Below are 72,089 nucleotides of genomic sequence, written 5' to 3'. Positions count from 1 at the left end.
TTGTATCATATACACTTCTTCTTCTAAATCTTCATTTAGAAATGCGGTCTTTACATCCATTTGCCAGATTTCATAGTCTAAATGTGCTGCTATCGCAAGCACAATCCGAATGGACTTGAGCATTGCCACAGGAGAAAATGTCTCGTCATAGTCAATACTGTTGCCCAGTAGATACAACCCAAGAGGGGGGGTGAATTGGGTCTTTTAAAACTTTTATTCTACTTCTAAAACTTTTTGATTTACTATGCTAAGTTGTATAGATGCACAGTGAAAGTTAAACTTAGCAAGGGTTTGATGTATAGACTTCGACTTGATTAAATATGCTTGCAACTAAAGGATGTGCGGATAAGAATTAAGCAAGCAATTTATCTAAGTAAGTAAGTGTGTTAGTTAGACAATAACTAGAGGCATTACAAACACAAAGGACATATAGTGGTTCGGTGCACCCCAGCACCTACATCCACTCCCCAAGACCTCTTGGGAATTTCACTATAATCCTACCGATTACAGCCGGTTGTTTTACAAGCTCACAACCCAACTTGTTGTTTTACGAGCGCACAACGAACTCGGTCGGTTTTTCCAGGCTCACCGACTAGAACCTCCCCGATTGTTTTCCCGGGATCACAATCAAACCCTTACACGTTGGTTTTATCCTCGGCTCACCAACAAACCTATCACCGTTGGTTTTTCCTTTGGCTCACCAACAAACCTTAACACCGTTGGTTTTTCTTTGGCTCACCAACAAACCTTAACACCGTTGGTTTTTCTTTGGCTCACCAACAAACCTTAATCCCTTGATTCAATCCCTTGATTGAATCAAGTTACAAGATATTAAAACAAAGTATAAAACAAAACAAAGCTTCTTAAACAAGCAAATATGACAATATAAACAAATAGAGTAAAGAGAAGCCCTCAAACGAGTTTTGAAGATGGAGGAGCTCGGCTTCTTCTTTACTTGATCCTCCTCTGATTTGGCATGAAGTAGAGGATCCCCGAGGCAGCACACGGATGGAGAGGAAGCTTTCGGATTCACTTAGATGCTCTTCTTCTCTCTATTTCGTTTTGGATGGCCCTTTTGTGCTTATGGGAGATTTCCTTTGTAATCTCTTTGAGATCTCTTTCCTAGATGATCTCTCCCACTTCCATGCGTTCTCCCCTAGCTCTCTTCTTGTTTTTATAGCTTTAGATGGCGTGGAAACAAGAATATAGCCGTTAGAGACAAGAAAAAGAGCCGTTGGACACAGTCTGCATTTCCTGACAATGTTACCGTTGAGATCGGAGTCGACTCGCGCGATCAGGAGTCGACTCGCCTGTTGCAGGAGTCGGCTCGTGCTTTACTGGAGACGACTCGACCACTGTTCCAAATTTGAATTAAAGTGCATGCCTTGACTGGGAGTCGACTCGTCTTAACCTGGAGTCGACTCGCCAACTTCTGGAGCTGACTTGGCAATTTCGGAGTCGGCTCATCCACTGAAGTCCGTGGATCCAATTTTGAATTTGATCCACTCGAGTCGACTCGACTGTCCTGGGAGTCGACTCGAATCTCAGAGCCCGAACTCCCGATTCTCTGTCTTTTGGCTCATCCAGTCTTGGAGTCGACTCGAACTTCCTTGGAGTCGACTCGGCTCTCAGTTTGCGAAACACAGCCTTCTGTCTTTTTGATGTGAAGCTGTCTTGGAGTCGACTCGAGCTGTCTGAGAGTCGACTCGAATCTCAGAGGCAGTAACATGGTTTTCTGTCTGTCGATGGTCGCGGAGTCTCGGAGTCGACTCGTGCAATGCGGGAGTCGACTCGAATCTCAGAGTCCCAAAAATGCTCTCTGACTTTTTCCTTGTGTTCCGCTGGGAGTCGACTCTTGCTTTCTTTGGAGTCGACCTACCAACCATCGGAGTCGACTCGCGTTCCACTGGAGTCGACTCGAATCTCAGACCCGAAAACTGCTCTGACTTTTCTGCCTGTGACTCCTAGGAGTCGACTCATACTTTTCCGGAGTCGACTCATACTTCTCCAGAGTCGACTCGAATTCCACTGGAGTCGACTCGAAGACTGTTCTTTTGAATTTTTCTTTTGATTTTACTCCTCCAATTTGAATCCTTTGAACTTTAAACTTTGGGCCAATAAATTGTAGCTTTCTTCCAACTTGAGAGCTTTGGAGGCCTTCTTGTGTTCTTCCAACTTGCTATGTTCCTTGCAAAATAAATATCTTTCTCCTTGCAACATAAACATTAGTATCTATACTTCAAGGTTTTGTGATCATCAAAATCAATCTATGAATCAATCTTTGGGTCATCAATCTCCCCCTTTTTGATGATGACAAAACTTGGAGTATATGCAATATAAAAGATATTGATTTCTAGAAGTAATACATAGCTATGTTGCATGAAGTAGAAAACATATATATTTAAAAACATACTTCATGATAATGCTTTAGATTTAATCAGCTTAACACAATCAACATATTTAAATTTTAAGCTGATTTGTATTCAATTCAAAGTAATAAAGCATTCTGAGTATATAGCATATACTTAGATATTTCTCCCCCTTTTTGACAACATCAAAAAGATAGTGAAACATTAAGCACAAAGATCAGAGCAGAACACATCGAGTGTGAATTCAAGAGGTTTTCTAATTTGATACCACAGATAGTTTTCTAATCAAGTGTAGGTGGAATCTTTCTTAGGTTAATTCAAGAAGTACTACAAATGATATTCAAGGAAAAACATGAGTGGAAATCTAACCTCTCTTCACTGAGTATGAAAGCTTGTTCATTTAAGACCTTTTGCCCAATCTATTAAGTATTTTATCAACCATGAGAGCAATTTAATTAATTTTCTTAATGACTTCAAAGTTCTTTTATGATAATAGGAGCATTGGGGCACAAATATCAAAATATACATTCATGCAATTTTTGATACATCTTAGAGCTCTTTTAAAGACTTTCTTTTATTTCTTTAGAAAATAAGCACAATTTGATACATAAAATAATGAGTTTGCACAAAATTGAAGTTCCAAAACGCAAGTCAATTAGAGCTCATTAGTGAAGTTCCAAAAATAGATTTTCTAAGAGATACTCAAGAAAATTTAACACATTATTCTCCCCCTTTTTCATTAAATTAGAGGCTCTTAAGATTTGCAATTTGGTTCAAGAGTGATGCATGAGATATACTAACCAAATAACACGCCTCAAGGTGTATCATACAGATTTTCAGATTTAAATTTCAGATGATACATATTGGAGAGTATTAGAATCACTTTTCATTTAGTGTTCTTTCTCTCTTCTTTAGTTATAGATTTATGCGATTAAGTTCCATAAGACCTCTCCTTCTGAAATTTTCTTTCTCCCCCTCAATTGATCATTCCATTTAAGAGTTTAGAATCCTAAGATAATGTTCAATAAGATTGTCAATCTCAAAAATATATTTCAGCTTATTTTCATAAGACTCAAGGTTTGAGATAAGACAACCTTTATAGAACTCATCTCAAGAAAATTAAAGCATGTCTTGCAATATAAGGAGGTTCATCAAAATCAATCCATAAAATTCAAAGTATGCATCAAAATAAAGTGTCTTTGGGATAGGATACTGAATATCGAAAGCTCCCCCTCAAAAGATGCATTCTTCTTTAATCATTTTAAATTGTTGAATTTCAGATTTTAGTGATAAACGTGAATAACACTGAAATTCTGTAATATCGAGAATGTAGAGTAATCTAGTATTATTCCAAAATTTGTAGTAATTACTCTTTCTAATCTTTTACGAACAAGTTATGCTTTCTCTTAATCTTAGAGAAAATGTATAGAAATATTAATCAGAAAATGATTCATTTGAAGCTCAATTTCTTTCAAAAGCATTTACATTTTCTTTCTTTTAGAGTCATTTGAGTGAACTGAAATATTTCTAGTTTTAAGATCATTCACTCTATTGATGGAAGTCTTTAATAATGTAGGAGAGAAAAATATATAGATGATCATTGAAGTATATCTATTTATAGAACTCAATTTCTTAATTATAGTTTTTCTGCAATGGATACATGAAGCACAATAAATCTTTTTAATATCAAAATAAGATCATATATTTAGAAATTTTTGTTTGCAATCAAGATCTTCGAAAGACACATCATTTGGACCAATATTAGTACACTTTGAAGATAAGAAATGATATGTTTCGGATGCGTATCGGAGCAATCAAACAAAGGCATCAGAATTAATTCTGTTTTTCTTACATTAAGATTTTATTTAGAAATCATATTGAGTCTAAGCTTGTATACAAAATCAGATTCTGAATTACATAGGATTTTCAATTGAGGCTTTCAAAATCATAATTTGAGATATGTATCTTCCATATTATAGCTCATCTTAAATCATTAAGATTGAAAACGCATATTTCAATAATATTAGAGCACTTTCAGAATCTTTGTATTTAATTTTGAGTTTTGATACAAAATGGAGGATATTTTAACAAGTATTAGGATATTATGTATCAAAGTTAGGCAAGTAGAAAGATAGATCAAGATTAATTCATTCTGCCTAAATAGAGATATCTTTCTCTTCTCCTTTTTACAAATTTATTTAACTTTCAGATTTTAAAGATGATTGTGAACGACAAATCTGAAATTTCTTTTCAATAATACCCAAAAATTTATGCAGTATTTCAAACATTCAATTAAATTATCTAAGCATGGAGCATTACAAAATATTGAGAACCCATAATTCAAAACATCATACCATATGCACACTATATTAAGTGTTAAGTCATACATTAAAATAATAAGAACAAGAATGTCAAGGATCAAAATCAATTCTTTTCAAATAAACTCCTCCTATTTAAATATTATCTTGCATTGATTTCATCCTTAAATTATGTTTTCAAGTGATAAAAAAGACTTGATTCTTCTTATATACTTTCATTTACTTTGTCTTTCATTTTTACTTTCTTATGCTCTATACTCTATTTGCTCCCTATCCGGTGGAGTTGGGAAGGGGCACGAGGTACTACCACTAGCCTCCCTCTTGTGCCATCCCTAATATGCCCTACACCGAATAGTTGGGTCAAATAGTGCCGGGTACTACCACTAGCCTCCCCATTGGCACCATCCCTATGATGAGCAATATAGAAAGGTTAAAATGTTTACTTCAAACTCTCCCTGTTTGAGTGTAATTAATTATAGATTTTATTCCTTCCAAATGTGCCGAATATATTATGCTTGTTTTGCTTTTCCTTAAGATTGAAGTACTTGCCTTTGCTCAGATTTTTCATCTCTTGAACAATGTCCATTTTCTTTTCTTTATCTCTCTCTCTTTTTGTTATTCTCAAGTAATCTACATGAAAGAGCAGAATAAAGAAATAATGAAATGTATCGTATAGAGGTATATCATGCAAACACTATTTTCATTATGCCCAAGAATTCGTAGCTTCTCACAAGTCATTCTAAATCAGAGTTTTAATCATATACTTGTGTATTTCATGGTTATGATACAGCCATAGAAATATTTTAGATTGAGCAAACCATGAAACAATTTCCAAAAGTATAAGTCAGTCAATACACATATAGACATGATATCAAAAATTAATAATTAAAGAATTTAATCATGCCATAATAAGATTTAAGTTACTGACTTTGCTCAACTAATTTGTGAGAAAGGTATCTAAATTACCTATTCATTATTGTTCTTCAAGCCAAACTAGATTTCTTATGCGTGAACTTTTGGCTGAAGAAGATCCTCTCTCTTGTTTGCATGTGAATGTTTAGTGTATCTTACATGAAGATATCCTTCAAGTTGAAATTTCTCATTTTTCTTTCTTGAAGGAAGGTCATTAGTTTCTTTAAGATACAAAGCATTCATCCAACATATATATTTTTTAACTAGATGACTCAATATAAGATATGACAATAGTTGCATGTTGAGTCACTTTACTCAAGAGATTGCCTAAATATAAGCAAGCACATATCATTTGAACTAAAGAGATAGATTCATTAACCAAGATAGTTTAAGTCAATTTAGTTTAGATTCTATTTGCTTAAGATAATTATCAATAAGATATGTTAACTATGTTTTAATCAATTTATCTTAAACATTTGTTTCTATCAAAATTCAGATTATGATTTATTTGTTATCAATAAAATATGATTAATTAAAGTTAGATTGAAGTCTTGCACAAGGTCACATAATGAGCATACAATCTGGTCTACTAGCTGTAAAATAATTATTCTATCATGCTTCAATACAGCTTTAACACAATAGATCTACTTTGCTCATCCTTTTCAAATTCTACAAGATGGGGTCATAGATATACCTTCTTCATGCCAATCTTCTATAAGAGTTTTCTTGTGGACTAACGTTGGTCAATGAAGATCCCCTTTCCTGTTTGTCTTAATTTGGAGTTTGAGAGAAGATGTTAATTCATTCATCATATTTCAAACTCACTTTGCAATATAACTCTTCATTAGTAGAACCAAAAATGATGTCATCAATGCATACTTTGAGCAAATAAGATATCACAAATTCATCTTTTTGATGCATAGATTTATCACTATTACTTTCTATCAAAAAGGTTGCTTAAGCTTTTATATATCATGCTTTTGATGCTTGTTCTAAATCACATATTGCTTTATCATATATGTAATGTGTATTTTTAAATATGGTGGTTATTTTTCATAGATCTCCTTTTTAATGAAGTAACCACATAGGAGTGACTTCTACACATTCATTTGACAGAATATAAAGCTCATGAAGCAAGCACATGATAATGATGATCTTTACTTCTAATCATGCAAGAATCTTTATCAAGATCTATTTCCTCTTTTCTTGATTTAGTCTTTTAGTAGTCATCAATTTTTCTTCATTAAGTGCATATGTAAAAGATTAACCATATAATTTGATTTTAGTATTTTGATAATAAATCATTAGTCTCATAAAGAATAAAATGAATTGATACTTCTACAACTAGAATTTTTCATGAATGTTCTATATGCATTGCTTGATGAATGATATCCAAGGATAGAAGTATCTTTATCAGATTTGGCATTATTTTCATAATAACATGTACGACTGAAAAATATGAAAGATATGCAATGGTTCATTTTCCATTTTTCAGAAGATCAAAATTTTCATCAAAAATAGAAATCATATGTATGACAAGCAGTGATGATAGTCTTTTAAAAATTATTTAAGTAGATGACTATCATACATAATTGTCTTTTTCATTTCTTCAAGAATTCTATTAATCCTATTTTGCTTATGGTGTCCTTGGTGCTGAAATCATTGGATTTAATATTATTTTCTGTATAACCTTTATCAGGATTTTGGTTTTCCACACTGTGCCATGATTCTTTATCTTCACAGTTTGGAAACCTTTATCATTTGAACCACTTTTACAAGATTTAGTAAATACAGAAAAATACTTCAGTTTTATTTTTCAAGAATAAATCCAATGTAAGCTTTTGAAAAACTTGGAGATGGAAACAACATCTTTAGATTTAGAAATGATTTTTGTTTGTTTCCTTAGTTAGCATGCATAGCAAAACTTTGACCTTTAAGTAGATAATCTAAGTAAGCCTATGGCAAGGTCTTTTGAGATTAAGTACATACTAGCATGAGTTGATTTTATATGCCAAGGATGGTTTCTTGGTATTCATAGTGCATATATTCAAAAGCATACCAAGTACACATTATCATATCTATGATCAATAAACAATAATGCCATGGATAATAACTCTCAATCAAGCATATAGAGAATTCATAGAGTTATTCTTAATAAATTGATTAATCATTTAGCAACTTATCCAATAGTGAGTAAAGTATACTAAAAAATGAAGAGATTTGATTATATTTCCAAAAGTATTTTCTATATCACAAAATTGATCGCTACTAGCAAATCATATCAAATACTAAAGCACAAATAATGATGAGATGCAAGAATTACTGATTTCATTATTATTTTTTTTTTGTTAATAACTTTTTAAGTTTCTTTATGTTCCATAGATACCTTGGTACACCTATGTGTACATCCTCATTTTCTCATTTTGGGTACCCAAGCTTGCTTGAGTCCTTGAGAGTTAGGACATATGGTTCCTTTTGGAACCCATATCTGTTTAATAGTAATAACTTTACCATTTGATTTAATTATACTAGAACGATAGGTAAAGTTGTTATTCCCATCCTTTTCATTTTTGAAATAAGTTATCTTATTTAATGGTTTGCTTAGTAAATTGATAACCTTTTTCTCTAGAGATTTATGGCTAAGTGAAGGGGTCAAGCTAAATTTTGATTTATCAAAATCAGCATGTTGGCTTTCAAACATCATTTTTAATCTTTCTGAACTCACAGTGAATTTGTTAATAAAACATCTTAATTGGTTAATTTCTTTACTTAAGTTTTGATTTTCTTTAATTAAGCTATGATTTTTCTGGATCAATTCTTCTGAAAATGACCTTAAGCTTTCATTTTCAGAATTTAGTTTCTTAAGATTTTTATTCTTTACAGATAATTTTCTACAATCACTATACAACTCATGAAAAGCATTTAATAATTCATCATAAGAGAATTCTTCTTGAAAATCATTTGAGGTAAGAGTAGATTCAGATTTTACCTTGTCTTCTTGTGCCATAAAGCACAAGTCAGTTACCTCTTGTAGTTTCTTGGAGCTAATATCATCATTGTTGCTCCTAACCTTTATTTTTTGGCTTGACTCTTTCTTGGTCAAGGCTTTCTTCTTTTTTATCTCTTTCTTCCTTTCTTCTTGCTTCCTCTTTTTCTTTGTCTTTAAGAAGCTGATTTGCCTCGGAGTCGACTCGGACCTTATTGGAGTCGACTCGACTAACTTGGGAGTCGACTCTGAGCTACTTGGAGTCGACTCAACTGAGGGAGATTCATCACCCTTTTCTGCAGTCTCATTGTTAGTATATAATTGAAGCATATGAGAGCTAATCTGAGATTTATCATAAATATTTTCTAAAGTATCCCAGATCTCCTTAGCAGATAAGCATGCAGAAATTTCATTAAACTTTGTTTCTTGAATAGCACAATATAATATGTTCATAGCATTAGCATTTAATTGTGCTAAGTCCTTCTCATTAATATGAGAGAGTGTGTGAAGGTCATTTGTTATGATTTTCCATAAATAATAGTTTTGTGATTGAATAAAAATGCGCATGCGTATTTTCCAATGTGGGTAGTTTATACCATTAAACAGTGGAGGTGTATCAATTGATTGTCCTTCTCCTAGAAAACTATCTATTTGAGTTGTCATGATCTTTGGCTCTAGTCGGTTAAGACTACAAATAATATTTGAGCACCTGCTCTGATACCACTTGTTGCCCAGTAGATACAACCCAAGAGGGGGGGTGAATTGGGTCTTTTAAAACTTTTATTCTACTTCTAAAACTTTTTGATTTACTATGCTAAGTTGTATAGATGCACAGTGAAAGTTAAACTTAGCAAGGGTTTGATGTATAGACTTCGACTTGATTAAATATGCTTGCAACTAAAGGATGTGCGGATAAGAATTAAGCAAGCAATTTATCTAAGTAAGTAAGTGTGTTAGTTAGACAATAACTAGAGGCATTACAAACACAAAGGACATATAGTGGTTCGGTGCACCCCAGCACCTACATCCACTCTCCAAGACCTCTTGAGAATTTCACTATAATCCTACCGATTACAGCCGGTTGTTTTACAAGCTCACAACCCAACTTGTTGTTTTACGAGCGCACAACGAACTCGGTCGGTTTTCCCAGGCTCACCGACTAGAACCTCCCCGATTGTTTTTCCGGGATCACAATCAAACCCTTACACGTTGGTTTTATCCTCGGCTCACCAACAAACCTATCACCGTTGGTTTTTCCTTTGGCTCACCAACAAACCTTAACACCGTTGGTTTTTCTTTGGCTCACCAACAAACCTTAACACCGTTGGTTTTTCTTTGGCTCACCAACAAACCTTAATCCCTTGATTCAATCCCTTGATTGAATCAAGTTACAAGATATTAAAACAAAGTATAAAACAAAACAAAGCTTCTTAAACAAGCAAATATGACAATATAAACAAATAGAGTAAAGAGAAGCCCTCAAACGAGTTTTGAAGATGGAGGAGCTCGGCTTCTTCTTTACTTGATCCTCCTCTGATTTGGTATGAAGTAGAGGATCCCCGAGGCAGCACACGGATGGAGAGGAAGCTTTCGGATTCACTTGGATGCTCTTCTTCTCTCTATTTCGTTTTGGATGGCCCTTTTGTGCTTATGGGAGATTTCCTTTGTAATCTCTTTGAGATCTCTTTCCTAGATGATCTCTCCCACTTCCATGCGTTCTCCCCTAGCTCTCTTCTTGTTTTTATAGCTTTAGATGGCGTGGAAACAAGAATATAGCCGTTAGAGACAAGAAAAAGAGCCGTTGGACACAGTCTGCATTTCCTGACAATGTTACCGTTGAGATCGGAGTCGACTCGCGCGATCAGGAGTCGACTCGCCTGTTGCAGGAGTCGGCTCGTGCTTTACTGGAGACGACTCGGCCACTGTTCCAAATTTGAATTAAAGTGCATGCCTTGACTGGGAGTCGACTCGTCTTAACCTGGAGTCGACTCGCCAACTTCTGGAGCTGACTTGGCAATTTCGGAGTCGGCTCATCCACTGAAGTCCGTGGATCCAATTTTGAATTTGATCCACTCGAGTCGACTCGACTGTCCTGGGAGTCGACTCGAATCTCAGAGCCCGAACTTCCCGATTCTCTGTCTTTTGGCTCATCCAGTCTTGGAGTCGACTCGAACTTCCTTGGAGTCGACTCGGCTCTCAGTTTGCGAAACACAGCCTTCTGCCTTTTTGATGTGAAGCTGTCTTGGAGTCGACTCGAGCTGTCTGGGAGTCGACTCGAATCTCAGAGACAGTAACATGGTTTTCTGTCTGTCGATGGTCGCGGAGTCTCGGAGTCGACTCGTGCAATGCGGGAGTCGACTCGAATCTCAGAGTCCCAAAAATGCTCTCTGACTTTTTCCTTGTGTTCCGCTGAGAGTCGACTCTTGCTTTCTTTGGAGTCGACCTACCAACCATCGGAGTCGACTCGCATTCCACTGGAGTCGACTCGAATCTCAGACCCGAAAACTGCTCTCTGACTTTTCTGCCTGTGACTCCTAGGAGTCGACTCATACTTTTCCGGAGTCGACTCATACTTCTCCGGAGTCGACTCGAATTCCACTGGAGTCGACTCGAAGACTGTTCTTTTGAATTTTTCTTTTGATTTTACTCCTCCAATTTGAATCCTTTGAACTTTAAACTTTGGGCCAATAAATTGTAGCTTTCTTCCAACTTGAGAGCTTTGGAGGCCTTCTTGTGTTCTTCCAACTTGCTATGTTCCTTGCAAAATAAATATCTTTCTCCTTGCAACATAAACATTAGTATCTATACTTCAAGGTTTTGTGATCATCAAAATCAATCTATGAATCAATCTTTGGGTCATCAAATACCATAACGTTGACGATAACCCTTGGCAACCAGACAGGCTTTATAGGTCTCTACCTTTTGTTGGGGTATGTGGAGACCTTTTGGTGATGAAGAGAATTGAAGGAAAATCAATTCTGCATAGTTTTCTGTCTGGCGGACTGTCGGAGTCGACTCGAGCTTCAGTCGAGTCGACTCGGGAACAGTCGAGTCGACTCGAGGTCTGTCGAGTCGATCCGAGAGGAGAAAGCCGCAAAAAAACCATATTTCTGTCTGGACTGTCAGAGTCGACTCGAACTACAGTCGAGTCGACTCGGAGCATCGTCGAGTCGACTCGAGATACAGTGGAGTCGACTCGAGATCGTGCCAGTTAAACTGGAAGTTGTTCAGACGTGCCAGAGTCGACTCGGACTTCAGCCGAGTCGACTCGGGCTCGCGAAAAATCGTACGGACGATTTTCTTTTGGTGTTTTTGGTGGCGTTTCGACGGCTATGATCATCTGAAGGTCTTGAGACTATATATAGGACTCATGAGAGCCCTAGGGTAGGATTATTGGCCGTATATTTGAGAGAGACTCTTGTTTGTGAGGCTAGGGTTCTAGAGAAGAAGAGGATTGGGATCCTACTTCTTGTGCAAAGGAAATTCTGTGTGAATCTCTTGTAGATCGATCGCTTGTGATCGTTCGGGTGTGTGCTATCTCTGTAATCAGTTCATCCTTATTGAGATTTGGAGCGGTGGAGGACGTAGGCTATTTGTAGCCGAACCTCGTTACATTTTTGTGTTTGCTTTGCTATTTTCTTCCTTCTTCTTCCTTTGATCTTTGATAATCCGTTGCGGTGCTCAAGTGTTTTATCCTACTGATACCACGGGGTAATCTTTTGCCCTTCGTAGGCGGAGCGAAGAGGTGATCCTTGAGTCCGGAGTCGAGGGAGCGAGAGAGTGCTTATCCGTTTGTATCTCTCCTGCTTGTCCGACGTCGGTGGCGGCGCTGGTGTGAGTGGGTTCCGGTGCGGGGCGCCGACAACAATTGGTATCAGAGCTATTGGTTATTCTGCAATGGCGGATGAAGGGAAGTTGCGAATTGAGAAGTTCAATGGCACGAACTTCGGGTTTTGGAAGATGCAAATAGAAGATTACCTTTACCAGAAGGATCTCTATTTACCTCTTGGAGGTAGAGCAAAGAAACCAGAGAAGATGTCCGATGAAGACTGGGAGGTCCTCGATCGGAAGACGCTCGGCACCATCAGATTGTCACTTGCATCCCAAGTGGCATTCAACATCAAAAACGAGAAGACGACGATGGAGTTGATGGCAACATTGTCGCGGATGTACGAGAAACCCTCAGCATCAAACAAGGTATTTCTCATGAAGAGGTTGTTTAATCTTCGTATGAAAAATGGCGGCAGCATAGCAGAATACCTCAACGAGTTCAATGGACTCACGGCCCAGTTGGAGTCAGTGGAGATTAGTTTTGACGATGAGATTCGGGCATTGCTAATCCTCTCCGGATTGCCTGATAGCTGGGAGGGCCTGGTGATGGCGATGAGCAACTCTTCGGCAACGGGGAAGTTGATTTTTGATGACGTTGTGGGAGTGCTTCTGAGTGAAGAAGCAAGAAGGAAATCTTCTGGAGCTACGGAGTCATCTGGAAGTGCACTAAACACCTCTGACCGGGGAAGACAAAAGAAGGACGGTCGATTTCGAAGCGACTCGAAGTCGAGATCCAGCAGGTCTCGAGCACCTCAGAACAAGGGAGCGAAGTGCTGGAACTGCGGGAAGACGGGGCACTTTAGGAGGGATTGCAAATCTCCTAAAGGGAAGCAAGGCGACCACACTGAAGGAGTCAGCAAGGATCTGGCAAATCTTGCTGAAGACGGTGATATGGATGCCCTCGTTCTATCTTTGTCTACCTATGACGAGTCTTGGGTGATAGACTCGGGCGCGTCTTTCCATGCTACATCCCAACGGAAGCTTCTTGAAGGATATGAGAAGGGAGACTTTGGCAAAGTCTACCTAGGGGATGGAGAGCCTTGCACCATACAAGGAAGGGGAAGCGCGGAAGTGAAGTTGGTTTCTGGATCTTCACTTGAGCTTGAGGACGTACGGCACGTACCTCAACTGCAGAGGAATCTGATTTCTGTTGGACAGTTGGCGAGCCAGGGGTACAAGGCTACTTTCACAGCTGATCAGTGGAAGATATCCAGAGGTTCGTTGACGGTGGCTAGTGGCAAGAAGGTTGGGACACTTTATGTCACCAACGGCACGGAGAACTCTATTGGAGTTGTTGCAGCAGATGTGGACACCAAGTTATGGCATTGTAGACTTGGGCACATGAGTTATCAGGGACTGGAGGTGATGCACCAGTTGGGAAAGCTGCAGGGTCTCAGGAGTGTTGAGATGGACTTCTGTGAGGATTGTGTTCTCGGAAAGCAGAAGCGTGTTTCATTCAACAAAGAAGGTAAACCTCGGAAGCAAGAAAAGCTAGATCTCGTGCACACGGACGTGTGGGGGCCTGCACCAGTTTCTTCCATTGGTGGATCTCAGTACTATGTTACTTTTATTGATGATGCTACCAGGAAGCTTTGGGTGTTCTTCTTGAAGCACAAGTCAGAGGTATTTGGGGTCTTCAGGAGATGGCAGGTGATGGTAGAACTCGAGACAGGAAAGAGGTTGAAATGCCTGAGATCGGACAACGGTGGTGAGTATTGTAGCAGGGAGTTTGAGGACTACTGTGCAGATGCTGGGATCGTCAGGCAAAGGACAGTTCCAGGAACACCACAACAAAATGGAGTTGCTGAAAGGATGAACAGAACAATTAATGAGCGTGCCAGGAGTATGAGGATACATGCTGGATTGCCACAGCAGTTTTGGGCGGAAGCAGTTAACACTGCTGCCTACTTGATCAACAGAGGGCCATCAAAGAAACTTGAATTTGGGATTCCTGAGGAAGCATGGACAGCGAAGAAGATTGATTTGGCGCACTTACGAGTATTCGGTTGTACCAGTTATGTCCATGTTGATTCCAGTCAAAGAAGCAAACTAGACGCCAAATCAAAGAAGTGTATTTTCGTTGGATACGGAGGTCAACAGTTTGGGTACCGGCTTTGGGATCCCGAACACAAGAAGATCATTCGTAGTAATGATGTGGTATTCAATGAGAAAATGCAGCAGAGCACTGAATCAGAAACAAAACCTGTTGAGCCGTGTTTTGTGGATCCTGAAGAGGAGTCTACAAATTCTGGTCAGAAGACTCAGTCAGAGCAAGAACCTGAAGCATTGGCACCCCCTCCACAACTAAGAAGGTCCACTCGTAGTACTCATGGGAAGCCTCCTCAAAGGTATGATGGGACTCTTAGTTATTTGCTGCTCACAGATAATGGCGAACCTGAATGCTTCACGGAGGCATTGGAGGTTGATACCAGGAAGGAGTGGGAGTTGGCCATGGATGATGAGATGAAGTCATTGGAGCAGAATCAAACGTGGGATTTGGTGGATCTGCCCAAGGGGAAGAAAGCACTGTCAAACAAATGGGTTTACAGGCTGAAGGAAGAGCAAGGCGGGAAGAAGCGATACAAGGCCAGGCTGGTTGTAAAAGGATTTCAGCAGAGAGCAGGTATCGACTTCACAGAGATCTTTTCTCCTGTAGTCAAGATGAGTACTATTCGAGCGGTGCTGAGCATGGTGGCAGTAGAGGATCTTCACTTAGAGCAGCTTGATGTGAAGACGGCCTTTCTCCACGGAGATCTCGATGAGGAGATATATATGCAGCAGCCGGAGGGATACATTGCAGCTGGCACGGGTGACTTAGTCTGCAAACTAAAGAAAAGCCTCTATGGTTTGAAACAGGCACCCAGACAATGGTATCTCAAGTTCGATAGTTACATGCTTGAGATAGGATACAGGAGATGTCAGGAGGATCACTGTTGCTACTTCCGGGACTTCGGTACATCTTACATTATCTTGCTATTGTATGTTGATGACATGTTAGTTGCAGGAGCTAGCATGCATGAGATTGCAAAATTGAAGCTGAAGCTGTCAAGAAAATTTGCAATGAAGGATCTAGGAGCAGCAAAACAGATCCTTGGGATGCGGATCAGTAGAGATAGGTCTAAACATATCCTCAGACTATCTCAGGCGGAGTACATCAGCCGAGTACTCAGGAGATTCTGCATGGAGGGTGCCAAACCTGTTGGCACACCGCTGGGTGCCCATTTTAAGCTCTCAAAAGGGCAAAGTCCGAAGACGCGGGTGGAGGAGCTCAATATGTCAAAAATCCCGTATGCATCGGCAGTGGGGAGCTTGATGTACGCTATGGTGTGTACGAGACCAGACATTGCTCAAGCAGTGGGAGTTGTGAGTCGCTTCATGAGCTGCCCAGGCTTGGAGCATTGGCGCGCAGTCAAATGGATACTGAGGTATCTGAAAGGCACTGAGCACATGTCATTGTGCTATGGAGGTTCTGAGATCCGGTTACAGGGCTATGTGGACTCAGACATGGCAGGGGACTTGGACGGCAGGAGAAGCACGACAGGGTACTTGTTCACCTTGGGCAGTGGAGCCGTCAGTTGGATTTCCAGGTTGCAACCAGTTGTTGCATTGTCGACTACGGAGGCGGAGTATGTGGCAGTCACAGAGGCGTGCAAGGAACTAATATGGCTTCCAGTCTTGATGAAGGAGCTTGGGAAGGAACAGAAGGATTGCATGTTATATTCAGATAGTCAAAGTGCAATTCATCTGGCAAAGAATTCAGCTTTCCATTCAAGGACGAAGCATATTGACATACGGTACCACTTCGTGAGGTCATTGCTCGAGCAGGGACTCGTCAAGTTGGAGAAGATTCATACAAGTCAGAATCCTGCAGATATGTTGACGAAGGTCGTCACGGTGGAGAAGCTGAGGAGTTGTTCAGCTTCTGCTGGTCTTCATGCTTGAAGACGTTGAGGAGGCATCGTACCTATTTCACTAGGATGATTTAGTTTCAGTGGGAGCACAGAGGAGAGCCAAGTAACAAGAGGATATACCCAAGGTCTCCAAGTGGGAGATTGTTGGGGTATGTGGAGACCTTTTGGTGATGAAGAGAATTGAAGGAAAATCAATTCTGCATAGTTTTCTGTCTGGCGGACTGTCGGAGTCGACTCGAGCTTCAGTCGAGTCGACTCGGGAACAGTCGAGTCGACTCGAGGTCTGTCGAGTCGACCCGAGAGGAGAAAGCCGCAAAAAAACCATGTTTCTGTCTGGACTGTCAGAGTCGACTCGAACTACAGTCGAGTCGACTCGGAGCATCGTCGAGTCGACTCGAGATACAGTGGAGTCGACTCGAGATCGTGCCAGTTAAACTGGAAGTTGTTCAGACGTGCCAGAGTCGACTCGGACTTCAGCCGAGTCGACTCGGGCTCGCGAAAAATCGTACGGACGATTTTCTTTTGGTGTTTTTGGTGGCGTTTCGACGGCTATGATCATCTGAAGGTCTTGAGACTATATATAGGACTCATGAGAGCCCTAGGGTAGGATTATTGGCCGTATATTTGAGAGAGACTCTTGTTTGTGAGGCTAGGGTTCTAGAGAAGAAGAGGATTGGGATCCTACTTCTTGTGCAAAGGGAATTCTGTGTGAATCTCTTGTAGATCGATCGCTTGTGATCGTTCGGGTGTGTGCTATCTCTGTAATCAGTTCATCCTTATTGAGATTTGGAGCGGTGGAGGACGTAGGCTATTTGTAGCCGAACCTCGTTACATTTTTGTGTTTGCTTTGCTATTTTCTTCCTTCTTCTTCCTTTGATCTTTGATAATCCATTGCGGTGCTCAAGTGTTTTATCCTACTGATACCATGGGGTAATCTTTTGCCCTTCGTAGGCGGAGCGAAGAGGTGATCCTTGAGTCCGGAGTCGAGGGAGCGAGAGAGTGCTTATCCGTTTGTATCTCTCCTGCTTGTCCGACGTCGGTGGCGGCGCTGGTGTGAGTGGGTTCCGGTGCGGGGCGCCGACAACACCTTTCCATCTGCGCCTCGTTTTCTTTTGAATATCCACTTACACCCTATGGGTTTAATTCCTTCGGGTGGGTCAACTAATGTCCAAACATCATTGACCTTCATGGATTCCATTTCGGATTGCATGGCTCCAAGCCATTTATCAGAGTCATACCTCTGCATTGCATCCATATATGTGATCGGATCCTCATCATTTTCATCAAGTTCGATAGGATCCCCATTCCGGACCAAGAAACCGTAGTATCTGTCCGGCTGACGTGGTACTCTACCCGATCGCCTTAATGGTGCATCTAATATGGGTCCTATATCTGATCTAATCAAATCCGACTCAACTGGTTCAGTAGATGGTGTCGGATCTTCTACATGTTGAACTTCTCTAAGCTCAAAATTAGAGCTATTTGTTCCTTCACCAAGGAATTCCTTTTCTAAGAAAATTGCTCTATTGCTTACGAACAATTTTTGTTCTTCAGCAAAGTAGAAGTAATATCCTTTAGTTTCTTTAGGGTAACTAACAAAGAAACATTTGTCAGACTTGGGTTCAAGTTTGTCTGTCTTCAAATGTTTGACGTATGCCGGATACCCCCAAATCCTAAGGTGAGAGAGCATCGGCTTGCGTCCAGTCCACATCTCATGTGGTGTTTTATTTACAGACTTACTTGGAACCTTATTTAGAATATAGCAGGCTGACTCAAGAGCATATCCCCAAAAGGATATGGGCAGATTAGCAAACCCCATCATGGATCGAACCATGTCTAACAGAGTTCGATTTCTCCTTTCTGACACACCATTATATTGTGGTGTACCAGGAGGAGTCCATTGAGAGAGAATCCCATTTTCTCCTAGATATGTCAAAAATTCACTGGAGAGGTATTCACCTCCTCGATCTGATCGAAGAGTTTTAATACTCTTTCCAGTTTGTTTTTCTACTTCATTACGATATAATTTGAACATTTCAAATGATTCAGATTTATGTCTCATTAAATAGACATAACCATACCTTGAAAGGTCGTCTGTAAACGTAATGAAATATGAATACCCACCTCTAGCATCTGTGCTCATTGGCCCACATACATCAGAATGTACAAGGGTCAATAAATCACTGGCTCGTTCACCTTTTCCGGTAAAAGGTGATTTGGTCATTGATTCACAGGTTGTCAATGATTCACAATCATTAACATCAAGGATTTCTTCTTTACTTAACCTGTTCATCCTGTTCTTGTTAATATGACCTAGCCTATGATGCCAAAGGTAGACATCTGTGACATTATCTATTCTAGGGCGCTTATTGGATTTATACATTACATGAACAGGCTGTGACAAAATGTAAATGCCATTACTCAGAATTCCATTCATTACAACAACACCATTCCAAATGACATTGCAATAATCCTTTTTTATTGATATTTCATAACCATTTTTTGGCCAAAAGGCCTACAGAAATGATATTCAATAGAAAACTTGGACAATAGTGACAATCACTAAGGACATTTACATGAGAGCTGAATTTAAGTTTAAGAATTCCTAAAGCTAGAACTGGAACTGGTCTTCCATCTCCAACATTCAGGAACCTTTCTCCTTCTTCAAATCTCTTACTGACTTGTAGCCCCTGCAACAAATTGCAAATATTAAAAGGACTACCGGTATCCAATACCCAGGTCGAATTATCACAAATAGAAAAATTGCAAGGTATTATCATATAAGTACCTTGATTGGCAACTGATTGCCCACTTTTCTTAGGCCGGTTCGGATCGAGGGATGCAATGTAAAGAGGACAGTTCCTCTTCCAATGTCCTTGCTTCTTGCAAAAGAAGCACTCCGCCTTTCTCTGATCAGCCTTTTTATTATTTTTCTGACTAGGCTGAGCATGGTGCACCTGTTTTTTTTGGATTTTATTTTTTTTTTTCCTTTCTTAAAGGAGCGACCCTTGGATGAACCTCCCACTAAGTTCACCGTCTTCTTAAGAAGTTGGTGATCATTCTCAATCGTCTGTAGTAACCCCAACAATTGGTGATAATTCACTACAGATTTCGTCATACGAAAATGAGTGAGAAAAGGACGGTATGATCCAGACAATCAGTTTAGTATGGCATCCTTCCCCAATTGATCATGAAGGGAAAAGCCAAGAGAGCTTAGATGCTCGATCAACTCAATCATGTACAGTACATGATCAGTTACCGAGGTCCCATCTTTCATTCGGGCGCTGAAGATGGCACAACTAGTTTTGTGCCTCTCAACGTCGTCAGGAACGCCGAATGATTCATTCAACACTTGAATGATATCTTCCGGCTGCATATTCTCAAAACGCCTACTAAACTCATCACTCATTGCTGCCAACATGATGTATCGAACAGTGATCCGGTCACTGAGCCACTTCTGATAAGTGTCTCTGGCCGATCTTGATGCATTAGCAGCGGGCTGCTCAGGTCCTTGATCCGTTATCACATAAAGGATCCTCTCATGCTCTAGCACTATTTTCAGTTTCCTATGCCAATTATTGAAATTTGGCCTTGTCATTGTCCAACAATGAGCGAAGTGATAAATTAGTGGCCATTTCTGCATAAAAAGAAAATTTGGCTATTAGTATATGAATTGACTAAACTCAATAGACTTGGACTTTAGTCTAAAGGTATTCTCACTATTTTATACAAATTGGTAGCCTCTACCTCTAATTCGAAAAATTACTCCTAATTCTTTAGTGGGCACTAGAACCCAATAGATCACATATAGGCCCGAGTATGGCTCGGCCAACCCATATGCACCTATTGGTAGGTTCTTAACCAATTGCTTCACCAAGCAACTTCTAGTGATGATTTTGCTCTAGATTTTCCGGCAGGCGTGTGGCGCCTCCACCGAATATCCTAGTCAGGTCCAACCATTAAATGATAGGGTTAAGTCTAATCAACTAATAGACGACCAAGCCCGAGTGTGGCTCGGCTCACCTGACCGCCTATTGAAGGTACACTTAACTCATCATATATTGAATGACAATTCCAATGCTTGATAAGTACCAGGCGTGTGGCGCCTCCAATAATTATCAAAACATTGGACCCATTATCACCCAACTTAATGGGAGGCTATGACCTAGTTATTCCCATAACCATTTCATTTTAAGGACCTAATAATTTTAGAGGATTTCATAATTAGGATAGATGAGAAGATCCGGTTAGTCTAATTTCTCCCACTGACTTCAACAAATCAGATTAGACTCAAACCGGTTAAGGAGACACCTAAATCAGTCATACTGATTTTTCTTAAGGTATGGGCTAACTCGAAATATAAAGTGATCCAGTCAAAATGTGATTGACCATGTCGTCAGGTAAGTGAGATCGGTGGAAGGGATATGCCATTAACTCGACAAAGACGAATCAGTGCGAGTAGCTCCCAATTAAAAACCACTGGTCAAAACTGCCAAACTTACCTTAGACACCGACTGGTTAATCAATTTCGATTTGATTACTCAAATGACTCGGGCTGCACCTCTGAGCCTAAATCAAGTTCCATCTTGGTCTAATCAAAGACATGGAATTGATCAATCTACAACTATTGTATTTAACCTAGAGTTTCCTTGACCTAATCTAGTTACTACTTAATTAGATTTGATCAATTAACTCTAATTAGACCATGTTTGATTCTAACCTTAGGTCTAACCCAATCCTAAGAACTTGATTCAAGCTAACCCATATGCCCAAAGAATTATGCAATGTCAATTAATTGAGTTACAATTCTATTTCATAACACTTAATTCTCAATTAAGTTTAGACTTATGAATGTTTTGATCATTGCATATTTCTTTTTAATTACATATTAATTACAATCTTTCAGTTCTTAAAACATATTTTCAGATCTGAGTTTTTGTAATTAATCACATGTAATCAGATTTAATTCATGTTTAAGTCATTATGTTTTATGTTCATGCATCACATATACATAACATCATGAATTAATACAAACAACATACATCTTATGTATTTGTTTTTTCACTTTTATTTTCAGATCTGATTTGTTCATTAAAATCAGAGATCATATGAATCATAAACTTTATTTAGATCTAATCTAAACAATATTATGATTTCAGATTTATTCATGTTACTAATCCTAACACAAACATGCATCATATGCATCCAAAATTTCAGATCTACTTAATCATGCATAATCAGCAATTAAATCAATCATAAAAAGCACTTTAGATCTAATCTAAACATGTTAATGATTTCAGATTTAATTGCAAGAATTAAAACATAAAAGTTTAAACATAAACCTGGCTCTGATACCAATGAAAGTTATTCCTAGGTTCTTCGATGTTTAGCATACTGATTTTTTTTTTTTTTTGAAAACCATGGCTGAACCTGATCGGGTTGCCTACGTACTCCTTCACAAGGAGAATCAAGCCACACGTAGTTCTTTTAAAATTTCAAAAATACAGCGGAAAAATGAATCAAATAATTTAATTCATGCATGCTTACAAGATCAAATCTAGAAATCAGCACATTAAGAACACATAGGATTATGCCGGAATCGTTTAAACAATTATGCTAAAACTTTTATGCATGATTAACTATCAGATCTGAAATTTAAGAACTCTATTCCAATTAATCTCCGAATATCCATCGAATGGATTCTGGAGATATCTCCTTGAGGAGCCCCAAAAGAGGGTAAAACCTCGGAGAATCGGACCTAGACCTTGACACCATAATAAATGATTAATGCTAGATTAATACCTTTTATGATGGATGAAAGTTGTGAATCTGATTCTTGACTTCGCAGCCACGCACACCAATGGCCTCTACGAGAAGTACACGCGAAGGCCTGAAGGATCTTCTTCCGCAACAGTGCTAGCAGTTGCAGAACACTTGAAAGCTGAAATCTGCCCGTCGGGATTCAATCAACTCTTGATCAATCGTCTTGAAGCAGATGGAGATGAGGTTTGTAAGGAAAGTAGAGGACTCAGATCTGATCTTGAATCTTCTAGATATTCACCCTGAAAACCCTATCTAAATTGAAAAGAAGAGGAGGAAGGGGAGGGAGGAAGAGGAGGCGGGTGAGGAAGAAGGCTGCAATGGATGTGTTTTTGGTGCCCATGTTTGACCCCTTTTAATGGCCTCCGAATTTTCATTCAAAATTTGAAATTTATTTTCAGAAAACCTCTTTTAGTTGGCGCATGCAAAGGAATAGGAACAACCCAAATCAGATCTCAACCAAATCTGATTTAAATTCAAATTTTAAACACATGTGCAAGAGGGAAGGAATTTGAAATCCATGCGGCAAGGTAAAACACTTCATAATTTCGAAATCACCTCTTGAAATTTGAATTTAATCCATTCAAAAACTCATACGCCACCTTGGCTGATGGTTTGAGTGATTAAAATCATTTAACACATTGCTTAATGTTTGAATTTAAATTCAAATAACAAACAATGTCGCCATGTTTCAAGCAATGGGTCCATGTGCCATGCAATAATTTTGGTTTATTTAAAATTCATGAAATCCAATTCCATGTCACCAATAATTGTCACATCATCTGAGCCTAATCCCCTTGGGTTGCACCTAATCAAATATGGTCAAATCCGAATTAAAACAAAGCAATTTGGTTGAACCCAATCTAATTAGGTCAGACCCTGATTGAGCTCAAATTGAATCCAATTCAATTTTGGCTCATGCAAACTCAATCAAATTGAATTAATTACTTTGTGTTGGACCTAATCCAATTAGGTCAATCCCCAATTAAGAACAAATTAATTTAAAATTAATTTGATCAGCTTAAGTCCTTTTTGGTTCTAACCTAATCCAATCAGGTCAAAATTCTGATTGAGCCCAAACTTGAATCAAATTCAATTTGGCTCATCCTTAGCACAATTACTCAATCAAATTGAGTTTATTAGTAATTTAATTACTAATTAATCCTTCAATAATTACTTTAATTATTTTATAAGATAATTTGCCAATCAAATTGACCAAATTATTCCTGAATGATTTTTAATCATTCATCAGCTTTCTTGATCAATCAGGAATCTTCTATGCGTGTGACCTCATAGGTTCGAACCTAAGCCGGTAGTATAGGAACAATTTCCTACACTAATTGATGTGACCATCTAGAAATGGTACCCAACGTCCGGATAGGCCGAATATATGCGAAGCAAATATTCTGGAACCCTGAACTATGGTTACTGTATAATTCGATCCCTTTGACTCCTAATGCCAGGATGACTTAGAGCTCACTGTCAACCCTATAATTAGTACATCCATTATGTGATTAACTTTAGATATCCCGTGACTCCTCACTGGGATTACCCTGGCCAAGGTTTTGCTAAATTAATCACAAGACATTATCTCCTGTTTTCAGGAGGGGTCAATTCCATCTTGACTCACAACTGACTACGCAAGTACTTGACTGCACCCAGTGACCTTCCGTCACTGAATTAGAAATTCAGGTAGTCCAGTACCAAAGTACAGTAAGTTGCTTGCTAGTCACAGGTTGCGGTCTCAGGTCAGAGGGCCAAACTTATACCCATATCCACTCGGAACATCTCTCGATAGTAGAGCGTTCCGGAATTGGTCACGTTCAGTGAAATATACTCCTACACTTCACCTGTGTGGCATACCAGTGTCTCCACACTCCTTGGTTAAGAGGACAACCAACGTATATGTCACACAACGACCTAATCTCGATAATGCTGTCGTCCTAGTAACAACATATCATTTGGTCGCGAACAAGTTTAAGGACTCAAAAATAAATCCTCCTTTATCATAACATAAGTTCTAAGGACTTCATCATATAAGAGTTCATTTGAAGATGAAATAATGAATAATGCCAAATAACACTTTATTAATTTGTCAATTCATTTACAAAATTCAATCATCAATATGCTGACGATTGATATTTAGGATACAAATTCCAACAACTACCCGTTCCCGATTGTTCTTGTCAAGATGTTAGTATGAATTTCGTGCTAGGGCTTCCACGTACCTCCACCAAAAATGATTCCATTTTTGCAGTTATGGACCGATTTTCTAAGATGGCTCATTTTCTCCCATATTCTAAGACTTCTGATGCTTCTAGGATTGCGAAACTCTATTTTGACGAAGTCGTTAAACTCCATGGCCTCCCAAAATCTATTATGTCAGATAGGGATGTTAAATTCATGAGCTGCTTTTGGAAAACCCTTTGGCACATGATGGGCACCAAATTAAAATTTTCATCTGCCTATCATGCACAAACTGATGGCCAGATAGAAGTTGTTAACCGAAGTCTAGATAATCTTTTAAGATGTCTGGTAGGTAAGCATGCTAGGACTTGGGATTTAGTGTTATCGACCACCGAGTTTGCATATAATAGTTCGGTCAATAGGACCTTAGACATGAGTCCCTTCGAAGTGGTGAATGGATATAAACCTAGGCAACCCATAGACTTGATTCCTATGTCTCATCAACATAGAGTCTCTGAGTCTGCACAATTATTTGCATCACACCTGCATTCATTGCATCAGAAAATCAGCAAATGTATTCACTCTAATAACTTAAAATATAAATCCCTTGCTGATTTGCACAGACGTTATAAAGAGTTGAATGTAGGAGATTATGTCATGGTGAGAATTAGACCTGAACGACTTCCTTCGGAAACATTCAAAAAGTTGCAATCTCGTAGTGCGGGACCGTTCAAAGTCTTAAAGAAAATCAGTTCGAATGCTTATGTTGTAGATCTTCCAGAATACTATGGGATTAGTGCGACATTTAATGTTGAAGCTTTAGTCCCATACAAGAAGTCAACATTCATTTCTTCAGATCTTTTTGTTGATACACTTGCCTTTGTTGATCACCTTGATCTATCACCTGCATTGAGCCTCCACCTCCAAAGTTTCATGCACGCAGAGAACACATAGAACATATATTAGATGAGCAAGTTATATCTACCAGGAGAGGAAGTTACCAACATTACCTTGTTCGGTGGAAAAGTCAACCCAAATCGGATGTGACGTGGATTTCGCGAGCCGAGTTATAGCGCCTTGACCCTGACCTTCTAGAGCAATACGACAACCGGCCAGGCCTGCACTCGATGGGGTCGAGTTCTTCCCAGCCGGAAGGAGTTGATGGGGACATCGAAACTGATTATGTCCCCGCCTAGTCCACCATCTTAGTACATATTTATTTTATTTTATTTCTGGGCTTGTTTGCATTTTAGGGTTCATTTGTGTATTTTGGGTTTATTGGAAATTATTCTTGTGTAAGGGGGTTTTATTTTAATTGTTCTTATTTGGGCCCTATTTAAATAGAACTTTTAAGATGATTAGGGTTAATGAAGAATTAAGTATTTTTCCCCCACGCTTTCCTTCTCGCTCTTCCTCTTTCTCGCTCTTCCTCCTCTCCTCTTCTCCCTCTTCTCTTCCTCTCTACCTATCTTCCTCTCTCATTCTCCTCCTCTTCGTTCTTCCCCTTTCTCTGTCTTCTGGTTTTGCAGCAGCTACACTCGTTCGAGATTGATCCATTCCCGTGCTACAGTATTCCCCGTCCCGGTCCAGCATCAAAAACGCTATGGTGAAGTATGAGGATGAGGAGGAAGGTCATGGCCCCTCGAAGGTGGCAAGGGAGGGTGGCAGCATCGAGGGTAGCAAAGAGGAGGTGATCGATAGTGAGGTGAGGGAGGAGAGGGGAAGGAGAGGATGAGAGAAAATCTTTCTTTTTTACTAAGATACCAACTCAAACGTCCACAACTTCTCCCAGAGGTATTTTGTTCGCAAGTTGATCTACTGCAAAATAGCCTTAATTATATGATAACAAACAACTCAACTTACCATGCAATTGAAGTTGCAAGCATACAAGTAATTGTTGGGATTTGTATCCTAAATGTCAATCGTCAGCATATTGATGATTGAATTTTGTAAATGAATTGACAAATTAGTAAAGTGTTATTTGGCATTATTCATCATTTCATCTTCAAATGAACTCTTATATGATGAAGTCCTTAGGACTTATGTTATGATAAAGGAGGATTTATCTTTGAGTCCTTAAACTTGTTCGCGACCAAATGATATGTTGTTACTAGGACGACAGCATTATCAAGATTAGGTCGTTGTGTGACATATACGTTGGTTATCCTCTTAACCAAGGAGTGTGGAGATACTGGTATGCCATACAGGTGAAGTATAGGAGTACATATCACTGAAACGTGACCAATTCCGGAACGCTTACTGTCGAGAGATGTTCCGAGTGGATATGGGTATAAGTTTGGCCCTCTGACCTGAGACCGCAACCTGTGACTAGCAAGCAACTCAATGTACTTTGGTACCGGACTACCTGAATTTCTAATTCAGTGACGGAAGATCATTGGGTGCAGTCAAGTACTTGCGTAGTCAGTTGTGAGTCAAGATGGAATTGACCCCTCCTGAAAATAGAAGATAATGTCTTATGATTAATTTAGCAAAACCTTGGCCAGGGTAATCCCAGTGAAGAGTCACGGGATATCTAAAGTTAATCACATAATGGATGTACTAATTATAGGGTTGACAGTGAGCTCTAAGTCATTCTGGCATTAGGAGTCAAAGGGATTGAATTATACAGTAACCATAGTTCAGGATTCTAGAATATTTGCTTCGCATATATTCGGCCTATCCGGACATCGAGTACCATTGCTAGATGGTCACATCGATTAGTGTAGGAAATTGTTCCTATACTACCGGCTTAGGTTCGAACCTATGAGGTCACACGCATAGAAGATTCCTGATTGATCAAGAAAGCTAATGAATGATTAAGAATCATTCAGGGATAATTTGGTCAATTTGATTGGCAAATTATCTTATAAAATAATTAAAGTAATTATTGAAGGATTAATTAGTAACTAATTACTAATAAACTCAATTTGATTGAGTAATTGTGCTAAGGATGAGCCAAATTGAATTGGATTCAAGTTTGGGCTCAATCAGGGTTTTGACCTGATTGGATTAGGTCAGAACCAAAAAGGACTTAAGCTGATCAAATTAATTTTAAATTAATTTGTTCTTAATTGAGGATTGACCTAATTGGATTAGGTCCAACACAAAGTAATTAATTCAATTTGATTGAGTTTGGATGAGCCAAAAATTGAATTGGATTCAATTTGAGCTCAATTAGGGTCTGACCTGATTAGATTGGGTTCAACCAAATTGCTTTGTTTTAATCCGGGTTTGACCAAATTTGATTAGGTGCAACCCAAGAGGATTAGGCTCAGATGATGTAGCAATTAGTGATGACATGGAATTGGATTTCATGAATTTTAAATAAACCAAAATTATTGCATGGCGCATGGACCCATTCCTTGACACATGGCGACATTGTTTGTTTTTTGAATTTGAATTCAAACATTAAGCAATATATTAAATGATTTCATACATCAAATAACTTCCCTAGCTGGCATGTGAACCTCTGAATCATTTAAATTTGAAATTCAAATGAAATATATGCGACAAGAGGTAGGAAAATTCTGCTGCATGGATTTCAAATTCCTCCCCTCTTGCACATGTGTTTAAAATTTGAATTGAAATCAGATTTGGTTGAGATTTGATTTGGGTTGTTCCTATTTCTTTGCATGTGCCAACTAAAGGAGGTTTTCTGAAAATAAATTTCAAATTTTGAATGAAAATTTGGAGGCCATTAAAAGGGGTCAAACATGGGCACCGAAAACACATTCATTGCAGCCTTCTTCCTCACCCGCCTCCTCCTCCTCTTCTTCTCCACTTTAGATAGGGTTTTCAGGATGAATATCTAGAAGATTCAAGATCAGATCTGAGTCCTCTACTTTCCTTACAAACCTCATCTCTATCTGCTTCAAGATGATTGATCAGGAGTTGATTGAATCCCGGCGGGCAGATTTCAGCTTTCAAGTGTTCTGCAGCTGCTAGCACTGTTGCGGAAGAAGATCCTTCAGGACTTCGCGTGTACTTCTCGTAGAGGCCATTCATGTGTGTGGCTACGAAGTCAAGAATCAGATTCACAACTTTCATCCATCATAAAAGGTATTAATCTAGCATTAATCATTTATTATGGTGTCAAGGTCTAGGTCTGATTCCCCGAGGTTTTACCCTCTTTTGGGGCTCCTCACGGAGATATCTCCAGAATCCATTCGATGGATATTCGGAGATTAATTGGAATAGAGTTCTTAAGTTTCAGATCTGATAGTTAATCATGCATAAAAGTTTTAGCATAATTGTTTAAACGATTCCGGCATAATCCTATGTGTTCTTAATGTGCTGATTTCTAGATTTGATCTTGTAAGCATGCATGAATTAAATTATTTAATTTATTTTTCTGCTGTATTTTTGAAACTTTAAAAGAACTACGTGTGTTTTGATTCCCCTTGTGAAGGGGTACGTAGGCAACCCGATCAAAAAAAAAAATCAGCATGCTAAACACCGAAGAACCTAGGACTAACTTTCAGTGATATCAGAGCTAGGTTTATGTTTAAACTTTTATGTTTTAATTCTTGCAATTAAATCTGAAATCATTAACATATTTAGATTAGATCTAAAGTACTTTTTATGATTGATTTAATTGTCGATTATGCATGATTAAGTAGATCTGAAATTTTGGATGCATATGATGCATGTTTGTGTTAGGATTAGTAACATGAATAAATCTGAAATCATAATATTGTTTAGATTAGATCTAAATAAAATTTTTGATTCATATGATCTCTGATTTTAATGAACAAATCAGATCTGAAAATAAAAGTGAAAAAACAAATACATAAGATGTATCTTGTTTGTATTAATTCATGTTGTTATGTATATGTGATGCATGAACATAAAACATAATGACTTAAACATGAATTAAATCTGATTACATGTGATTAATTACAAAAACTCAGATCTGAAAATGTGTTTTAAGAACTGAAAGATTGTAATTAATATGTAATTAAAAAGAAATATGCAATGATCAAAACTTTCATAAGTCTAAACTTAATTGAGAATTAAGTGTTATGAAATAGAATTGTAACTCAATTAATTGACATTGCATAATTCTTTGGGCATATAGGTTAGCTTGAATCTAGTTCTTAGGATTGGGTTAGACCTAAGGTTAGAATCAAACATGGTCTAATTAGAGTTAATTGATAAAATCTAATTAAGTAGTAACTAGATTAGGTCAAGGAAACTCTAGATTAAATACAATAGTTGTAGATTGATCAATTTCATGTCTTTGATTAGACCAAGATGGAACTTGATTTAGGCTCAGAGGTGTAGCCCGAGTCATTTGAGTAATCAAATCGAAATTGATTAACCAGTCGGTGTCTAAGATAAGTTTGGCAGTTTTGACCGGTGGTTTTTAATTGGGAGCTACTCGCACTGATTCGTCTTTGTCGAGTTAATGACATATCCCTTCCACCGATCTCACTTACCTGGCCGACATGGTCAATCACATTTTGATTGGATCACTTAATGATTCGAGTTAGCCCATGCCTTAAGGAAAATCAGTATGACTGATTTAGGTGTCTCCCTAACCGGTTTGAGTCTAATCTGATTTGGTGAAGTCAGTGGAAGAAATTACACTAACCGGATCTTCTCATCTATCCTAATTATGAAATTCTCTAAAATTATTAGGTCCTTAAAATGAAATGGTTATGGGCATAACTAGGTCATAGCCTCCCATTAAGTTGGGTGATAATGGGTCCAATATTTTGATAATTATTGGAGGCGTCACACGCCTGGTACTTATCAAGCATTGAAATTGTCATTCAATATAAGATGAGTTAAGTGTACCTTCAATAGGCGGTCAGGTGAGCCGAGCCACACTCGGGCTTGGTCATCTATTAGTTGATTAGATTTAACCCTATCATTTAATGGTTGGACCTGACTAGGGTATTCGGTGGAGGCGCCACACGCCTGTCGGAAAACTTAGGGCAAAATCATCACTAGAAGTTGAAGCAATTGGTTAAGAACCTACCAATAGGTGCATATGGGTTGGCCGAGCTACACTTGGGCCTATATGTGATCTATTGGGTTCTAGTGCCCACTAAAGAATTAGGAGTAATTTTTCGAATTAGAGGTAGAGGCTACCAATTTGTATAAAATAGTGGGAATACCTTTAGACTAAAGTCCAAGTCTATTGAGTTTAGTCAAATCATATACTAATAGCCAAATTTTCTTTTTATGCAGAAATGGCCACTAATTTATCACTTCGCTCATTGTTGGACAATGACAAGTTGACTGGTCCAAATTTCAATAATTGGCATAGAAAACTGAAAATAGTGCTAGAGCATGAGAGGATCCTTTATGTGATAACGGATCAAGGACCTGAGCAGCCCGCTTCTAATGCATCAAGATCGGCCAGAGACACTTATCAGAAGTGGCTCAGTGACCGGATCACTGTTCGATGCATCATGTTGGCAGCAATGAGTGATGAGTTTAGTAGGCGTTTTGAGAATACGCAGCCGGAAGATATCATTCAAGTGTTGAATGAATCATTCGGCGTTCCTGACGACGTTGAGAGGCACAAAACTAGTTGTGCCATCTTCAGCGCCCGAATGAAAGATGGGACCTCGGTAACTGATCATGTACGGTACATGATTGAGTTGATCGAGCGTCTAAGCTCTCTTGGCTTTTTCCTTCATGATCAATTGGGGAAGGATGCCATACTAAACTGATTGCCTGGATCATACCGTCCTTTTCTCACTCATTTTCGTATGACGAAACCTGTAGTGAATTATCACCAATTGTTGGAGTTACTACAGACGATTGAGAATGATCACCAACTTCTTAAGAAGACGGTGAACTTCGTGGGAGGTTCATCCAAGGGTCGCTCCTTTAAGAAAGGAAAAAAAAAAAAATAAAATCCAAAAGAAACAGGTGCACCATGCTCAGCCTAGTCAGAAAAAGAATAAAAAGGATGACCAAAGTCAGGCAGAATGCTTCTATTGTAAGAAGCAGGGGGCATTGGAAGAGGAATTGTCCTCAGTACCTTACCTCACTTGACCCGAACAGGCCAAGCAAGAGAAAAAGGCAATCAGTTGCTGATCAACGTATTTATATGATAACACCTTATAATTTCTCTATATGTGATAATTCGACCTGGGTATTAGATACTGGAAGTCCGTTTAATATATGCAATTCGTTGCAAGGACTTCAGGTCAATGAGAGATTTGAAAATAGCGAGAGATTCCTGAATGTTGGAGATAGAAGATCTGTTCCAGTTCTAGCTTTAGAAAATCTCAAACTTGTTTTCAATTCTCATGTTGTTGTCTTGAGTGATTGTCACTATTGTCCTACGTTCTTATTGAATGTAATTTCCGTAGGCCTTTTGGCCATGAACGGTTATGAAATTTTAATAAAAAACTGTTCTTGTGATATCATTATGAATGGTGTTACTGTAATGAATGGACGATTGAGCAATGGCATCTACTTGTTATCACAACCTGTTAATGTAATGTACACGTCAAGTAAGCATCCTAGAATAAATAATGTCATGGATGTCTACCTTTGGCATCATAGGCTAGGTCATATTAACAAGAACAGGATGAACAGGTTAAGTAAAGAGGGAATCCTTGATGTTAATGATTGTGAATCATTGACAACCTGTGAATCATATCTTCTTGGTAAAATGACCAAATCACCTTTTACCGGAAAAGGTGAACGAGCCAGTGATTTATTGACCCTTGTACATTCTGATGTATGTGGGCCAATGAGCACAGATGCTAGATGTGGGTATTCATATTTCATTACATTTACAGACGACCTTTCTAGGTATGGTTATGTCTATTTAATGAGACATAAATCTGAATCATTTGAAATGTTTAAATTATATCGTAATGAAGTAGAAAAACAAACTGGAAAGAGTATTAAAACTCTTCGATCAGATCGAGGAGGTGAATACCTCTCCAGTGAATTTTTGACATATCTAGGAGAAAATGGGATTCTCTCCCAATGGACTCCACCTGGTACACCGCAATATAATGGTGTGTTAGAAAGGAGAAATCGAACTCTGTTAGACATGGTTCGATCCATGATGGGGTTTGCTAATCTGCCCATATTCTTTTAGGGATATGCTCTTGAGTCAGCCTGTTATATTCTAAATAAGATTCCAAGTAAGTCTGTAAATAAAACACCACATGAGATGTGGACTGGACGCAAGCCGATGCTCTCTCACCTTAGGATTTGGGGGTGTTCGGCGTAAGTCAAACGTTTGAAGACAGACAAACTTGAACCCAAGTCTGACAAATGTTTCTTTGTTGGTTACCCTAAAGAAACTAAAGGATATTACTTCTACTTTGCTGAAGAACAAAAGTTGTTCGTAAGCAATAGAGCAATTTTCTTAGAAAAGGAATTCCTTGGTGAAGGAACAAATAGCTCTAATGTTGAGCTTAGAGAAGTTCAACATGTAGAAGATCCGACACCATCTACTGAACCAGTTGAGTCGGATTTGATTAGATCAGATTCAGAACCCATATTAGATGCACCATTAAGGCGATCCGATAGAGTACCACATCAGCCGGACAGATACTACGGTTTCTTGGTCCGGGATGGGGATCCTATCGAATTTGATGAAAACGATGAGGATCCGATCACATATATGGATGCAATGCAAAGGTATGACTCTGATAAATGGCTTGGAGCCATGCAATCCGAAATGGAATCCATGAAGGTCAATGATGTTTGGACATTAGTTGACCCACCCGAAGGAATTAAACCCATAGGGTGTAAGTGGATATTCAAAAGAAAACGAGGCGCAGACGGAAAGGTAGAGACCTATAAAGCCCGTCTGGTTGCCAAGGGTTATCGTCAACGTTATGGTATTGACTATGACGAGACGTTTTCTCCTGTGGCAATGCTCAAGTCCATTCGGATTGTGCTTGCGATAGCAGCACATTTAGACTATGAAATCTGGCAAATGGATGTAAAGACCGCATTTCTAAATGGAGATTTAGAAGAAGAAGTGTATAGATACAACCTGAAGGTTTTACATCTGCAGATTAGTCTAAAGTGTGCAAGCTTCAAAAATCCATTTATGGATTAAAGCAAGCCTCACGGAGTTGGAATATACGTTTTGATAAGGTAATCAAAACATATGGCTTCATTAAGAATGAAGAGGAACCTTGCATTTATAAATGGGCAAATGGTTCAGTTATTATATTTCTTATTTTGTATGTGGATGACATTCTTTTAATCGGGAATGACATTCCTGCATTACAAGGAATAAAGGTTTGGCTATCATCTCAATTTGCCATGAAGGATTTGGGAGAAGCATCTTACATCCTAGGGATGAAGAACTATAGAGATAGATCTAGAAGATTGCTTGGATTATCCCAATCCACATACATTGATACTATACTGAAGAGGTTCAGTATGATTAATTCCAAGAAAGGCTATCTTCCGATGGGCCATGAAATTAACCTCTCTAAAAGGGATTGTCCGACAACCCCTCAAGAAAGAGAGAGTATGGATAGAATTTCATATGCTTCAGCAGTGGGATCTATAATGTATGCCATGACATGTACTAGACCAGACGTGGCATACTCACTAGGAGTAGTAAGCAGATACCAGTCTGATCCAGGTAGCAACCATTGGAAGGTTGTAAAAACCATCTTTAAGTATTTGAGAAATACTAAAGATCAGTGGCTTGTCTATGGTGATTCTGACTTAAAACTGGAGGGATATACTGATTCAAGTTTTCAGTCAGATCAAGATGATAGCAAGAGCGTGTCAGGATATATCTTCACTCTTAAGGGTGGGGCCATCTGCTGGAAACGTTCCAAGCAGCACACAGTGGCAGATTCTACATGTGAAGTAGAATATATCGCAGCATCTGATGCCGCCAAGAAAGCTGTATGGTTGCGGAAGTTCATCGCCGAGCTTGGAGTGACACCCTCCATTGATGGTCCAATGCCTATATTTTGTGACAATACTGGGGCCATAGCTCAAGCAAGAGAACCCAAAGCACATCAGCGGATCAAGCATATTCTACGTCGCTACCACCTGGTTCGAGAGATCATCGATCGAGGTGATATTGATCTTCAGAAGATTGACACAAAAGAAAATCTGGCTGATCCATTTACCAAAGTCCTCGGCATCAAAGAGTTCGACGAACACAAGTCGAAGATGGGTATTAGATACTGTGCCGATTGGCATTAGGCTAAGTGGGAGTTGTTGGGATTTGTATCCTAAATGTCAATCGTCAGCATATTGATGATTGAATTTTGTAAATGAATTGACAAATTAATAAAGTGTTATTTGGCATTATTCATCATTTCATCTTCAAATGAACTCTTATATGATGAAGTCCTTAGGACTTATGTTATGATAAAGGAGGATTTATCTTTGAGTTCTTAAACTTGTTCGCGACCAAATGATATGTTGTTACTAGAACGACAGCATTATCGAGATTAGGTCGTTGTGTGATATATACGTTGGTTGTCCTCTTAACCAAGGAGTGTGGAGACACTGGTATGCCACACAGGTGAAGTGTAGGAGCACATTTCACTGAACGTGACCAATTCCGGAACGCTTACTGTCGAGAGATGTTTCGAGTGGATATGGGTATAAGTTTGGCCCTCTAACCTGAGACCGCAACCTGTGACTAGCAAGCAACTCACTGTACTTTGGTACCGGACTACCTGAATTTCTAATTCAGTGACGGAAGATCACTGGGTGCAGTCAAATACTTGCGTAGTCAGTTGTGAGTCAAGATGGAATTGATCCCTCCTGAAAACAGAAGATAATGTCTTGTGATTAATTTAGCAAAATCTTGACCAGGGTAATCCCAGTGAGGAGTCACGGGATATCTAAAGTTAATCACATAATGGATGTACTAATTATAGGGTTGACAGTGAGCTCTAAGTCATCCTGCCATTAGAAGTCAAAGGGATTGAATTATACAGTAACCATAGTTTAGGGTTTCAGAATATTTGCTTCGCATATATTCGGCCTATCCGGACGTCGGGTACCATTGCTAGATGGTCACATCGATTAGTGTAGAAAATTGTTCCTATACTACCGGCTTAGGTTCGAACCTATGAGGTCATACGCATAGAAGATTCCTGATTGATCAAGAAAGCTGATGAATGATTAAGAATCATTCAGGGATAATTTGGTCAATTTGATTGGCAAATTATCTTATAAAATAATTAAAGTAATTATTGAAGGATTAATTAGTAATTAAATTACTAATAAACTCAATTTGATTGAGTAATTGTGCTAAGGATGAGCCAAATTGAATTGGATTCAAGTTTGGGCTCAATCAGGATTTTGACCTGATTGGATTAGGTCAGAACCAAAAAGAACTTAAGCTGATCAAATTAATTTTAAATTAGTCTGTTCTTAATTGGGGATTGACCTAATTGGATTAGGTCCAACACAAAGTAATTAATTCAATTTGATTGAGTTTGGATGAGCCAAAAATTGAATTGGATTCAATTTGAGCTCAATCAAGGTCTGACCTGATTAGATTGGGTTCAACCAAATTGCTTTGTTTTAATTCGGGTTTGACCAAATTTGATTAGGTGCAACCCAAGAGGATTAGACTCAGATGATGTGGCAATTAGTGGTGACATGGAATTGGATTTAATGAATTTTAAATAAACCAAAATTATTGCATGGCGCATGGACCCATTCTTGACACATGGCGACATTGTTTGTTGTTTGAATTTGAATTCAAACATTAAGCAATATATTAAATGATTTCATATATCAAATAACTTCCCTAGCTGGCGTGTGAACCTCTGAATCATTTAAATTTGAAATTCAAATGAAATATATGCGACAAGAGGTAGGAAAATTCTGCTGCATGGATTTCAAATTCCTCCCCTCTTGCACATGTGTTTAAAATTTGAATTTAAATCAAATTTGGTTGAGATCTGATTTGGGTTGTTCCTATTTCTTTGCATGTGCCAACTAAAGGAGGTTTTCTGAAAATAAATTTCGAATTTTGAATGAAAATTTGGAGGCCATTAAAAGGGGTCAAATATGGGCACCGAAAATACATCCATTGCAGCCTTCTTCCTCACCCGCCTCCTCCTCCTCTTCTTCTCCATTTTAGATAGGGTTTTCAGGGTGAATATCTAGAAGATTCAAGATCAGATCTGAGTCCTCAACTTTCCTTACAAACCTCATCTCTATTTGCTTCAAGACGATTGATCAAGAGTTGATTGAATTCCGGTGGGCAGATTTCAGCTTTCAAGTGTTCTGCAGCTGCTAGCACTGTTGCGGAAGAAGATCCTTCAGGACTTCGCGTGTACATCTCATAGAGGCCATTCGTATGCGTGGCCGCGAAGTCAAGAATCAGATTCACAACTTTCATCCATCATAAAAGGTATTAATCTAGCATTAATCATTTATTATGGTGTCAAGGTCTAGGTCCGATTTTCCGAGGTTTTACCCTTTTTTGGGGCTCCTCACGGAGATATCTTCAGAATCCATTCGACGGATATTCGGAGATTAATTGGAATAGAGTTCTTAAGTTTCAGATCTGATAGTTAATCATGCATAAAAGTTTTAGCATAATTGTTTAAACGATTCCGGCATAATCCTATGTGTTCTTAATGTGCTGATTTCTAGATTTGATCTTGTAAGCATGCATGAATTAAATTGTTTGATTTATTTTTCCACTGTATTTTTGAAACTTTAAAAAAACTACGTGTGGCTTGATTCCCCTTGTGAAGGGGTACGTAGGCAACCCGATCAGGTTCAGCCATGGTTTTCAAAAAAAAAAAAAAAATTCAGCATGCTAAACACCGAAGAACCTAGGACTCACTTTCAGTAAGTAAGCTGGTGTGTATCTACAATTTGGTTACATGTGGCTCTATTAAGAGATTCCAAATAGCTTCTTAGTTTTCGGTCCACAAGGCTTTCAATATTTAACTATTCCCATCTACTGACGAAAAGAGCCACCTCGTTCTCATGCCAAGCTTAATGATATGGCAATTCAGTACCATATTCTCGGCGAATATCCTTTACAATATCACTTGACCTATACAACGACATATCTTGAAGTTTTTCTTTAACAATGTTCAAAATTCAACTTTTTGAAGTCTGAGGATGAGATCAGACTTGCAACCCTCCTCCGTATGTATGCTTACTGTTCATTTTTTTAATTGAAATCTTTCTTAATTCTCAAGTCGAGAGGCATGAATACGCCATTCACATTCTTCATATGCATATTCCACAGTCACTCACTGACGATCGTTCTTCACAAATAAAAAATTTCTATAATTTGCGATACAGAAGTTGCAAATGTGTCACGAAGAGTTTCAACATCCTTGGACTCCTGACCAACACCCTTTATAGAGGATACCCAAGCATCCAAAGATTCTAGTGACTAGGTTCCTCTTCAATTGCAACTCTTGTTTGTTCAACAACTCGACCAAAATTACTTGAGATATCACAAGAGGTAAAATGTGAGGAGCCACTTTTTGAACCATTTTTGCAGCTACATCTACACTCAACGTCCTGGATGGTTCACTATCCCTACAATAATTTATAGAAAAATTCAGCATATTGACTATCAATTTTGTGCTTAAGTTGCACGAACTAAAAAGTTATATATGCAATACAACACTAATTAAAACTAAGAATACCAAAATAGAAAGGAATGTAAATATCTTGTGTATTACATCATATCGATTACCACATTAGCAGCTTCAGTCAAGGATGGAGAATGACCAACAACCGTCTCGATCACCGGCATATTTAAGTTGACATGTATTTGATACACATTCCGAACATCCTTATCGCTCATAAGCGTAACAAGTATTCTGGATTTGTTTAGAACATAAAAGTTTACTTCTACTATTGCAGCAGGTAGATGTTTCCACATTTTCACTATTTCGTTATAAATTTGATCGAGACTTGTGTCCTCAGAGATGAATATAATATGAGCTTCTCTACCATAAGAACAAAGAATCATGAAAGCTAGGCTACCTGTGTTTTTTCAAGCTATGACAACTAAAAAAACTGGGAGGGATGAAGAGATACTGCAAAATGCTATATCAACAATTGATGTGAAGGGATTGATGATATAGAGTGGGGGAGATTCTTCTATACAAATCTTTTTTATATATTAATAGACTAAGAACTGGGATTGTTTTTAGTTCACATTTTATAGAGAGGTAGAACCAAATAGAGAAGAAGAGATTTTGCCCACTTTAAAAAATATGCCATGATAACCAAAATTTGAAAAGAATATAGAAGCAATTTCAATAAATGAAATAATTTTCATGAATAAGAGATATGGATATTGGGAATAATTACCTTAAATGAAATGGAATGCGATGATAATAAATTTGCCAAAGAATACAGAAGAAGTGCTTTTAATTATCAAAATAACTTTCCATAAATAACCGCTGTTGGGCATCAGAATCTCGGCATTCACCGTAGTTACCTTAAATGGAATGGATGAATTGTAATCACCCAGGATATTGGGATCTCAGTAATCCACATTGTAACTATTTTGGTGGGGTCGTGGGGGCATCTTCAAAATTTTAAAATATAAAAATAGCTATTAGCGTTTGGGAATTAGGATTAGCGGCATTTATGGATTGAAAATGGCAATTGCGGTCAATAGGAAGTTCCTGTTATACCTCAGTCATAGGGAGGATGGGAAATTAATTTCTGCAAATTCTTATCAGTCCTGCACGTCATTCCCACCACCCATATGCTATTATGTCACAATTTATCAATATGTAATTGGTAAAGAACTCCCCTAGAGTTGCACAAGCATATATATAAATGCATGCATGCAAATGTATTAGTATAGTCCTTCCTATCATATTGGATGACCAGAGGTGGAGCCCGAGCTGAGGGAACTGTACCTAAATAGGGACGCTCTGCAAGAGAACTTCACGGACATCCAATCTTCTTTCCCATTTTATTAGGATGAGAACCCGACCACCAATAAGCCAAGGTTCGCCTTCGAGCACTTTGGAGCCATTTTCCCCATCTACATTTGAGGGATGGACATTGTCGGATTGACAAACTGCAATGATTATATGCTAATTGGCTCTTTGGAGATTATTCGTATGACCAACATTCTTTCCATGTGCAAAAATGAAATTAGTTACTCCAATGGCATAACATGCAGATTTTTTAATTTTGAAAATAAATGGAAAAATTGATTATGACTTCACTTTTCTAACATTAATACTATGACCAGGAGACAAGCATGCTGATGGTTATCTAATCTGTTGATAACTTTTCTTTTTTATTTTTTTTCAATGCGATTCGTTTTTAAAGTCTTGCTGTTATCATATTTTAGTTAGTAAGATATCCGAAATTCATATCTGGTGAACTCCATGAGGAATACAAGATCACAACATTTCAATTAGCATCCCATATGTATCCGGTAGCATACAAATTGCACAACTTGCATTGAATCTGACGGATACTATCATAATATATATATATATATATATATATATATATATATATATATATATATATAAAATTTATTTCCATCTATATTTGATGAGATGTTGATGTTAATGAGGAAGAGAGAGAGAGAGAGAGAGAGAGAGAGAGAGAAAAGAAGAAGAAAAAGAAGATTCTAGTAAATTACAATAAGTGGTTAGATGATAGTAGTAATCATAAGTGCCCGTGTTATTTTCAGATTCTGATTTTAGTATTCGGCTTGGGGTGAAAGTGGTTCGGATAAATATTCATGCACATCCATTTTCATATACAAATCTATCATGATATCAATATAAATTTGAGTATTTGACTAATATCCATATTTATACCTATAACCGTAAAAAAGTATAATATAGATATGGATAGACAACTATTTGTTTCGTATCCAAATATTCAATTCTATTTGTAATTCTATTTAATTTTATATAGTAATTATAAATTTTTAGGAGAAATAAATGTCCATATTAATATATTATTGTTAATTTGATTTACTTTTCACTTATATAGATATAAATTTAATTTTCATACTTATATCTGTATTTGTATCTATATTTTTAATATCTGATTTATATCCATATCTATTTTTAAAATAAATATCGATATAAATTTTTGCATCCGACCAACATCTGTATCTTTATCTATATGCATCGAACAAAACTAATATGAATATGAATATACTGATATTCGATCTTTATCTAATTTATATTTCAAATATGGCTGCTTCTCAGCATGCATGTTCCTTTATCTCTAAAAATAACCATACATGTCACCTACCAATATAACTAGTATGATTTTTTTTCTCAATAAACGAGACACGTTCGCACCGTGATAGTTGTTAAAAGCATCTCATTGTCAATTTAAGTGTATAATGATGCACCACGATCCTCATTGTATCTAAAATTTCACTAACATTGCACTAGCATAAAACATATAGCCAATATCTGAGACGTGACGTGGAGAGAGAGAGAGAGAGATGGAGAGAGAAAGATGGGGGGAGAGAGAATAAGGAGACACAAGAAGACAAGGACAAATCCAAAGAGGTGGATTAGTATGACCTAACATCCTTTGAAGAAGACCGGGACCGACCACGGTGTTTTTTTTTTTTTTTTGCTAAAACCGACCACGGTGTTCGAAAGCTCAGTAGTCTACTAATTGGGTTGTTGGTCGGCACTTCAACACAGAGCAAGTCAATGCCTTATAATTTGGCAACTTTATGAGCTGTAGAAATTCTTGTCAATGACATTTTTTGTAAGAAGAAGGCTACATATATTTTCTGACGTATACCTCCTTGAAACAGAATTTCATGGTAACATGTGGAGTTTAGTGAATTTACTAATAACAGTTTAAATTATGTCTAAGTTATTGTTTAATTTTCATGGAAATTCCAATGGTTGAGTGATTCTATTTTGATTATTCCTGGATATTGAGGCCTTAAGCTAAATTTATAAATTATTTGCAGATGAATTACAATGTTATATTGACCATTTACAATTCTTTTCCCTCAAAAAAAATTATTGTTTCTATGGTTTCATTCTATTGTCACTGTCCTTCCTAATGTTACAGCTCAAGCGTCAAATTTTAAAATTCAAGATAATTCACTTGACATTTTCGCCTTAAATCAATATAACTAATAAAATCATTTCTTTTTGAGACTCAAAAGGTTAAACTCTATACTTTTCTCTCCATTTGGATTTATTCTTAGCTGCCAAACCTCTGCATCAATACCACATTCACCTTGGAGCAAGAAAGTTAGCAGGTAGTTGTTGTCGCAATTAAGTAATCGGTGTAATATGGTGTATAAGGATTCATCCAGTGCACAACCTGTGCTGCATTCTCCACGCATTTGAGGCTCCTTAAGGGCATCTTAGCTTAGTCTCCTCGATTAGACGCATAGGGCTGGCCCAAAAGAGCAGCAGCATTCAATCCCCAAGATCATCTCCTCCCAGCTAGGTTTTGCAACCTTGACCTCTAATTCGTGCCAAGTAGAGATTTTCTGTAGACGTAGTTTAGCTTCTACCATCTCAAAGATGTGTCTGGTCCCGTCACGCACTAGGTTGTTGCGGCACATCAAATAACTACCATATTAGATTTGAAGTTAATTATCTAGAGAGAGAGAGAGAGAGAGAGAGAGAAAAGGAGATGTCCCTAGTATTTGCACCAAACAAAAATTTATTTATTTTATTATATATTTTTGTACGAATCCACCAATGTATTATCTATAATTATTTTAAAATTTATGTAGGTAGATAAATAATAGCATCTAGAGTATTTTGAGATTTATGTCGTGGATGATTGGTGCAAAGATAGACAGTCCTTTCATTCAAAAGTTACACCTAGAGATGGACATTGGGTCGGGCCGTGAGGTGGGCATTGGGCCGGGCCGCCCATGGCCGGGCACGGTCCGGCACGAAGCGGGCCGTGCCAGCACGGCCCGCTTGCTACAGTAACGAGTCGTGCTAGGCACGGCTCATAAAAGGGGGCCAGACTGGGTTAAGAATTTCTGGCCCGTGGGCCGAGCCTGGCACGGCCCATAAGGGCTTGGGCTGGCACGATTCATGGGCCAAGCACGGCACGGCCCGCGGGCAAGCCCTTCTCCTTTAAACCCTCATGGCTAAATCCTAACCCATGCCAGTCCCATTCTATAAAACTTTGAACCCCGTAGCTCTAATCCCGAATAGGGTCCTGGTCCGCTTGAGCCGAACCCCAGCCCATTTGTCCACATGCCAAAGACCGGAACCCGAACCGAACCGCGCGTAGCCCTCACCGTGAACCAGACCAATCTGAAGAAAATGTCCCGCCCCATGAGCTTCTACACCAAACTCGCCGCTTGCTTCAAGAAACCCGGGCCATCCGCCACGGCCACTGCCGCCGGCAAACCGCCGCCGAAGTGGCCCTCCGAACCCAGCCTGACGTATTCTTCGTCGTCCTCTCCCTTCTCGTCCTCCTCTCCGTCGAGGGATGGTGCCACCGGCAAGAACCTCTGCACCCGCCTCTGCATCATCGGCAGCGGTCCCGCCGCCCACACCGCGGCCATCTACGCCGGTAGGGCGAAGCTACGGCCCGTCCTCTTCGAGGGTTGGCTGGCCAACGGCATCGCCGCCGGCGGCCAGCTCACCACCACTACCGACGTCGAGAACTTCTCGGGCTTCCCTTCCGGCATCCACGGCCCGGACTTCATGGACTGCTGCCGCGCCTAGTCGCTTCACTTCGGCACCGAAATCCTCACCGAGACCGCCACCGCCGTCGACTTCTCCGTCCGCCCCTTCCGCGTTGTCTCCTCCTTCACCACCATCCTCGCCGATGTCGTCATCATCTCGTGCCGGGCCCGGCATGGCTCGCCACTCCATGGGCTTAGGGTCGTGCCGGACTTAGCTTTTAGGTTAAGCGGGCCGTGCCAGATACGACCCGTTTAGTAACAGGCCGGGCCAGGCACGGCCCGCTTGGTCGGGCCCGGCACGGCCCGATGCCCATCTCTAGTTACACCCCAAATCCGACGCTCCGAATTCACTGGAACGCATGCACATAACGAACCGTTGGATCCAAAACCAATGGACTAGATGAATGTATTTCTGACCATTTAAATCGAGAAAGCGACAAAACATGACCAGGATTGTCAAAGGAGCCATCCATACCATGAGAATATTTGAAGCAACTTTTGACATTGAAAACAAGACAAGGTGGTGGAGAGAGAAAAGGTCGAAGGAATTTGGAATATTTTGCTACGTGGGCACCGCGTCAAACCAAATGGGAAAGGAGAGAGAGAAGGGGTCGCTTTCGGGCTTTGACTTTATAAAAATAATGGGGCCCAGGCATAGCACGCGCGCACCTCGAATCCGGTCATAAGCATGACATCAGCGAGTGTCCGGTCCCTCGCTTCACCCGGCGCCGCCTCGGTCTGGGTCCTTCGATTTTGCGATTCACAGCCTTAGGATTTTGTTTGGCCGAAAAAAATATTTTAAAATAATTAATTTTCAAAAATATGATATAAAAAATAATTTAAATATATTTAGTTGATTATATAAAAATATTATATATTTGGTTGAGTATATACTTTCTAAAAAAATATAAAAAATATTTATTTTGCTTTTAATAAAGAAAAAAGGTTATTCATAAATTTTGATAAATTTAGAATAGTTTTGAAAAAAAAAAATCTAATTTTCAATCGGTGGAAAAGTAAATTTTCTTACGTCTCTCATGAATTTTTTTTCATAAAATATTGAAATCTTATTTTGATAGAAATGCTATATTTTTTTTTTTTTTAAAAACTCTAACTAAACAAGTAATTTTTCTTTACTTTTCTTTCTCCTTTTTCCGCTTTTCCGCGAACCAGACGAGTCCTCAGGTTACATAAAGGTTAGAGAGGGAGGAGAATGACAGAAGAAGAAGAATTTATCATATAAAAGAGTATTATAATGGGAGGAGGTTCTGCGTCGTTCCCAAAGTATAGTGCATCATTGTATTGCATATGGAATAAGATAATACTAGTCTATCAGGTAGTCCTCCTAAGTATACCCATCATGTGGGTATGGATTAGATAATCTCGATCATAGCTTGTATTCTTGATCTTTAATCTTTTATTGTTTGTTTGTTTATTAGAATAGGCTTTGCCGTTGCCCAAGAATGCATATTCATGTGTTAAAATTCATGTATACTGCTTTAAAATGGCATGTGGAGCTGTCCGAATGTAATTAGATCAGCATGCTTCTCAACCCGGTTTATGTGGCCTTCTTGGATTTGAAGAAGTTTTTCATTTTCTTTGCTAGAGAGCTTGTATTTTCTTGGTTAGAGAACTTGTGTTTCTTCCTCAACTAGATAGATTAAAATCTTTTTTGCTCAACATAAAACAAATTACTAGGTGTGTGACCAAGATCTTTATTCTGGTTAGCCATGATCTTTGTTAGGTAGATCTTGCCTACTTTTAGTTCAATTCAATCACAAGTGATACTTTTAAGATCTCCACTTGGCTACTAACTATGTTAATCTATTTTTGGCAAGCTTGCTTTTAGTTGCATGAGGTTTTATTGGCTTTGACCTAACAAAATTCAAGTAAATGTGAAAAATATTCCAGGTTTCCTTGCTTAATGACATCAACGTGTCTCTAGCTACATGCAGAGGAATCAAGCATTTATTTTCAACCTTGTAAAATTTTCACCACCTCAAAGAATGTGGGTGGAGTTTCCCTCTTTCCTTCTCTCGAAGGGAAAGGTAAACATAGGCCATGCTCTATCATAGCACAATATAAAAAAGTGAAGCATCTAAATTCCATAAATTGTTTACATTTACAATTTAAGTTACATGTTATGGAGATGAAAATGATAATTAGTGGTAGCCCAGATTTTTTTTTTTTTTTGAGAAAAAGTGGCATTACATATTCGACTCGTCAATTTAGTTTTTTTTTTTCTTTTTTTTTTTTGGGAGGGGGGGGGGGGGGGGGAGGATATGCTTATATTATCAAGCATTACATGTATGTTTTTGTTTTCTACCACTGCATATATTAGCATTTTTGATATGCTTGTAATGCTGGATAAGATCCCAAACAAGAAGAACCATCTAATTGATGGGAATTTTGTGCAGGAACAAATCTAGTTAGTTATCAACATAGTCCAATAATTGAATGATGTAGTTCATAATACAGAACCCCATAGGGTTAGGGTTATAATGTGGCCCTGGTTAATCGAGCTGATATGATTGCATCACTTCTTGTTAGGTACAATTCCTTTTTGGGAGCCCAGTGAAGAAGCTGTTGAACCACAGTTCAGAAATCAGATACTTAAAAAGACCTGAGATCTTGAGGGACAATATCCACTAGAATAACGTAGGTGGAATTTGGTTGTAATATTTATATGCTCTTATGGAGGACCTAGGTAAACTAAACATAGAAAAAGAATATTGATAGTGGTTGCAGAATCTGGGAAGCAATGGAGCCGAAAGCTTTTTTAATCTAATGAGATAGCTGCTAAGTGAAAAGTTTATAGGGATTATCATATTGACAGAGATGGATAAACATGTTCTTAGTAGCCCTTTAATCCTAAGTTTATGAATGATTGTAGGCCCCTGTTTAAGTAAACGAACCCAACTTGCCTGTGAATGATTGAAAGCCTAACTTATTCGTTACCAATGGAAATCAAAGTGCTTCCCCTTGTTCGATGCAGCCAAACCCCCCAGCCTATAACTTGGGTTAAAGGCTTGAAGGTGCATTAATGAGCCCCACCTTATTGTTCGTAGATTTTGCTTTCTCGTCTGTGCAATCTTTGCTACCATTCACATGCGATCTAGGGACACAAATTCTATGCCCTATTATTCATGTTATTTGGATAGATCATCATAGCTAGTTAGAGGGAATAGGAGATTCTTTTGAGATTCATGGAAATGGCCTTGAGGTCTTGTACTTCAAGATGTATGAAGGTGAACATCTAAAGGCTGCTCACATGCATCTAAATGCATCATGTGCGACATCCATGGCTACAAAAAACTCCTTTTTGTTGGCTAGTTAAGAAGATTGGTTTCCATGTTAGTCCTATCTAAACAGAGAGTTTTCATGAACCTTATTGCAAAATTTTACAAGGCATTTTGTAAAACTGGATCTCGCCCTGGTGGTCTCATCCTTCTACTTAACAACTAGAACCTCGAGATATGAGTCTTGGTAATGCTTCTCCAAGTACTTGGATCTAGATAACTGCTAAGTTTCCATCCTTTTCCCACTCTCCGAAGAAAAGGAAAAAAAAAAGTCCACTAAATAGTTAGACAGTTCTCATACACGATTATCTTTAATTCCAAGTATGCAAAAATATAAAATCGATGGATGAATTGAAGTTTCAAATTTGGATAAGATCTGTTCATTCTAATAAGATTGTGACAAATATTTTGCTCAAGAAAGATCGTGACAAGTTTATATTTGATCGATAATAACTATGATATTAAGCTTGTCCAGTGGCTTAGCAATCAAAGGTCCAGATTTGATTGTTGGGCAGTGCATTACTAGAACTCAGAATCTAAGTAATTATACTGTATATAGCTCTCAATCTATATATATATATATATATATATATATATATATATATATATATATATATATATATATATATATATATATATATATATATATATATATATATATATATTTCTCAAAAAAAGAAAACCCAACAATATTAATTATTTTATGTTCAAAAAATAAAAAGTGATATAGATTTCTTTGACATTATTAAGATCATCTCATAAGCAATATCAACTACATATTTCTAGTGCATTTGAATACCTACCAATTTCAAATTGGATTTTTTTACATGAATACCATTCTAAAAATTCAAATTTGAGTGAATACTCTTTTCAAATTTATATTTATTTCTGTATCTTCATAAAACACTGTTTTTGTACAAATTCTCCTAATATAACGGTTCTTCTAACACCATTAATTAATAAAAAACTATATTTATTTTAATTAAAAATAAAATAGAATTGTGAAATTACATTTTTTTTCATCGTGATTGTCTTATAAATGTTTCTTTTTGTACATCTACTCATTAAAAGTATTTTAGTTATTTTAATTTAAAACCGTTAATTTTTTAACGGTATTAGATGGCGTGTGTACAACTGTAAAAATAAGAATAAAAAAAAGATAGAAAAACAAAGCAAGTGTTTTACGAGGGTATACATGCAAATATCAATTTTAGAAGGGTATTCATGCAACATTCGATATTTATGATGGTATTCATGCAGAAAAAACCCTTTCAAATTTCATCGGATTACCGATCTCCCACACCATTTTTAATTCAGATTTTCTACCTTAGATGTGGTTTGTATCTGGATCCGAATGATGCAGACCAACTGATCAATAGGTTTCCAACTGCTTGAATTTATTGAAAAAAAAGGCATCAAGCCTATGATAGTCAATTTAGGAGCACAAGTTGACCAACGGTCCACCAAAAGACACATCATGAGAATGTTAGGAGAAATAGAGCATCTCAATGTTGCTTTCTACCGTGCGTCCCATCCTAATACGAAGGGACAAATAGAGTGAACGGCCCAGATCTATCCATCCATCATGTACCGCTAGACTGATGCTGGATACTACGGGCTCCCATCCGTCTACCGACACGAGAAAACCCAGTGGCAACTCCGTAATTTTAAGAAAAAGGAGGCCTGGATGTGGAAGCTATGAGCAGAGGCGGAAGGAATTTTGGTCGTTTTGATTATTGAAGATAACATATTGGCGGTCGGCGATATACAATAAATTAAAATTTATAATAACTTACAAAATATAATATTTTATTCTCTCATCGACCGGGAAACCGGGGAATGATTCCCACCGGCTTAGCTGACGTGGAATTCCAAAAATAAAATATATGGAAAATTTTCCTATTGTAGTCAACCTGCGTTGAAAGAACCGAAGTTTTGGTATAAAAGGTCATTACTATTATATATATATATATATATATATATATATATATATATATATATATATGTGTGTGTGTGTGTGTGTGTGTGTGTATCATAACACCATTCTCTTGGTTCTAAAAAAAGTATTAAGTTAGCCTTAACTTTCTTATTGTTTGAATGATTTTTAGAGGGAAAGACCTTGTTGAGCGAGTTTTGTACCTTTTTTTCTGATATTTGGTCTAGACAGCAATACTTTTGTGGGATTTATTTTTTTTCCAAGCTAGGTTCTTCTCAAAAAAAATCCTAATTATCAATGTTTCATTAATTTTAAAATAAATTACCCACCATTGGTGTTACCTTTTTTCTATTGTAAATGTAATGATTATAATTTTATGTAACATTTAATTTTAATTTTTATTACTTTCTTTAAACTTCTGAGTTATTCTCCATAAAAAGTTTTTCTGCAAATAAGGAGAATAACTTATTTTTTTATGAACATTAATCATTGTTAGCAATGAGCTGTGTATAATATCGTCTTGTGTTGGATTCATCTTATTATATTAATCATTCTGAGTTATTACTTTCTTACCACTTGATATACAATATCGTCTTGTGTTGGATTCGTCTTATTATATTGTAGTATCTACTTGTATGTCTATATAACAAAGCAACATATACAAAAAAATATATGATTACCATATGCATTTTTTCGAATTAAACTTTTGATGTAAATATTTTCTCTCTCTTATTCGTAACTGCTATCTTTTGTTTTTTCCTTAGGCTTGTGTCAAATCGAGAAATCATTTATGATTAATTAGTCTGCACTCAACATTCTCTAAATATCTTGAGTTGTAACTCTTTTCTAGATTATCTCTTTTTTGCAATATATATAGAGTTAATGAACATTTAAGAAGTCTTGAGCAAATCAAGTAGCTTAGATTCTATAATACCATATTTACTAATAAAAATATTCAGAAATGCAAATTTTCTATCCTATCAAATAGCTATTTCAAAAGCTAAAAGATGTGATGATGCATGCTTACAAAAACCTCAAATTACAGTGTGATGCCGTTGGAGGAAATATTTTAACACTTATAAATACTCTTTTCAATCAGGTCTGCAGGTGGAATGGAGATGATTAATGAAGAAAGCCCTCTTGGATGCCAACATGAACACACACACACACACACACACTTTCTCTCCATCAAGTTACAGACAAAAGAAGATTTTGGAACCTTCCGTAACCCATAGTAACCAAGAAAGCCAGGTCAACTATATAGGGGTGAGTAATTAACTTTGAAAGGATAAAAAGAAAGAAACTATATCATAATCCTTTGTACCTAAGCAAATACATAAATTCTAATTCTACACAAACAACCAAATTTCTCGTTAAAAACGAAAGAAACTATGAAATAATGACCACTAAGGAATGAAAAAGCAAGTCTACCGCCTCATCGCGCCCCCCAATCGGTTTTCTCCTGCCGAAACCGTACAGATCCCAAAGGCGTAATATAAAGGGAACTTCCGGTTCTCCAGTCTTTTCCATTCCATCAGAAGCCGAAACCCCAAGGAACCATAACCCAGCCAACAGAAGAGGACAGGAGAATAGAAGAACAGCCGGGAAGAGAGAGATCACCATGGCAGATGACTTCCAGTCTGGGATATGCAGTGGTGGGGGCTGGTGGAACCTTGCAAGAAGTGCCGGCTCCGATGTCCTGGCCTCGGTCTCATCTTCAACTACGATCACCGACATCGGCGGTGGGGGCTTCAGCTGGGCGACGGCCGAGTTGGCTGAACCCAAGGCCCGATCCGGGGAAGAGTTGGCAGGCTCAGCCTCCGGCAGCTCTCTCAATTTTCAAGACACCCACAAGCTCCCACCGCCCGATGCCGGTCTCCCCTTGATCGATTCTTCCTTTCAAACGCCCGGTTTTGGCCTCTCAACGGATTGGACGCAAACCCTGCTGTTAGTTCTTCTTCCTCTTATAAGTTCTCCAATATTTATTTTTCATTCAATATAAATAGAACCTTTTGATTCATTTAATCATGCCATTTAAACTGATGTAGTAGGAGTGGTGGAAGAGCTGAGACCAGTTTCCATGTCATGCTCCAAGAGGATCCAAGATCAAGGGCTTATTTCCGGGAAGAACCATCAGTAGAATCCAATCAAGTCCATGCGGTCACCGGAGATTCAACAACAAACTTATTTAAGGACATGAATCAATCTTTCTTATCAGAGCAACAACATCTTAGCGCTGGCAACGAGTCTCGTGATGCTGGTGTTAGTAGCTACCCCCTTGTTCCGGCCTCCTATGGATGTTCTTCTGTGATGCTACAAGGCCTGCTCGAACCTGATGACAAACCGCAACAGTCCGTTTATGACAATCGTTTGGTAAATTACCAGTCTCCAATGATGGCATATCGTGGGAGCTCCAGTGAGCTGTTGCAACGCTCTTCGGCTAATTTCCCTCAGTTCCTAAAGTCTTCTCCTCCAAAGCAGCAACCTGGCAATCAGTTGCAGTTCTCCAACAACACTCCCTTTTGGAACGCTTCCGCTGCCTCCATGAGCGAAGTGGGAACGGGGCTTTACCCTCCCACGCCTTCCCAATTTGTCTCGCAGGCTTTTCAGCAGAAGCCCAGCTGCAGCAACCTTGCCCCAAAGGTGAATATCATAGCTCGGAAGATGTAGTTCGAGTTATTTTCTTGCTGATATTTAGGGTTTTTGGGACCTCAGTTTGAGCTTCTTTTATGATATATTTTTTTGAATCATCTAGCTGAATTCCGAAGGAGTTCGAGATTCGTGTTCCTCTCCATCAAAGAAAAGTGGCAGCAGCGAGCCCACATCCAAAAAGCCTCGAATCGAGTCACCGTTGCCATTACCGACCTTCAAGGTACGGTGGACGATCCGATGGAGATCTTAATTAATGGCAGTTGGATCCTTTTCTGTTCTTCTCTCTCTAAACATGCATGATAGCTTTTAGATTTCTTGTTTGTAGGTCAGGAAAGAGAAATTAGGGGACAGAATCACCGCACTCCAGCAGCTAGTTTCACCTTTTGGAAAGGTACAATTTTTCGATCACTTTCTTCGAGACTATAGCTAGAATAGTTTCCCTTCGAGTATCTCTGTGAAAGCTTGCTCCTTGCTTTTAGCTGAATCGTTTCGTATTTCTTTTCAGACCGACACCGCATCGGTTCTCCACGAGGCCATCGAGCACATTAAGTTCCTTCATGATCAAGTTGGTGTAAGTCTCTTCATCAATGCCTTCTGGTTTGCATATGTCTATCCCACCAATTATCCATCTTCTAGTACTAACATTGGTTAACTCTCTCAAACTATTAACATTGGTTAAAAATGTCAGGTTTTAAGCACTCCATATTTAAAGAATGGGCATCCCATGCAGCACCAGCAGGTACTAAAATCTTTTAAACTTTTGTCAATTAATTTAGTTGGATTCCTCCCTTGACTGCTGGTGATTGCATACTAATATTGTTGCATTGATTTGTTAAGGGCTCGGACAAGTCAAAGAATGGTGACGGACCGAAGCAAGACCTTAGAAGCCGAGGGCTGTGCCTTGTTCCAATCTCGATCACTTACCCCATGGCCAGTGAGACCACAGCTGACTTCTGGCATCCGACTTTTGGAGGAACCTTCAGGTAGGGAGGAGTTAGGGTTTTGAGGGAGGAGGAAAACCACTCATGTGCAGAATGTTGTCAAGCCAAAGCAAGGGAGGGAATGATAGATTACAGAAAAGGGGAACAAAAAAAAAAAGGAAAAACACATATGGCATTTTGTCGTCTGGGGAGAAAGAACAAAAACCCAGTAAAGGAAAGATAAAGAGAAGCGAAGGGAAAGGAGGGGACCCTTCAAAGACAGGCTAAGTTGGGACAGCTACAAGGAGAATGATATGAGGCTGGCCATGGAGTAGAGAACTTTGGAGGGAATAATCAAAAGAGCGTTGTATTAAGAGGTGGCCAGGATTACCGAATCGGAACAGGTGCTAAATTTGGCAGGTTTTTGTGAAAAGGTTTTGGAGGTGGGGACCTTATGTTCGTCGCTGAATTCAGCATAAGGGTATTGGAGGTGGAAGGTGAAGAAGGGGAACGAAGCTCGGGTTTTGCTCCTGTTCGATGCGACGGTAAAGGCTGGCACCACTTTTTTTTTTTTTTTCCCCTCAGAAGAAATTCAATGTATAGTTTTGGGGATCTTACTTTTAAATTTATTTATATGGTTCTGAAAGCGGTAGTGGAAGTCAGAGGGTGGCCCGCTTGTGACTCTCTCCCTCTCTCTCCCCCTCAGAATGCTTGATAATTTAGGAAGGGAAAAGTGGGGCTGCCTTTATGCCTTTCGTAGGAACCTCACATTCGAGGGCATTGATTGGATGGGCCACGCCCCAACCAGCCATCTAGGTTCGGTCGCACACTTCATAGGGTATAAGGTTACTAGATTTGCGAGACCTTCCAGATAGATAAAATTACCAAATAAATTCGTTATCTCCAAAACAAATAATCCCAATATTATTGAAAAAGAACATTCTAAATATGCATATATTTTTTTTACATCCAGAGGTACCAAAATATTTATTTTTTCTTTAACCTCTCCCCAGCAAACTCCAACCTTGATGCTAAATATCCGATAGCTCTAAAAAGAAAGATAAAAAACGGTATAAACTAACAACTTAGTAAAAATCCATAGACACACACATCCATAAATAATTTAAAGATAAAAATAGAAAATAATTAATATCAAAGTATATGTAATTATCATAAAATTATGTTCCACCAATCGAGCACAACACAAATAAATTGGAAGCGCATATATGCATCATATATCAAAATAACTTTCTATTCATAAAATGATATTTCATGTAACATTAAATTAACCATTTCATTCAACTATGATTTCAAATAACTTATTTTTCATTTTTTGATTAGTATGTTCTAGATCCAATAACAATTATCTTTTAACTTTGGTGAACCCTAGACTCATTTTTTACTTGTGATGGGGCAATAAATACCGATATATTTTCTTCCCGTGACAAGTAGGCAATTAATAATACCACATTTCTGGCTTGTAACAAAGCAATCGATAATAACAAGATTAGCCCAAAGTTCACACTCACCAAATAGGTTTATATGCATTTACCCATTTTTTTACTTTTAGCTTTAGACTAATTGCGGTCACATTTTTCATCTACAATGAGAAAATCAATTTTGCCATATTTTTCGCAAATGGCGAGGCAATCTACAGTACTATATTCTTGCCTATATGAGGCTATCCATAATATCCCGCATAATTGGCAATCATAATTAATATAAGTAATCTAGACCTCATACCCACCCATTCCTTTCAAGAATGCATATTAATTATATTAAGTTATTTTGGGCTTTGGATTGAGCCTTGGTCATGTTTTTCGCTCGTGATTGGATGATTGATAATGTCGCATTTCCACCTATAATGGGGCAATCGATAATGTTGTGTTTCCCGCTTGTGACAAGGTAACCAATAATGCTACATTTGTCGCTCATGATAGGGCAATCAATGATCCCACATTTCCAACATGCATGTGATGGGGCAATCGATACTATCATAGCTAGTTCAAAGCACCCCATCCAATAATCCAGTTATATAAGTTTCAATTATTAATTAAATATCTCAACATGATTACTGTTTACACTACATCTCGATAGGCTGCGATCAAGAAGTTGATATACCAATGGACGTGCAGGCCGAAATATAGAGTACAGGTCGAGTGAATATGGTGCACACCAGAGGAAGAAAAAGTTCTCAATCTAAGATGAAGTCTTAGTAAAGCGGAGTCCAGATATGCTAGTTAGCTAGTAGTTACAGCCTATGCATGGGAGGAGTGATCAAACTACCTACCATTCATGAAAATAGTGGCTCATGTTGTGCACAATAGCAAAGATAGGTATCTAGTGAGTAATGGTGCCCAACTTTCAACTACCCATGACGTGAAAAGTAGGATAGTACTTTCTATTATGTATGGTAATAGTGGGTCATGGGGCACATAATAGCGAGAATAAGTGTCCAAAATGAGTAGTGGCACCATTCTTACGTGTTAAGAGGGGCTACATATAAATATCAAATTGTAATATAAAAAGGACCCCTTTGGCATTCATGTCCATGAATTCTATTTTATTTTAGCTTTATTTTATTCTGCACTTTACTTTTTCATACCTTAGAAGTAGTGTTAACTTAGATTTCTGCTACCATAGCCTAGGCTACACATCTATCCCTATCCAAATCTACATCTCTCAAACAGTGGTGTGACAGTGGTGAAGTTCATAAAAGTCAAGATATCCTTTCTTCGATTACTATCTTTCTGCCTAATCTAACACTGGTAGCATGTCATGTAAACAAGCTTTCTAGTATGCCCATTTTCAGGCAGCAAGGAAAGCCTTATAATAAATACTTACATTATAGAATGAAAAATAGTATCAATTTCTAAGAAAATTTATGTACCACATGCTCATATCACAATATGCGGCATTATTGTCACTTTCCATACACGATCAAGCTTATTGATTTTCTATAATATACATACTCATATTGGAATTGCACATCCATATATTAGAATGACACATTCATATAAGTAAGTATACAAAGGGCATTCTTATACCTACTAACGAGAAAACCTAAGCCCAACATCTACTAATTCGTGTGTACCCCTAATATATCCAATCAATGTGATATTAATATTTAACGAAATTAGAAAGCCAATAATTCTCATCAAAATACAACAAAACTAACTATACTCTGTATGTTGGCCCCAAACTAAATAGCAAAATTAAAATAATTAAAGAGATTAGATTTTACCCATATAATTTGAGGGTTCGGGTGTAGAACCCATCTCGCTAGCCTGCTCCTTGATTAGATGATCGCATTCTTACATGAAATCAAAACTAATGAACGAGAAATAATGATGAAAATAAAAAAAGAGAGAGAATAAGGCCTGCTGGATGGTAGCAGCTAGCAGTCCGAAACTGATCAAATCTACAACCAAGAAGGTTAAAGATAAGGGTTTGATCTAAGAAGACAATGATGGCTCGATCTGTTGAAGCAGGATGAGGATTGATCCGTAGGCGATCATCACATGGTCGAACGATTGAGATGGTACACAGGAGGAGAGAGAGAGGTAGAGAGAGACTAAGCAGGCAGAGGTCCACCTTGCTGGCCTCAGCTGCCCGAGAGGGAGAGAGAGGAGCCGCCGGCCAAGAGATGGCAACAGTGGCGGCGGCGGCTGCCGGATTGATCGGGCAAAGAAGAGAAACAAGGAGGCTGCAAAGAGGAGGAGTAACAGGGGATTCTATGAGGCAGGCGGCGGGGTCAACCATGCCGGTAGCAAATGATGGCGAGGGGAGGAGTCGGAAGACCGAAGGGTATGAGGCTCGAGCCTCTCCAATCTGAGATGAGAATGGATCCACGGCTGCTGAACAGGGTTCTCGGCCACGTAACATGACCAGGGAGAAGAGAGCTCAAGTCTGCCACCTCGTGTCCGGCGAGGCCGGTGAGGATGCCGGTGGCACGATCAGCGGCCGGAAGGAGGAGAGGACCAGAGGAACTAGGGGGGTCTTTCAGGCTCGGTCTCATGGCACAGGGCATGCCCTGTTGTGAAACAGGGCCATGGAGCCGTGATCAACATCAACCACTACTGAGCGGCTAGATTCGACGATCACGCTGGAAAACCCGAGTGCGCCACAGGGAGAGTGAAAGGAGGGCGGAGGTAGAGTGAAAGGATGGAGTCTGACATGGTTATCTATCTCTGAAGCAAGGTCGATGCAGGGGAGAAGAGCGATGTTGATAGATCGCCCGACAAGATGGCTCCGGGTTGAGTAGGGACGAAGGAGAAATGGAGGATAAAGCAGCAGTTGAGGAGATTAAGAGAGATCACAAGGAAAGTGCTTCATGGCCACGAAAATAAGAGGGAAGAAATAAGGAAAGACCGGCTTTCTCGCTATTTCCTCGCGCCCAATCGCCAAAAATCGAAGGCGGGGTCGATTTCCACCCGTCTCGTCCCAGCTCGCCAGGTTGGGTTGACTCGGCCCGAGTCCCGCAGGAAGAAGCAATAAGCCGATCTTTCTCCCTCGGTTTCAAACTTCTTATTTGGATAAAGACTGAGAGCAGTTACACAACATAGGAGGAAAAGATAGTTCTTTCAAAGCCTATCTGAAATCACCCCAACTTGAATTCTGCCATATTTATGGTTAAAGTTCAGATGCTGAAGAGAGAAGATGATTTTACCCAAAAAAAAAAAATAAGAGAGAAGACAATGCAATTTCAATGGGCTATCAAAACCATATACGAACCTAAATTTTAGTTTAAGACCCTTTCTTTTCATTTTCTTTTGTAAGTGCTTGGAATCTATAGCAGTAAGAGAGCCTGATGAAACTCGAAGTTTCATTCAAAATGGAGCATAACTTTAACCTTCAGCCACATTTCTTGGGAACATGAATGCATGCATTTAGCACTTCCACAAACTTACCTTGAATAGACCAAAAATAATGCTTGGCCTAAACATGCACTCCCTGAAGGAATGGGGTGTCAGGGATACAGGCTTGTCGTTGTCCCACTTGCAGTATGGCTTTTAAATTTTTCTTTTGGCTCTTTTGTGATGCTGAACGACAGTTGTCAGTTTTTGGTGGCCGAAGAATTTCAGGTTGACATACCAAAAATGAAATCCTGGTTTGAAAGGGAAATCATTAACGGCTCGTATGGACGTGTGTTTAGTCTCATATCAATTATATACTGGATATATCTTAGAAACCTATATAAAATCAAAAAATCTAAATAAAATCTTTTGCCTAGTTATTTTGTGTGAAACTCTGAGCTGTGACAAATAGTATCAAAGCAGATCCAGTCCATGACCCATGTGAACTAGAGGACAACCAGAGGACACTGTAGCACATGCTTATAGAGACTGACTACAGATCGATTGTAGCACTTGTGATTAAGTTTGAATTGATTTGAATCTTTAGCCTGACGAGGATATTATGGCTTAAATGAGAGAAATATGTGAGAATTCATGTAAGCATGTGTTTAGTCTCATATCAGTTACTTGCTGAGTAGATTTTTGGGTACTTACAAAAGGTCAAGGAATCCAAATATCATCTTCTGATTAGCGAATTCGGGTGAGGTCCTGAGTTGTGATAGTTTCTGTTTTGAATGATGTACTGGAATTCTAAATTAATTTGAAGATATTTTTCTCGCTCGAGGAACCATTTCTTTTTGAGGAAAAAGAATAAATGCATTTACGTTTACTTTTTGATTGTGAAATGGGGAAGGTGCAGACCTCCGTTGGACTCAGATGGCTGAGGACAGTAAGAGGGGGATTTAACTTTGGAAAAGAAAAAGCGTACGGCATCTTTGCAAGGTAGAAAGATAGCCTGTTTTCTCCGTGTGGGGGGCTCTGCTTCTGGAGTCTTGCTGTTTGCTATGCTTCAGATCTATGAGACTTGAGAATGATGACTCCTCAGTGTGTTTTTAGGCAAAATGGATGCTTTGAGGAGGAAGTTTCTAGTGATAATTAACTCTCAGTGGCCTAAATTTGCTTTTAGTCAGCATGGGTATAACTAATGGAACCATAACTGCTATGAATGTTATATTGGATATGCTCGTTATGGAACTTGTTATATTCATATTACAAGAGATTTAATTCTTAATGATCAGGAAATAATTTGCTAGAGATTTCTCGATCTCATAAGATTTGCTGACCTTCTTGAATTTATAAACCAATCATGTTCATAACTATTTTTCTCAAAAAAAATAAAGCAAAAGATTCCATATATAACTACTGATCATTTTAAGTAGCTAAAACATTCATGGTACATATATATATTCTAACTTCATAAAAGCAAATACGCTTAAGAGTTCAGTCATTGATATGGTTAAGAGAAATTATAGAAAACCTTCCAGTTAAAAGTCAATAATCTTGCTATTTTTCTCATGTTTTTATTTTTATTTTTGTTTTCTAAGTAAATGCTTTAAGATCAGAGAAGGTACAGCTACTATTGACTTTTTGGCTATCTTGACGAAGGTAGAACTTTGGTGTTGATGACTATTAACATTTTGATCAAAAATAAGAGTAAATAACACCAGTGACTATTCCTTCTTTGAACTTAGTGACGTTGGTAGGAAATTAAGAAAAATGGGAATAAGGAAAGTTATGTTAGGAGACTTAGCTACACTGGCTATTTGTCAAATTCTGTTTGGTTGTCAAAATTTTAAAAATAAGCTAAAAATTAGAATAAACTATCAAATGTTTCTAAAATAACAAAATTATCCTTGATATATTAGAAAATATTTTGGGTTATTATTTTAAATATAATTTTGATATTAAAGATTAATATCATATATGATTTATTGTATCATATATTATAATAATAGAGTATTATATAATGCTTTATATGATTTTTATTAAGATCAAAAAGTTAATAGTAAATAACACCAAAGGTTGTTCTTTTGTTAAACTTAGTGATGTTTGGTAGGACAGAAGAAATGCTACGTGGCTTAGCTATATTGGCTATTTAAAGATTCTATTTGGTCGATGAAATTTTTAAAATAAACAAAAATTTAAACTATCAAATTTCTCTAAAATGTTAAAATTATCCTTGAGATATCACGACATATTTTGTATGTCAATATTAATATTTTAAATTTAATATCAATATTAAATAACAATATGATATATCATATAATATATAGTATAGTATTATGGCATACTCTATATGATTTGTATCAATACTGTAATATGATATCAGTATTAAAGAATAATATCATAACATACTATTTGAATTGTAATAATCTATACTAGTAATTATGTATATAATATAATGTAATGTAATGTAATATATTAAGATAATAATATTATATATAGCACCATCTTAATAATAAAAACACCTCTACGTTTCGAGCTTCCAGCACTCTGCGTGTGGAATACATATCACTGACTGCATGAGAAAAGTACACAAGATGGGTAGCTTGCTGAAGAGTTATAGACTCTGGAGCAAGTGCTTGGAAAACAGGGGAAAAGGGTGGAATTTTAGATGCAGAGTGGCTCCGCCTCAGTATTTTAAAAAGGAGTTGGAGTTGGTGCTAGAGTGGACCTTGGGCTGCACTTTCGTGTTAAGAAACAGAATATTTCTGGAGTTGAAGGTTGGAGTGGAACCCTCCAAAGTTCACATTATAATAATATAATATATAAATACAGATATTAAGTATAGAATAGCTCAAGGAGGATGTCTTGATTTAAGTGGCAACGGATTCTGAAATGTTTGGACAAGGATGCAAGGTTTTGTTGGGGAGCCAATTGTCAAGGCTACGACATGGTTATTGCGGTATCATCATGCTTGGCTCTAGTTTGAGTGAAATATTCCATGTCATCACTATTCCACCTTTAGAGGAAAATCACTTCATTCAACTTTTCCCAGTCCATTAGATCGATGGTTGTACTTTCCTTTTTAAGACTAAGAAGAGTGTAATTTTCATAGTAAGAAAATAGCAATCTGAGATCATGCACAAATTTGCATGGATTGTCACATACTTCTCCCATTTTACTTCTAGCATTCTTGTCAAACTATGGGACCGGATGTGTTTAAATCCCTCAAATACCACAAATCCAATTACAAATACCACGACCATAAGCCCATATTATAGTATTTATCAGCCAGATCTGTTTTGATACTATTTATAACAACTTAGGACCCCACATTAAAAAGTTTGTCATAAAGTAATATTTAGGTTTCTTGATTTTATATAAGTATGTAAGATCTACTCAATGCATAGCTAATATAAGACCAAATATATATCCACACGAGTTTTCAGAATTATTGTATCAATCTAATTTAGTATAGGAAAGGCAGATTTTAGGGATTCAATATGGTGGATTGAGATTATTTCTGTAGCTACTGTGACCAACCATGACCTATGAACTCCAAGGAATTTTGAACTCATGTACAGAAATTTGTGGATAAATATAAAGAAGCTCCAATCGTGCATATGCTCCACATGAATAGAAGACAGCATGTTTATCTTTTTTTTTAAAAAAAAATGTAAGCAAAACCCCTTAAGGAACTTGCAAGGGAATAAGTGTAGCGAAAGGTTCTTTTGATTTAGAGAAATCACAGGATTAAGCATTATAACTTGGTAAGAAGAAATGGTCGAATCTGCCAAAATTCGAAGCAGGAAGATATAGCAATTTTATGACTTTATACAGGATCTTGATAGTCCCCAAAAAAACTTTGGTTTGTCATAAATGAAGTTGCATGCACTAACCTTCTACATGGATGTTTCCAAGGGAATTAAGTTTTTCAGCATATTCTTACTATGTCTGTGGGACTAATTGAATATATTTGTTTCAATTCCAAGGTACAAAAGCAATTGTGTTTGATATTTAGGATTCATTTGATTGGGGATATTAGATTATGGAGTATTTTGATGATTTCCGAGAACTATTTATCTGAAAAAATGATTGCGGAGTAAAATAAATTTTACTACATTTGATAGGATAAAAAATTATTTTGAAAAATGACATCGGAAAAAGATTATAATGTTTGGATTAGAGATAATGTTATATAGGAATGCTGCCAAATTGCTAATAATATCCTTGAATGAACAATTTAAGTAACAATATTTTTAAAATTTTAAAATATTTATATGAACTATTAAACATTTTTAACTTAATTATATATATTAGAAAATATATTTTTTATAATAAATAAATTTTAGAATGCTTGGTATATAAATAAATATATTAATTATTAATAAATCCTATATTAGATTTACTAAAAATTAAGAAATATTTGTTGATTATTTATTAATAATAAATATTCATTAATAAATATATTTATATATTAAATATTATTATTTATAAAAAGTATTAATCATAAATATATTAATATAATATTTATATACTACATTAATATTATTAATATTAATTATATAATATAAGTGAGGTTATTTTCGTCAAGAAATGATATTTTTTTAAAAAATTTCTCTATTTGGTAATCTAGTATGAAAAAATAAATACTACTAGAAATAAATACCATCTTTTCGATGGTATTTGGTTTACTTTTTCTTTCAGAAAATAGATATGGAACGTATCATTTATTTTTCCATCTTTCTTATTTCCATTTTATACCAAACATAGTAATCTGTTATGAGATTTATTTTTTTATACCAAATTACCTCCAATCAAATGGGCCCTTAGGTCATGCCGGTAAGTAAAAAGATTAGATAAACCACTTTTGCTACCCACTTCGTTCTACAAAGTTGGTAAAGACTAGAGTAACAAATATGATTGGAATTGAAACCATATGAATCAAGAGAAAAGGATATCCATTAAACCATGGTGACAGACAGGACAGTCATATTATTATAAATGCCAAATTCAAAGCACTTCAAGCCATTGTTTTAAAGAACATGAACATATGTGTCTGTTTAGATAGCCAGGGCAAGTACTTTTCTTCCATGCAGAGATCACATGGTTGAAGTATGGTTACATGTGGAGTGGTAATTTGACAACTTAATATCAAATTTGCTATGGACGGACCAATTTCAATGTCAATGGATGTTTTCATACTTAGATGGCACATCCTAAGAACGTGTTAATTGCTCAACTTTTCAATGATGCTCTGTTGAGACGGCCATCAAAGAGCAAAAGTCGACTTTCTATAAATACTGCTTTACTCCTATCAGACGACGGAATGAAGCCCGGACGGGAACCACCATCCAAATGGGCCAAGATTGGCTGGGCCAGACTTGGAATCAGGAGAAAACCGACTAATTGCCGACCCGGTACACGATGGTTTTGTAAAGCAATTGCCTCAACAATTTAGGCTCGCTGTCTCTTATAGCTATCAATCCTAGCAGCCCAAGGCATGTTAAACTGGTTCACTTCCATTTCAAACGTCCAACCTTTCCTCCAATCTATTATGTTCTGAAATCGGGCCAGCTTAGCCCAGTTTGTTTAGGCCCGGATCCTGTGCTGCCACGGCTAGCAGACACCCTTTACATTTTTCCAATTAATAAAAAATACCAAAAAATATTAAAATGGTAAATATCAATAACTAAATATTTTGAATAGCAATTTCAAAACTCAATAATAGGTATTTTAAGATTCTATATTTTCTCCCATTAAATTTAATTATGAAAACCAACTATTAAAAAAGTTTCAAGCCAGTCCGAGCTTGGGCCAGGCTTTAATCGCCTTCCTCAAGCCCAGCCCAATTAATAAACAAGTTTATTTTCTCAGCCCCGTTTGACATTCTAGGGCTAAAAGCTTGGTCCAACCCCGCTCAAGAGGCTTTGGGCTTGAGTGGGACTGATGGGTTGCCAACCGGTGAGCGGGTCTAGTCATTAATAAGATTCGCCATTTGTAAAAGTTATGGTGATATCATGATCATTCTGCATGCACATTATCTCAGGGTCTTATGAAATTGATCATATCAAAGAGAAAAAAGATCTTTCATCAACCTGCTTGACTCAAATCTCTCAAAATAAAATAATAAAAATATTAAGAAATTCGAGAGTCTGCCTGTAAGCTCTTTACTTTTATCAAAAAATATTTGTTACATAATTCCTTTATTTATACCAGTGAGGTCCACTTTTATAAAATCTAGGGTGGATTTCTTTTCTCGTTAGAAGAGGTTACGACTATAGTGAAAAAGTTAAAAGTTTTCATGAAATTAGATCTCAACTTCTATATCTTTTTTCTATTGTGTTACTCAATTCCTCCCAATGTGGAAAACATGCCCAATCCAAATCTTAGCCAAAAATAAAATTTTTATTTTAACCATCCTATTTTAAGATCCAAATATCATCATAGGTCCACATCTACTGCATCCAATGAGTCCCTTGAGGGTGGTTGTACTTGTTGAAAACTTTGTTTGATGCTTGGGATGCTGAAAATGAATGCTTATGAGAAAGTCGTGACTCTGAAAGTTATGGTTCATGACAAAGAGCTGAATGTGGTGGATTTTGCTCCAAAACATAGTCCAAATTTAAAGTTTCTTTCTATGTTCACTCTGGATACCAGAATTACAGCAAAAACAGGACAAAATAGAGTCCCCGTAATATATGTATAAGCAACATTTTCATTCCAAAAAAAGAGAAAAACAGCCTTAAAGTCGTATTATAATAAGTCAGAATCTCATGGGAAAAGTCACTATAAATAAAATTCTGATTTTGAAGGATGCTCTCATCAATGCAGCATTTCAGGAAGGCAGTGAGAAACAAAATTTGACTATTAATATGTGATAATTTCCTGTCAACTAACAAAAGATGATTAACCATTTAAAGTGCTGCTTAGAAAAACAAATGAACAAACAGAGGTGATCGACAAATAGATACTTTTTCATAGCAGAAAGGAATTACATTATATTACCATTAACACAACAGCCAACTTTATCTAAGAGCCATTGTACCGACAGAAGATATATATCAAAGCTCACTGGCTAAAAAATTTAACAACACCCATAATTATTTTGACCCAATGGTAAACGACAAAAGAAAGACTGTACCGAGATATATAAAATTGGAAATGATTTTGTATGGAGGTATGAGCAGATCAGGCAGAACCCTTGAGCTTTTTTGCGATGACAGCAAAGTACTTTCCCTGGTGGAAAGCTTGCTCCAGTTCAAGCTCAGTTGGGCATCTTGAACCATCCCCAGCAAACGTGCCAGCTCCATAGGGGCTGCCTCCCTTCACCTGCTCCATCTCAAACATACCAGCTCCAAAAGTGTATCCAATGGGCACGAAGAGCATTCCATGGTGGACCAGCTGAGTTATGGCTGTTAAACTGCAAATGAGAAAATAGTGAAAAAAATCTGTTTGTTTTGCAATTGTTATACAAAAATAAATATTTTTGAAAAAATAACATTGCATAATCTAGAGGTAGTAATGTTATGTCAAGACAACAGCACTGTTTCTTTCTTCAATTTATTATTGGAGTGATGCCTGCCAAAATTCCACATAAATAATGATTTAAAAATGTTATGGAATCATGGAGACCTGTAAAAGGTAAGGACAGATGTAAAAACAAAACTTTACTAGGTTTTCAAATTTTTATTTTTTTTAAGAAATTTAAACTAGGTTCAAGTTAGTGATATTTATATGGGTGATGACTTGGATAACAACAATAAAGAAGAAGGATGGAAATGGTGGAATTGGAAAAGCCCAATATGCTTACAAATTTGGATAGCAATTAATCGTCAAACAAGAATCATTTGACCCAACTTCTAAAGTTGGATTGAATATATGAAATTTTGAGGCAATATTCATTGTAATAGTGCGACCTTGGCAACAATACACGGTAAGGCTGTCTTTAAGGAGAAGTTTTATGCATGGGAATTATATATTTCACATATATGGCACAGCCAGTGAAACATAATGCTTCAAAAGGACAAGTTGTTGGAGATAAAGGTTGTCAAGGCAACAGAGTTCATTTTTCTGGAACCATAATCTTGTTTAAGTCCAGAAAATGTTGTTGTGCTGAATAGCAGGCTGGAGAATTTCAGGACATGCTACAATAGTGTATATAAGCAATTCAAGAAGTCCAAATTGTTCATAAGAAATAACAGAGCCCAATAAGAGCTTACGGGGTAGTCTCTTGTCCGCCACCTTGAGATCCAGTGCTGTAGAAGATTCCTGCAGGCTTCCCTGCAAGCTGCTGCATTCTCCAGAGACTTCCAGTTGCATCAAGAAACGCTTTGAACTGTGCTGCCATCATACCATATCTGGTTGGGAACCCAAAGATTAACCCATCGGCCTCCGCAAGTTCATTTGGTGTGATGATTGGTACATCACTCTTAGGTGGTGCACTCATCTTTGCAAGAACCTCTTCAGGAAGTGTTTCAGGTACCTGTTCAGTCAAAGTTAAACTCAAGTTAATATCACATAATTACCAAGATGAACATGCATCAATATGCTTTATTATAAATGCCTACAAATTGAAACTTGCTGCCGGTGCAATCACCTCTTTACCCAAAAGAGACTGCACCTCATTTACCAAGAAAACTTCTAGTTCCTAATTAGCACTTCACTAAAACAAAGGATAGATATTTCAACTTTTCAGCATGAACTTTGAGTGGGCTTTGAAAAACACGGACCCAACCATTGAAAACATGTGCATCATCTCTGAAAGAATTGTTTTCAAGACACCCATACTTACAGAATGACATGCCAGCCGATACTATCACTGCAGAAGAAACAGATACAGTTTAGCATGAGGGTGGAAGACTGAAAGGATAATTGGGACTACAATGAGAAACTGTTTTTCATTTACGAGGAGATGAGAACAGAAAAATTCACTTCTAATTTTATAGCTATACAAAGAACATTATCAATCTACAAAATCAGCATTTAGTGGATGTACCAAACTCAACTCCGTTGTGTTAATAGGTTTTGCACCATCCAACATAACCAGAGAAAATGGTTTTGCTTGGGAGTCCACAATCATATAGAAATAAGCTCACACATAATTCTTATGCATGGTACCAAAGGGTATTAGATTTCATTTACAGGCATGTTCAAAGGCTACATAGTTCCAGAACCCACATCTGTTTATAATGGCCAAGATCAACCCAACAACCCAATAAATATAGATATGTTGCTTCATACCTAACTCTACACGCTTTAACATCCAAATCCACATTAATATTCCTAAAATCTCTTCAATTTTTCAAAGCTTGATTTGACAGATGAAAGAAATTTTGGTCAACAAGAGCCGGTAAAGCCATGATTAGTGAAGACACTTTAAATGTACAAATGCTGAAAGTAGATTAGGATGGACTGGACAGCACAAACCTGCCATAGCTTAGCTTCTACTCCTTCAACAGATGAGGCACCTTTCTTGATCTCCTCTGCTAACTTCTCAACATGTCCATACATGGAGTAGTACCTGTAGACACATTAAAATATGGCACCGGTGTTAGAATAAAAAATTGTTTCGAAAAGCATTATGATGACTACATAGCAAGGAAGATTATATGGCCACCTCATTTTATATTTTTTAATCTATAAACTACAAATTTGAAAACACAATTTGGGAAGAGATTGACATAATCTGTTCTGTTGCATCTTCGCATCTCCTTTCAACTTCCTTTAAATTAATATCCAAAGTGGAAGCTTAACTATAGAAGAAGTGAATGGAAAATAGGCAGTTGCAGCATGCTCAGAATATATCAAGACGAAAAGCTAATCAGCAATACAAGTATCTAAAAAATTACAAAGTGACAAAAGGGAAAGTGTCATTTTTTGTTTAGTAATTAATTAAAGCATTATAGTTCTAAGGCATGAGGCAATCATGTCGCTAAATAAACTGAAAAGGGAAGAATGTTAATTCATGATAACAAGTGAAAAAGTAAACCAGAAGTCAAATTAGATGATTTTTACCTTCTAGTGTATTGATAAGTTCGGCATTTATATGGTATTGTGGGTCCAATGCTGGACTAGCATGCGTAAAGAAAGCTACAGCATTACAGCGGGAAAGATGAACGAGAGCAAACCATTACGTGGCTAACTCTCAGACATAATTTGGAAGTGAGTCTAAAAACATAAGTTTTTGCTTATCATTCGGAAAAGACCAATCTTAAAGTTAATTGTAAATACACTCGCTGAAATACTTTGCACAGAAATTACTTCAATTATCTAGTATTCAAAGGCAAATGAGTATTAAATCAGTGGGAGACTGAGAAAGATGAAATTCTTCATCTCATCATTACGCAAGAGACAAATACCCCTTGTACTATATCATCTTACGATCCATACAACATGAACAAACTGAAGGTCTGCTGGTATTATTTTATATCAGGCCTTCTAGAAACCAGTGACTGCTAGTCCAAATGGTTTCACTTGCAAATAACACAAAGAAACAAATATCAGTTGATGTAACAGAGATCTTTTTAACAATATGCAAACTTTGCAAAGGGTGTTAACTAGTTATATGTCAAGCAAAAAATAATATACAACACTGACAAATAGAACTATATTTAAAAAGGAAAAAGTTTCTTATGCCTGTTAAAATACTGGTTATAACAAGCACAATTTAGAGAAATGTAGAGAGAATAGGAGACTTCTGGTAAATAATCAACATCATAGCAACAACGCAGCCAAGGACAATTCTGATAGGGACATGAAGAATAGACCCGACCTTTAAGTCAAAATCCATCTAGAAACTCCACTCATCATGCACATCGAACCTACCATGCTGATGGGGACCTTAAGCTCCAACAAACCAAAGACGGCCAAACAACTAAATCACATAAAGATAAAGCTATATATTGGAATTTTTTTCATTGCTTTCTTCTTCTTTACAGGTTAGTTGGAACAATGGGACACAGTTGGTTTCCTCAACACATGAAGCTGGAAGTCATATCAAGAAATCATTAAGAAAAAAATCATAACATTTTATAACCAATCAAATTTCATTAACATTCCAGAACGAGAACCAAACCATAAATCAGAGAACTAAAACCTTAATACCCGCAGATGATCGGCACATTCTAACTTTTCCATCTTCGTTTTTAAGATCAAATTCTCAGATATATTCAAGAACTAGAACCACAGAATAAATTTAAGAAAAGAGAATAAAAATATCATCCGTTGCTTCCCTCACAAATTGCGGATCATTACACAATCATCTCAGAAAAAAAGAATGAATGAACGGAATTCCACAGAATCGAGAATAACAAAAGATAGCTCTACGAGTTCACTCAATAGAAGAAGAAGAAGGGTAAAAATCCTTTTTTGTCACCAAAATTTTTCTGAAAATCTCACCCTGAAAAACGAAAAAAAATAAATAAATCCACGCCAGAGGTTGATTAAATCGAGTGTCCAAGACCTAACGTAATTCTACAAGAATCGCGAGAAAATCTCGGGAAAGAAATTACATAACAAACAATGGACCAAAGGAGAAAGAAATTGATCGACAGATACATAGAAAAGGAGGGACATAGAGAATGAAGTAGGAGATCTTTAAATACTTACACTATATAGACCTGGTCGCCATTAATGGAGATGTTGGAGCTCTACTGCTTGGCTTCTGAGAGGTGTAGAAAAAAAAGACACAAGGCGGTCGGGTATTTATACAGGGAATCCAGCTCGACTCCGCTGACCTCCCTTCTGTTATTGAAGCCCTAAAACCTATCACTAATTACGAAATTAGTACAACTTTAATTTCAATTAGTAAATTCCAGCTGCTTTCTTAATAACCATTAAATTGGAAAATTAAAGAGACATGCTGTTAAGTTTCGGAGGAAAATATAATGAATTGACCACAAAAGTTTAAATTATTTTAATTAGTTATCATTACGTGTTTTTGTGTCATTGCGGCCCAACCCACCATCTATCTAGAAGCTGGGGACGTGAAGCGAGTAAAATGACTAAACTACCCTCAATCTGGAGAGGTTATTGATTTAATTTAACTGTTTTTGGGGAAAAAATTCAGCTGGTCATCCCCAAGAGATGAGTTGGATCAACAGCCAAGTCACCTCTATACTAATAGTTGATGAGGAACCTTATGGTTTTGATCCAACAGGTGGAAATATTTTGACGTAGAGATTGAAAAATTATGTCAAAATTACTAAATTATTTCGAAAGCTTAAGTTAATAGCATGAGGTAGATTTAATTTTATATTTATATTTTTTATATAAATTAGTGGTAAGAAAATTTTAAGAAGAAAAGATTTCTAGTAAAAATAGAGCTAGAGCATATATATATATATATATATATATATATATATATTATATATATATATGAAGTTAATTTAAAAAAAAAATTTTTTGGAATAAATATTTTTTTCATCTAAAACTAACTCGAAGAGATGCCTCCATGATTTTACTTATTAAATTAGAAAACCAAGCGGACTAGATGTGACCTGGGAACGTCATCCTAATGCTAATGGTACGGACTCATTGGAGGGCACTTGTCTGCCCGGTGTAGAGGGCCCCTCGAGGGCAGGTAGGCAACAGGCGGTAAGATGACCTCGAGGTGTTCTGATTCCACCTAACAACAAGTTATTGCTCCTCATAGGATGTGTAAATACACCCTCTAATTACATTTGGCACACCCTAATCGTGCACAGCGAAGCGTGCATCTTTGATAGGAGAGTATGTTTTATAGACATGTATTTGTAAATAATTTCTGCTTTTGATAGGATCCTTAGTTCTATAAACTCTTATGTGAAAGGTTCCTAAAAAAGAGAGAGATTTTAAAACGAAGAAAGGAGGGATCGGAAGGAGGAAGGAAGAAGAAAGAAGGAAGATTTTATGGATGGAAGAGACAGCGATGGAGGGAGAGCTTTCACGAAAAGGAAGAAAATGTCATGCATCTTTTTTTTTTTTTCTTATTTATTTTTTAATTAGAGTCTGACAGCCCTATTAGTAAAAAATTTTTTACCTTTTGGGCTACTACTTAAGCAAAAATAGGGAAGCGTCCCACATTTCCTTCTCCTCATGCCCAGCCGATTTTTATTCTGAGTTTAACGGCGGGGGCGTCCTCTCTCGAAGTACTATTCCCACGTGAAAAGATTTGTGTCACCTAAACACATTGGGGATTAATTTTTTTTCCAGGAAAAGGGCCTTAACAATGGTGCGATTTGCGGTTCTGACACTCGGGCCCTTTGTATAGGTTAGCGAAGCCATGACGGGGGGCAACGCTGGAGTGCAATGAACCCTTGCGTTTCCTGTGCTCCTCAAAAATCAGAATCCACGTTATTTCTAGTAATCATGATCGTACAATCAATGAACCATAAATCAAATTACATAGTGGAAATTTTCACGAGAAAGGGATAGAGAACAAGGTCTTGATAGTGGATACTACTGTTCCCTAATGTCAGGAATGTTTTTATCCAATAAATATTTAATTTTAAAAGTTATTATTCTTAGTTACATGAATATTAAATATGTCAAATAAAGTGTGTTGCAGTGGAGAATCAATCCCTCAAGTAATATAAACAACCCATTGTAATGTTATAAGGGCCATTATCTTAAATCTTCGCCCAAAAGTTGGTGCATCAACGGATTTGGTTAGATGAGGTTGGATTCTAGTTTGTCCGGTCTAACGCTCCAGCTGATTAGGGTTTCATTTTTGCTCTACTCGTGAGTGATGCACATGGAGTTAGGTGAGTTGGAAATAAGTTGCATCAGTTTGGATTGAAGAATTGGATTCAAATTAAATTATCTTGATTTTAGCTTGAGGTGGTCTCTATCATGAAGAAACTTGTCCCGGTATCGTTAATGAAGCAAGCTTGTGTGTGAATAAAATCAGGTAAAACTGGTAAGCTGGTTATGAACTTCCTAACCGTAGATACAAAAGCTAATTTTGGATGTGCTATGTGACAAAGTTAGCAATGTTGCGGGAGTCAGAGAGCTCAAATAGGGCAAACGATTGAAGCCTGATATATGGATAGGCATCTACTAAATTGAGCAACACAATGGGGACCAGCCCTAGTGCCTAAAAGAAAAGCCTTGAACAACTAACCTTCTGCAGTGATTCATGGTGCAATTGTGGTAAAATGCCAGTCCTTCTGTACCACTTTTGGATAACCCAGCAGGATGGAGCTTTGTTTAAGAAAACAAAATTGTAGCATTTATTTATTTATTTATATACCAAAATTCAGTGGCCCGAGCTTGATGCATGTCCCAATATGTTTAGGATTTAGGATCTTTGCAGTGCGTTTTTGCATTGCAGAGTGCTATACAGTACCTGATGGCCACCTTCAGAAAATAGACAATTATAAAACAAGATATATTGTATATGACATGTAAGTTGCTTTATTTATTGAGTACTACACAACATTCTGCCGTGTAAACAACACAGCACAGGCACTGAGAATCCATGCTATATGTTTGGACGTCCTGAGCATGAACAGCTCAAGAGCAGATGGGGAAGTAATTGATGCACCCACGTCCCACGACACCCGAATCTTAAGCGGCACATGGATCCCACGCCGATGGACCAATGCCTGTGAATTGGGTGCTTGAAGAAAGGGAAGCAAGGAAAATTGCTCGACTAAAAGAAGGAAATAATGCCCTTTGACCATGTGATCGTGGACCTTGCGTGGGTCAGCTGGGATGGTGGTTCCATCCAGACAAAGGAATGGAGGCCCTACCACCATGTGGAACATTGAGGTGTGCATTTGTGACCAATGTATGATATTCACCTAAGTCCTATAATTTGTCAGATATATTCATATTTAGAGTAGATATTTGTTGAGGATAGAATAAATATTAGTACTTTGCTAAAAAATAGAATAGATTTTGGTTCTTTCTATGGCAACACCTGGACGCATGCACATGCACATGCGCATGCCATGCATATGCAGATGCAGATGCAGATGCACATTCAGCTACCTACTGATTGAAAGTTTCTTGAAACGAAATATCAAAGCACACTAATCTAATGTCCATCCACCATTATTTGCTTTTATGCATGCTTTATCAAAGCATTCATTTTATCCTATATGCTCACACTCTTTCTCATTGTGGTATAGTTGCACAACAATGAGTTATTTACAAAATATCCTTTGTTTTTCGAAGGTAAAATTCCCCTAAACTTAATTTGGCTTTTGAATATAGTTTTATTTTTAAAATAGCCAAGACAAGTTGAACTGCCTTAGTTTAACTTGATATGATTATATATGTAACTTCTTTCTGCAAGCTGATACATCATAAAAAAGATTTCTGATCAAATGTGATGATAATTTATGTTACTTTCTAAAGGGGTTAGAAATAATATAAGGAGCTCTCTTTAGGGAACACTAAAAAGACAACTTTTAGTTTGGATGTGGAGTTCCATTCACGGGAAACGCATAGTCTAACTGTTTTATACCTTCTTTTCTTTTCTTCTCTCTCTCTCTCTCTCTGTTTTTTTTTTTTAAATAAACTTGAGAGAAGAGAAGCGTTTACTGGTTTTGTTAGGAGAGATCTTATTGAGC

The 72,089-nt window shown here is 37.6% G+C and overlaps 2 protein-coding genes across 2 annotated transcripts; one reads left to right on the top strand and one right to left on the bottom strand.

Moving 5' to 3' along the window:
- The first annotated feature begins 49,480 nt into the window (after positions 1-49,480).
- On the top strand, positions 49,481-52,386 carry LOC103697121 (transcription factor bHLH123-like). The gene is made up of 7 exons (XM_008778916.3): positions 49,481-50,105; positions 50,207-50,801; positions 50,914-51,030; positions 51,136-51,201; positions 51,316-51,381; positions 51,499-51,549; positions 51,648-52,386. The coding sequence occupies exons 1-7, from the start codon at positions 49,780-49,782 to the stop codon at positions 51,795-51,797; spliced, it is 1,371 nt and encodes a 456-aa protein (XP_008777138.1). The 5' UTR covers positions 49,481-49,779; the 3' UTR covers positions 51,798-52,386.
- Positions 52,387-63,485: 11,099 nt separating this feature from the next.
- On the bottom strand, positions 63,486-68,146 carry LOC120108739 (probable NAD(P)H dehydrogenase (quinone) FQR1-like 1). Its single transcript, XM_039122436.1, has 4 exons — positions 68,140-68,146; positions 65,959-66,052; positions 64,752-65,014; positions 63,486-63,952 (listed from the first exon to the last, which is right to left on the bottom strand). Exons 2-4 carry the CDS (start codon positions 66,040-66,042, stop codon positions 63,721-63,723), a joined length of 579 nt encoding a protein of 192 aa, XP_038978364.1. The 5' UTR covers positions 66,043-66,052; positions 68,140-68,146; the 3' UTR covers positions 63,486-63,720.
- Between the last annotated feature and the right edge of the window lie 3,943 nt (positions 68,147-72,089).

Source organism: Phoenix dactylifera, unplaced genomic scaffold, assembly GCF_009389715.1.
Source record: "Phoenix dactylifera cultivar Barhee BC4 unplaced genomic scaffold, palm_55x_up_171113_PBpolish2nd_filt_p 001522F, whole genome shotgun sequence".
Lineage (NCBI taxonomy): Eukaryota > Viridiplantae > Streptophyta > Magnoliopsida > Arecales > Arecaceae > Phoenix > Phoenix dactylifera.
The sequence above is the reverse complement of the archived record's forward strand: the minus strand, read 5'-3'. Positions and strand labels throughout refer to the sequence as shown.

Coding starts and splice junctions, on each gene's coding strand:
- LOC120108739 (XM_039122436.1), bottom strand. CDS start 66,042: ATGTATGGACATGTTGAGAAGTTAGCAGAGGAGATCAAGAAAGGTGCC. Junction 65,015..65,958: donor TAGAAGCTAAGCTATGGCAG/GTTTGTGCTGTC, acceptor TTGACTGAACAG/GTACCTGAAACACTTCCTGA. Junction 63,953..64,751: donor GGCGGACAAGAGACTACCCC/GTAAGCTCTTAT, acceptor TCTCATTTGCAG/TTTAACAGCCATAACTCAGC.
- LOC103697121 (XM_008778916.3), top strand. CDS start 49,780: ATGGCAGATGACTTCCAGTCTGGGATATGCAGTGGTGGGGGCTGGTGG. Junction 51,382..51,498: donor TCCTTCATGATCAAGTTGGT/GTAAGTCTCTTC, acceptor TAAAAATGTCAG/GTTTTAAGCACTCCATATTT. Junction 51,550..51,647: donor ATCCCATGCAGCACCAGCAG/GTACTAAAATCT, acceptor TGATTTGTTAAG/GGCTCGGACAAGTCAAAGAA.